This window comes from Sylvia atricapilla, chromosome 1, assembly GCF_009819655.1.
Source record: "Sylvia atricapilla isolate bSylAtr1 chromosome 1, bSylAtr1.pri, whole genome shotgun sequence".
NCBI lineage: Eukaryota > Metazoa > Chordata > Aves > Passeriformes > Sylviidae > Sylvia > Sylvia atricapilla.
The window spans coordinates 124,478,094-124,550,182 of NC_089140.1; the positions used below are offsets into that span (position 1 = coordinate 124,478,094).

General features: G+C 40.5%; 2 protein-coding genes across 2 annotated transcripts; both read left to right on the forward strand.

Annotated features, from left to right (window-relative positions):
* The first annotated feature begins 4,712 nt into the window (after window positions 1-4,712).
* Window positions 4,713-7,843, forward strand: MRPL53 (mitochondrial ribosomal protein L53). The gene is made up of 3 exons (XM_066332702.1): window positions 4,713-4,842; window positions 5,790-5,902; window positions 7,423-7,843. The coding sequence occupies exons 1-3, from the start codon at window positions 4,754-4,756 to the stop codon at window positions 7,548-7,550; spliced, it is 330 nt and encodes a 109-aa protein (XP_066188799.1). The 5' UTR covers window positions 4,713-4,753; the 3' UTR covers window positions 7,551-7,843.
* Window positions 7,844-17,970: 10,127 nt separating this feature from the next.
* Window positions 17,971-23,059, forward strand: LOC136369708 (fatty acid-binding protein 5). The gene is made up of 4 exons (XM_066332715.1): window positions 17,971-18,113; window positions 20,867-21,039; window positions 21,988-22,092; window positions 22,226-23,059. Exons 1-4 carry the CDS (start codon window positions 18,038-18,040, stop codon window positions 22,274-22,276), a joined length of 405 nt encoding a protein of 134 aa, XP_066188812.1. The 5' UTR covers window positions 17,971-18,037; the 3' UTR covers window positions 22,277-23,059.
* The last annotated feature ends 49,030 nt before the right edge of the window (window positions 23,060-72,089 follow it).

Sequence of the window (72,089 nt, forward strand, 5' to 3'; positions counted from 1 at the left end):
TACCATTCATTTCAGCTCACCTTTGTGCCTTTTGCTATTATGATGATGAACTTTCTTTGCTAGAAGCAAGTGCATATTTCAAATCAACATAAAAATCCAAAGGATAACTGCAAATATTTAATGTAGCATTTATTAGACAGGGAAAAAATGCGTGAAATAAAGCTTTTGGTATTATGCTCAAAAAATTAAGTTACAAGCCAGGAATTGGCACAGTATGTTCCCAGCCAGTTAAATGCTGCATATTATTTTAGCAAACATTTCTGCTGGCAGTTGTTAACCTCAGGCAATAGAAATACATGTTTGCAGAGGAGTAAAGAGCAACTAGGGAATCTGTTTATTCACTCCCATAAGAGTTTTTCTGAACTGATACGCCGAGTTATTATTTCAGAATTAATTATATAGCAGGTTCATTGTAAGTGGCACCTTTGCCGGTTGATTTTTTTTTTTTTTTGAAAACTACATTAACAGCATCCAGCTATTAGTTGGTTTATAAATAAAATGCAAAATTTGTTATACTTTTAGTAGAAAACTATTCTTGACTTCCACAATTTTCAAAGAACAAAGGACTTTTACCAGCTCTTCTCTTTGGGAAAATATTTTTAAAATTCAGTAACTGACATATGGTGTAAAAAATTCAGTTCAAAGGAAGAAACAAAGCCAGACAGAAAACACAGACTGGTTTATATTTTTATGACTATAAGCAGGGTTCCTCCAGTATGGTAGGGAATTCATTCCAGCATATCCTTCAATGTGGCACTAGTATTTTAGAACTACTTGCTGCAAGTCCTTTGTGATCTTGACTGTCTCTGCCCATTGCTCTTTGGAAGATATGCTCCATGATCTCACACCTGTCAGAGTGTTTTTCTGTTTCCAGAAATAATTTGCTTCTCCTGTCAGGCCCAGCACAGAGTCTTTTTCAAAGGGCCTCTTCTGGGTGGTCATCTGGAAGAATCACCTCGGTGCAGAACAGGCGGGCTGCTGGCTTTGTGTTGCTTCACTTCTCCTCAGCACTGCCTACTGCCCTGAGGGCAGCATTAAATTTTATTCCTGGACTACACAGCATTGTAACTAGATGTGCAGACACGACATTTTGATTGCTAAATTCCAGGCCTATTGACGTTTGTGACAAGGCTCAGAGAAAGACTCAGCAGAAAAAGGATAAAGATGAAGAGGAAGCAATCAGCTGAGGACAGTCAGAGATAATGATCCCAGTCTCCAGAACCGAATAAACAAATGGAGGTGTTACACAACACCTGAAATGCAGCACTGAGAAGCCTCTTTCATGCAGCATTTGAAGAGCAATCAAAAGCCAGAGCCAAGGTGCTAAAAACAGGCGTGCCCAAACCACGCAGAAATTAGATTTCAAGAGTTCTGAAGTGTGGGCCTTTCTATAGACAGAAAACAGAACAGCAAATGAAGGCAGCTAACTAAGAAACAGGAGGAAAAGCAGAAGAATCTTCCCAGGATATAAAAGATCTGGAATGATCAGTGAGAAAAGAGGAAACTTTACTTAGTATAATTAATACTACAGACCTTTTTCTGTGCAACTTTTTTCTGCAACTTTTCTCTGCATAACTACAGTGTAAAAAGCAGTTTTTCCCTGCTGTACTTAGATATAAATCATCTATGAGCTTGTGGCTACACTTCAGTGAAACTGATGACATGAAAGTCTGTAGACTTGGGATGAGGCAGTATTTATAATAAAAAATACCCACCTAGTGAAAGGAATACTAAAATTGTTTCCATTATCATAATGTATCTTTTGATGCTTCTTCATGTTACTATACTTTAGGAATGTGTATGATTATTACTAGGTATAAGAATCAGGAATCATTCAGACTCCCAAGGATAAGAACAGTCTCAAATGCATCCATTTGAGAGTTCCCAGATTACCTGCTGGAGCTGGAGAGACAGATTCAAGGTCTTACATGGATAGATTATCAGTTTTCCTGAAATGGCAGAGGTCAGTTGGAGTTACTGTGGTATAAACTGAGGGTAGTCCAATGTACTGTGCTTAACCACCACCTAGTTTTAAAGGCAGATGAGGAAATGTTTGGGTTTGGTTGCTTGTTTGGTTTTTTTGTTTGTTTTTATTTTTAATAGCTGTGTCACTTTGCTGCTTATTTATCTAATTTAGTAGCTGTAAAAATTCACATTCCCACCAGAATTATCACCTAAACTATTGCATTTAGAGTAGGTGTTGAGAAAGACTTGGTTGTCCACAAGTAGGGGTAGCATCGAAGGAAGAGATATTCCTATTTGTAGGGATGAGTAGGAATTTCATATCACAGATACAGACTATTCTTTGAAGGGAGAAAAAAAAACCACAGAGCCTTTCAGTTAACAGATACCCATTATATGGTGTTACTGCGTATCTCTCAGACTTCAAAAAATTAAAAATTACTTTGAAATATCAGAGTTAGTTTTCGATTACTCTGAACAGATGGCTTAAGGGGAAAGATGCAAATTTTACTGCTGACAATAAAAGTCAAAAAATTAACTGATCTGAGAGAGGAAAAAAGTAAACAAATTTTTCTCTTCATTTAATTGTGCAATGTAAGCTAAACATTCTTCTTAGATTATTGTCAAAATGCAATATGAGCAAATTTAAAACTGTTTTGGTCATATTTTTAAGTCAGTGAGTGCCACAGAACCAACAGTGTGAAGAATTGAGCCCTTAGAAAAATCAGTGATCATTCTTTTTTCCCCATGTCCTTTACTGGTGTTATTCCTTCAGAATTACCCCGGAAGTCAATGGAAATTTTGCCACAGATTTTAAAAGTAATACATTGAGCTCTTTGGGTTATAATGAAGAAAGATGTTGAAATTTCATAAGTTACTTTTGCCTTCTAAATGCAAAATACTCTATTTACCTTGCCCTGTGTCTAAGCCTACTGTATAGGAAAAAATCCTATTTAAACCAGCTATTTATTGGTTACAGGGAAATATTTAAAAAGATGTCTCACAATAATGTATTTTTGCCTTTTTTTTTTTCTATAAGAGAAGCCCATTATATATAACACAAATAAATATATTATTATTTTTATTCTGAGGAGAGAGAGAGAATAAAAACTTTAAACATTACACTATATTGACTCCATTGTGCTTAGTGTTGCTAGTTAATTTCTTGTCCAAATCTCACTGAAGACAATAGTTTTACCAAACGACTATGTGAATTTTCTAAGGAAGAGGACTTGGAATAAACAAAGATAAGCTTCTAAAAATAGGTGATAGATCTTTCTAAAAAGAGATTATAGATATTTAATGCAGTTCCCGCAGCTCGGGATCGTGGGTCTGTATCGAATATTGCTCAGAAATGCTCAACATGAACCTGCTGCCGTCCTCAGCCCGCCCCAAAGTGCCGGCGCTGCGGAGCCATTTGCCAGGGAGGTGTGTGCCATCTAGTGGCACCGGGACACACGGCGACACGGGCATCCCGACACAGTCACAGGATCCATCAGGGCGGAGAACACCCTGACATCGTCAAGTCCAACCTGTCACCTTGTCAACTACCACATGGCACCAAGAGGCACGTCCCGTCTTTCCTTAGACAGGATGGTAACTCCACCACCTCTTTGGGCAGCCAATTCCAAATCCACTTCTTGAAGAATTTCTTCCTAATGCCCAACCTGAACCTTCCCTGGTGCAGCTTAATACTATGTCTACTTATCCTGTCGCTAGTTGCCTGGGAGAAGAGGCCAGTCCTCAGCTGGCTACACCCTCCTTTCAGGGAGATGTAGGGAGTGATCAGGTCACCCCGAACCTCCTTTTCTCCAGGCCTAATTCAAGGGCTGGGAAGCAGCTCCTTGGCATAACCAGTCATGAACGAAAACCCAAATGTGTCCACTTCCAGCAGCAGTGCCTCTTGCAAATCTCTGTCCTCCCTGATGCATTGCAAATTATTGCCTCTACTTTATCTTTAGCTGTATTGGCAGCTCCTCACTGATCCTTATCTTCACCTCCTACTCCACTCCTGTGAAAACCCACCTGGACTGCTGCATCCAGCTCTGGGGTCCTCAGAACACAAAGGACATTGATCTGTTGGAGCAGGTCCAGATGACCACCACAAATATGATCAGAAGGATGGAGCACTCCTCCTACACGGAAAGGCTACAAATTGTTCAGCCTGGAGGAGACAAGTCTCTAGAGGAGACTTTGTTGTTGCCTTCCAGTACCAAGGGGAGCCTACAAGAAAGCAGAAGAAGGACTTCTTACAAGAGCATGTAAAAACAAAGCAAGGGGGAATGGCTTCAAACTGGCAGACAATAAATTCAGATTAGATTAGATTATTAGGAACAAATTCTTTGCTCTGAGGGTGGTGGAGCACTGGAACAGGGTGTCCAGAGAAATGGCGGGTGCTTCATCCTTGGAGGTGTTCAAGGGCGGGCTGGAAGGAGCTTTGAGCAACCTGATCTAGTGAAAGATTCCCCTGCACAGAGAGGGCGGTTGAGATAAAATTTAAACTCCTTTCCAACCCAAACAGTCGATGATTCTCTGATGCAGAAGGTCAGCTGGCCTCTCTCTCCCCACAGCCAGGAAGGAGCCTGGTTTAATGAGCGCCCAGGTCATCAAACGAGGCTCGTGGGGCTGGCGGCCCTCCCAGCCAAGGCAGCGCACCCGCGGGCTGCTCGCCCTCATGGCCGCGGCACGGACTACAGTTCCCAGGTGCCCATGGGGCGGGGCTGCGCGGCCGCCGCCGCCGAGCGCCCCTGCGCGAGGGCTGCTGGGAGCTGTAGTAGAGGGTGGGGAGAAGATGGCGTCCAAGGTGAGCGTGGTGCTGCGGCCAGTGAAGAGTATTGTGGTCCGGTTCTGCCCCTTCGAGTCCAATGTGGAGAGCACCAGGTGAGGGGGCTGCGGGGGCGGCCCTGGCCGCGGCCCGCTCTGTCTGGGCTCCGTGTGTGTAGACGCCCGAGCGCCCTCGGTGCGCCCTTCCTGCGGCCTCCCGGGTGGCGGCGGCTCTGCGCGGGCTCCGCGCGCTCCCGGCGGGCGCTGGGGCTGCGCTTTCCGCGCCCCGGGCTCGTTCCGGGCTGCTGCTCCTCCGAGGAGCACGGACAGCATCTGTGCCCAGCCGCCGGCCCTTGTTATCGGCCTGTGCGCTGAGCTTTAGCAGGGTACTCTACTCGGTGGGTTGCCCCGCAGTGGCTGATCCTGTGGTGAGGATGTATAACCACTCCAGGTGACGGGGAAGGGGGGCAACAGCAGCTCCTCTATCCCGGCAATTAATTGTTGGGAGAAATTAAGGAGATTGTGCTTCTCCAGCCATGTTGGTTCTGCACCAAAATGCCGTTTTGCATTTGCGTCATTTGCAATGACTTTACAGGCACACCTACTTTTACAATGAATTTAGTAACACGACTTAATTTACAATGTCTTTAAACTGCCAGCATAGCAGCGTCACTCATTTCAAAAATCTACAGGAGACCAAAGATGTCGTATAAATAAATGCTGTCTCAAACCCAAACAAGAAAACATTGGCAAGCAAATGATGTATAAAGAAAAATGGAAGTAGCTTTGCTGTTTATTTTTTATTATTGTTACTAATCTAGCGAAGAGAAACACAGAAGGTGTATACACTGAAGTTTTACAAAGTTATTCCTTTTCACATAAGGAATATCAGTTTGGATTTTTAAGAGTGATTCTCTCATAAGTACCTGTCTGAACTTAAGTACAAATCCTGTTTTGTTTACTTGGTTGCCCAGCAATATCGAGATATGCAAATTAGTTTTAGAAATATGCTTACTTTAATTTCTATCTGCAATGTACTTAATGTATTTTTAATATATTTTCAGAAAATTTCTCCAATGTATTTACCATAAAAAAGTCCAAGCTACTAATACAAACTGTGAAGTGACTACTGATGTGAGACATGATGGATCTGAACCAGTTGTAGATGTTAAGTTCGGTAAGGAGCTTATTTTTAAACAACAATGAAAAAAAACCCTGGGTTTGTGTTGTTACAGTGTTATTGTATTAGATTTTTTTTTTAACTGTGATTTTTTTTCCCCCTCTGGTCCATAACTAAATGTTGTTCAGGTACTGCAAGGTCATGTCATATAATTCCATATATTCCATAATTCCAAGGTCATGTCATATAATTCCAGGAAAGTAAATGTAGCTCTGTTTTTATATAATAATCTGTTTACTTTCTGTAATATTTATATGTTACCTGTGGTGGAGGCATCTCAGTCTTGAGAACAGAAGGTTGAGTACCTTTAGTTGGTTATGTAACTGAGTAACTGTAATTTGAAGGGACTGCTGAGATGGGTGAGGCTATACATGTGCAGATGGACCTGCAGGATGAGGTCAACTATGTACAACAAATTTCTTGGTTTCCTTTGAGGATGCAGTGAGCAGGCAGGGAATTGGTGGTGGAAATTTCATCAGTTCTGGAAGCGTCCCAGATTCTAGGCAATGAACAGATGGCTCTAATCTGCTTTTGTCCTTTTCTCTGGCTGCATCTTCTTTCCTGCTGTGATATAATGGACCAATATGTCATGAAGCCCATTAAAGTTTTCATTATTACTGATTCCTGCTACCCTCTTATCTTTAAACTTCCATATTTTTTAGTGAATTGATGGAAATTGAAAAGTGTTGGATGCTCTTTCTTTTGCTTAAGAAAGTCTACCTAATTCAATATTAACATTGCTTGTCTCTCTCTCCCCCATGCCTCTGTCTTTCCCATCCTTGTGATGTATTAAGACTAAAGCAGTAAAGCTCGATGTTTTTTCACAGTGTAAACCCAAACCAGTTTATCTCATTAATGCCAAGGCATCTCTAAACTCCTAATTTTTTAAGAGCTGATTTTTCTCCAGTGAAGTATTTGTAGCCCTTGTAGGTGGCAAAGATGAGGCTGGAAAGTGGATGCCAGGCATGGTATTTCACTATTTGGGCATCAGTTTCGTATTTGCAAATCTTGCAAAATAATTAACTTGGGTAATATTCAACTTCTGCCTGTTTTAAAATAATTTTTTTCAGAATTCTACAAATCTTAGGGCTTCCTATATTTTTTAACATTATGACCACAGGATTGTATGAACCAATTTGTTGCTTTGGCTGAAGAAGTACGTAAATGGACCACAGACAACAGACTACTAAAATGCTTAGCCATGTGTGGAAATTGTGCCTTCCAATGCACAATGCACTTTGGGGCCACAGTATGAGCCGTTCTTATCAAGTGTGTTCTTACTATAGGCATACCTAAACAAATGCTTCAGAATTTTCAGGAATGCAGTGAAAATTAAATGCATATTGTGTGCTGTTTGATATATTTGTTTGGGGGTGGTGCACAGTCCGTTTCCTTGGTAGGTGGAGTACTTTATAATCAGACAAAGTGAACTGCATGTTTGGATTTATATGTACAAAACAACTGCACACCGGAGTAGTCGTCACTTTGTGACTTCTTAAGGTTTTCTTCATTTGTAGCTGATGGAGATCGACTGATAATGAAGGGAGCCCACTTGACGGCAGGGGAAATGTTAACAGCATTGGCATCCAGATGTAATGCAAAAGACCTTAAGGAAGAACAGAAAGGCAAGAAAAAGAATCCCTGAAGAATGGAAAAAACAACTGTGTTTGCATCTACGTGAGTTAGAAACAGCAGGCTGCACAGAAGACTTTTTCCTATGCAACAAAATCTGAGAGATGGCCAAAAGACTAAATGCTCCTTGCCTTCCCTTGAAGGGCAACATGCCAGATCAACAGATCTTCTAAAACTAGTGGGTCAGAGTGGTGTAAGATGCATGAATGCATCTTTCTAAGCAGCTGCATGTTGGACTAATAACACATGTATTTGCATATCAATGTGAATAATGCACATTAGCTATTAAATTAATACTGCAATGAAGCCAGATCTCTTTGGGCATTATTTCCTACAAAATTTCTGTAAGTGTAAGGCAAAACATTTTTAGAGTGGTTATTACTATTTGAAAGCTATTAAATTTATTAAAAATTTGAAGAAAACTTTTTAAAGTATTCATCATGGACTTGGCTGTGGCACAGCAGGCTGCGAATGTAGAGTGGTTTTTGTACTACTGTTTGTAATACATCCGTTGCTAAGTACCTACCACTTTCTTCCTCTTTTTTTTGAAGGAAGTGGGAAATTTGCTAAATGTAAATTTAGCTCAGCTATTAAAGTAACAAGGTTATGGGACTGTCAACACACAGTAGAGTTACTCATCCTGCATAAAAGTAACTAAGTTTAGCTCAAGTTAGTTTTTTTGATAATTGGAGAAAAGGGCTAGCTTTGAAGTTCTGTTTGTAGTGGTTTTCTCGCTCTCTTTTGGGATATTTCATTAACTATTTTATAAAGATCAAAGGGAGAGCTTTATTTGGTGTTTTTAGTCCCATGTCCAACCCTACTCTTTGTTAAATAACTGCTTAGGTGTCTTGCAAAGCTCTGTGGTTTGGAAGGATCAGTCTCTTCTCAGGCTGTACAGGTGAAGGTGTCAGCTGCACATGTGTTTCATGTGCATCAGTTTTGTTTATAACAAAAATATAGTTCCAGTTTTGACAATTGCAGGTGTGGTATTCTTGAGAAGCTTTACTTCTACCTCTTTATAATCAGATGCCTGATTTCTCTAAAACTAGTACATACATTTCCAAAGTTGGCAGCAGATTTAGGGCACAAATCTAAAACTAGTTTTACCATACTTTTGCCAAGATTATTAAATGAGCACTGTCCATTCTGAAAGCAAGAAAGTTTTAAATAGCACTGTCAAGGTACTTTGCAAGTTCTTCATTAGAATGGTGAAGTCAAGGTGATGTCTTATGGAGAAGGAGAGCTGTGCCAAAGACACTGGGTGTTTCCTGTGTGTTTGCAACAAACCAAAGAGCGTGAGATAAGATGATTCAATGAAATTTAGACATAGGAACAAGATGTGAACAACTTTTTGCCTTCTCTGCACTGGAACCATTTTTTTTATTAGCCTACCAGCTCTTCAGAGTGGTTTTGGAGCACTGAGCTGCTAAACCTGCTGCTAAGCTCCCTTATAGCAGAGGGAGGACACCTGAAACAGAGAGGATTTAAAATCCTGACAAGCCACAGGAGTATTGTAGAAGAGGACAAATTGAAATTGGAATGTTCAAAGGACAGATTAGCTTATTGTTTTATTTGTTTTGTTTTTCCCACAGTTTAGAATACCATCAGATACCATGACTTTATTTGAAAAAGCTGGAAGGAAGAGTGAGAATTGTTCAAGTGGAATACCTACACACAGTTATTGTTCCCCTGTTAATCATGTGTTCATATGCTCAAAAGCCCTCTTACTGTAACATATCAATGATTTTTGTTTTTTTTTTCTTTCTTTGATAGTCTGTACATCAGTGTACAAAACTTGTGTATTAATTTGAAGTGCCAACATCCATCTCAAATGATTAGCCATCTCTGCTTAAAGAGTTAAACAGGAGTAATTAATAATTAATTATTATTAATAATTAAATTTCTATAGTATTGGCCCAAGATTGTGACTTATATTTATGAATAGAAGAGGGAGAAAAATAAAGATCCTAGCTAGTTTCTTATCACAAAAATGAATCCCTTCTGTTGTCAAAGAAAGGCAGTTTATTTCTTTGCTTTACTAGCATGGATAGGCATCTTGCTCTGTTTGCTAAGTGTTTTAATTTTAATTCACACATGCCCAACCTTTCTGCTTAGGTTAGGCCAAAGGTCTGCAATGTCACCATTGAGAGATCACCAACAGTTCAGGGGATGAGGTGTAGGCTGGTGCTGCTTTTGCTGTGGGTGCTGGAAGCTGCAGCTTGCAGTAATAAAGCTCTGATAGGTTTTGTGCATGAAAAAGATGTAATGACTGGGGTTTTAATATGGAATGTGTAAAGCAAAACCTACAGGACAGAAAAATCAAGCTAAAAATGTGCATCCCCAAGACTACAAGATACTGGAGTGATATAAACAAGCGAGATGGGCAAGAAGGCACTCCTCTGATGATTATTATGCTAATATGTAGAAAATTACTTTCCCTGTATTGCAGAGATAAAGGTACGAAATTATTTTTCAAGTACGTTAAAGATAATCTGTAATGACTTTCTTCCCTGAGCGTTTAGATAGCTTTGCTGCAAGCTGCTCCTACACTCACAGCTCCTGCTGCTGATTGCCCGAAACAAAGCTCTGACAGTTTCCTGACATGCACAGGCCAGCGCTGGGGATGTACAGGGTATTAAGGTCACTCATGCACAACAAAGCGTGTCTGGGTGAGCACTGACTTTGCATGTTGTTATTCTTTAGCCCACTAATCTTGATTATTGTATCCCACCAAAAATGTGAGTGCTTGCCCAACTATAAAAGGAACTGGAACAGACCCTAAAAAACTAGGATTGCCTAAATGCAAATACCATGGCCTCGTAGGATGTCTGATGGCAGGTGATGATATTAAAATGGCTAAATCTCTAAGGCCTGGAGATTTAGCAATTATTAGAATCATCTTAGATTTTTTCACTGTACAAATACCTATTTATTTAGACAGTCTTATCAGTGCATAGGGAAAATAGTCTTGAAATGGATGAATATGCCATTCAGATAACACAACCTGGCCGAGGTACTCCATTTTTAAGTATCTGCAGCATTGTTTTTAGAAAAAGATAATGGTATTTTTATTAAAGATTTCAACTAGGAGCAGCAGTGTTAGTAAACATTGCACCTCCGCTTGAATTGTTTGAATTTTAAATGACCAAGGATATGATATAAGGAAGCCAGAAAAATCCCTCAAAACTTGAATATCCTGGGACTGTATTTTACAGTTCTCAAGATGCTTGCTTTCAAACGTATCTCCTACACTTGTATGCACTCCTTGCAGTTTTAAGAATTGCTGGCTCACTGCCCACCTCACCAACTCCATGTGCAACCAGTTTCCCTGGATGTGGGCTCTGCCTTTCCATTGAGTGGCTGGGAGTCATGTTGAGACCGACATGTTGGCTATCAGCGGTGCCTCTTCCAGATGCACTTCTCTGCCTTCTCCATCTCCTGGCCTGATAGTTGTTTTCCTTACTGGTATTGTTTGGTTTCATCCAGGCTCCCCTTTTCCCCTTGGAAGGCCTGAGTCACTCTTCTGACCGCTTTTGAGTGTTTGCCAAGAGCATGCAGTAGCTTCAAGCAGCCAAGGTACTCTGCTGCTGGTAGACCTCTCCATGTTCTCTGCGTCCTGCTCAGGCTTGTGCTGTAAGCTGATAGATGTTGGGCTGGAGCAGTATGAACAGGTAGAGGTGGTACTTTGCTTCTGATCAACTTAACGTAAAATGGTCTTTACATCGAGCTGGTCTTCTCAGGATTTTACAAAACTAAGGATGAGCCCAGGGACAGATGGTAGGGGTCAGAAGGCAAAGGAGCTGCTGACCTGTTTTGATCATGACTCTTGTAATTCCAAAGTGACACTTGAAAGCAGAGTTAAGGCAAGCCTAGAGATTCTGCTTAACTTAAAGCAGTCTCCTACATACTGGCAGTGTTAATAGCAGAGGTTAATAGCCCATCAAAGGAGATCTTTGTATTGTGCTTCATTGGAAGAGGTGAGTTTGACTTATTTCCATATGAATATTTTTTTTAAGGCAAAATAGCCAGAAAAGTGGACCAGCAGATGTTTATGAAGGGAATGCTTGGTCAATAGGAGCAAAGCCTGGGAGAGACATCCTTAGTGGACAGATTTTCAAAACTCAGACTGACAATCACTGCAAGAAGTTCAGGAAACACGTAGGAGGCAAAGCAGCGGGTTCCTTCCTTACACAGGCACTACTCCTCTGTTTATTTTGAACCCTCCACCATTTTTCAACAAGGAGTCAAAAACCAACCTCACTGTAAAAACTTTGCATGGTCAGCATGCAAAGCCAGCAAGTTTGTCCTCTCTAACACAGGTCTTGCATAAATGCACAGAATGGTCTTTTTGCTATGGGGGAATCTGAGTGGTCCAAGTCACTTGCATGAATATAAGAAACAAATATTTTCATGGAGTTTTTAAATGTCTTTTTATAGAGGAAGATTTACAGAACTTGACTTCAAAATCCACTGCTCAAATGAATTTCAGATTATTTACTGGGAATGAAAAATTTAAGAATCAGATCATTACTTCTTTCCTTCAAATAGCTAGATTGGTATCAAGTTAAGATGCACATAAAATAAAAGGTGGCAGAATCATTACTAAAAACTTTTGGCAGTAGCATAGGAAAAAATCAGGGAACTGCAATGTAATTTCCTACTTCTTACAGACCTTCTCTGGTCTTCTTCTTAGATATGTAATATCATATCTTGAGATGGAATCAGGGATGTAAACCCAAATAGTGTGAGACTTTTCAAGTCTAGAAGAGCAGGCTGGAAAATACCTGCTTGTCCTGCATGATTGCTTGAGGTGCCAGAGGCAGGAATTTTCTTAGAAGACTTTTGAACATGAGTCATGTAGTCAACCCTCTTTGCAAACTTAGCATGTTGGCAATGGGAACGGGATAATAGTAAAAACTAGCTTTAGGTTCCAAAGGGTTTTTCCCCCATGTTCTACAGTCCATGAAAAAGGAGGTCTTGAAAGGTGAATCAGAACTAGAAGTTAATACCTTGAGCAGCAGCCCGGAGAGCCTCTCTTCCTGCTGTGTGCATGTGTGAGAAGGCTTGTGCTGTTTGGTGAAAAGGAACCCCCATCAACAGTGTCCCAGGTGTTTTACACCTAAGCCCTTGTCACCCCAGGAGGAAGTCCTTTGGAAGTCCTGGCCAAGTAGACAGCTTACACATATTCCTAGCACCCTACTGCATGATTTTGGCCAACAGGAAGAGAAGCAATTGTAGCCCCTCTCCAGTTTCCCTGGGAAAGGTATTGGTATCCACATCGCAATGACAAGACCCTTCCTCTTTATAAGTGTGAGTGTCAGGCTCTGCTCTCCATTGTGACATACTATGAAGTTCTCCATTGTGACACCCTGAGAATGAGAAGTATGGTTTGAACTATAAAGTAAACCTTGTTTTTTTTCCTGAGGTTCCCTTCACAGTGGTTGATCAATATCCTCAGTAATGGAACTCTACTTATGACGTGCAATCAAAGAAAAAAGCTAAAGCTTTATATACGCTTTTAAAATTCAGTGGGCACATCTGTACTTTATTGATTCCAAATGCCATAATCTAATTCTTCATCATTGGTAGAAATATTTGTTTTATCATTACCTATTCCAAATAATTTTGACATTCCTTGTCTTTGCTTTTATGTCCTTATTGTTCTAGGCTACACAGAAAGGACGAAGTTGAGGTTTTATTTATTTACAGAGACATCATTTGGGATGATTTTTTTTGTACATCTGAGGTTTGTAAAAGCCATGCCAGAGTATTTGATTTCTGAAAGTCTCTTCTATGAGCAGGTATTCCCTGTTAATGAGCTTTTGTTTTAAGTAAATCAAAGGCTTTTTTGGTGCTAAAACAACAGCTATGGAAGATCTGTAGTCACCCTAATCTCTTTTTTTAGCATTGTAATGACTATGCTGATGATAAAATTCTGAAAATAAATAAAAATATTTTTATTCTTATATGTGGGTATTTGCTGTTCAGGGTAGATACTGCTGCTAAATAAAAAGGACTTTTCAAAGCTTCCAAAGTAAGGTAAAAGCTCACATATCTGCAGTCACTGTGACCTGGGCTGGATCTGACATGCAATCATTTTTTTTTGTCTGGTATGAGGAAAATGAGTCCTGGAGTCCTCTTTGAAGTCAGTGCAGGTTTCTGGAGCTTTCTCTCTCCTCACTGAGGCAGGCCACAAAGCTGTGACACCATTGCCACAGTAAACTTTGCCCTAGAAGCATTTCCCTTTAACCTTGCTTTGAACGTGCTGCTGACAACGTAGAGGAGCTGTGCTCAGGCTGCCAGCATGCTAATTGCATTATAGTAATGCTCTGTGGCATGAGGAGCACCGGGGCGCCGGCACACGTGAGCCTGTCCAGCCCGACAGCTGGCTACCCAGGGCAGATGCAGCAGTCTCCAGATCCACAACAAGGATTCTTTGGACCCCTGCTCCCTGTTGGAGTGCAATATGGCTTTGTCTTGACTCAAAAACAGATGAATTGCACAAAGCTCTTTGATAAAACACAAGCTATGCCCAGCTCTTCTAGCTCAGAGGTAATGAAATGCTGATACACTGGAAGATTTTGTGCATATTGACATACAAAGGAAAACTTGCAGCTTCGTGCATTGTTGCTTCATAATCCCTGGTCTAGTATTGCCCAAGCAAACATCTCTTGAGTGGCAAAGCTTCCTTAGGCCAGCTAGGCAACTGTAGCATGTTTCGTCATGCCTGCCCAGTGATGACAGGGCTGGGAAGGGAAAACCACACTTGTACAACAAGGAAATAGAAACAAAATTGTGCTACCTATGCAATTTTTCCCATCCATGCCTTGAGGGTGAGTAACTATTACTCATTGACTGCTTTAACGTTTTCCACAGCTAGGGATAGGCCAAAGAGTAAAATCTGGGCAGTGATGTCCAATTTGCCTGACAATTTTTTAAGGCTTTCTCCAGAGGTAATCTTATCTAAAAGAAGCCTACCACTTAGAAAGGGTGGTCTATATACACAATATGTCTGTATACTAGAAGGAAAGCAAGACCCTCCCTTACACAGTAGAGCATAGTGCTATCAGATTGGGTTTCCTCCAAGGTAAACGTATGGGCAGTTTAACGAATAAAGGTCTAGGGAAAAAGCTACACCTCCTATGGAACCTGATTAGTGATATGTTGCAGACAAGCAGCAGGTCTTGTGACTCCAAAAGACAAAATATGGCTTAACTTGCATGCAGGAGGTGAACCTATGGCTACGTGAAGAGAAACCTCAAACACTGCTGGCCACAGCTTCCCAGCTCCCACGGCAGATGAAGCATCACTGCACGATGCACATGTGCCCGAAGGAGTAGAACTAAGGTCTCTGTGCACTCTTTTGCCTTGTGCTTGGTAATGAAGACCTGTAATATCCTCCCCTCCTACAAGGTGCAAGGGCTTGATTACCTCAGGAAAGCATTCACCCTGGTTAGGCTCAAGCTGCCAAGGTGGTGGCTCCTCCTAAATGTGGCTACGTGCCTGCCATGCAGCTCATTTCCTCAGAAAAGGATATGCTTTTCATTCTAAATTTGATTCTCCTTTTCTTGGACAGCATACAGTCCAACGTGGAAATGATCAAAACTTCAGAGAATTTATTCTGTCTGCAGTGAAACAGTAATATGTGGCGTAGGAATTCAATGCCATCCATAGGCATGCATGTATTTGCTGCTTCTCTTTTCATATATCTAAAGAGGGGGCTACACAAACACAAAAGGTCTGATTGTGATGTCAGCCTCAAAACAGGCAAGAATTGAGATTTACAGGGATGAATCCCTGTGGCTCAAGCACCTCTGCATATCTTAGTTTGCCTTCCAAAGCAGGAGACGTATTTGGCAAATATATACTGTAAGATAAGAAACAATGTATATTTTGTAGCCCGGGCAACTTGTACCTTACCCAGGAGGATACATCTCTGGCCCCTATGGTTACTTCATTTGCTACACAGACAGTTTCAGCGCTATTCTGTTTCAAAGAAGTTTTGAGATGTGACATTGATAATGTCACAGCCAGTAATCCATATTACTGGATTAATTAATTTGCAAAACATTAGAACTTTGGAAGAATAGAGTGAGATTTTTTCACCGTATACTAACAATCTGCATTTCAGAAAAGAGAGATGAGTCTCTTTTCTTCTTATGTCTTGTATGAACTTACACGCCTAGACCTGAAAAATGTGTAAAGAGAATAAATCAGACCAAGTGACTTGTGGGAGGATTCAAAACTGTAACAATGTTGAGCACAGGTAGATAACTGGATCTTCAGGTACTTCAGATCGAGGAATACTGTCTCACCACTAGATGGAAATAGTGGATTTTACATCTTCTGCTGCATTATCAGCACTTATACCTGACTACCATTTGCATATCGTAAGCCATCTGGAGGCAGCACTGCAGAAATGTGGATCCAAAATTATTTGCTAGTGTATGTGGAGTAAAGCCAAGATTTCTATTTCTAGAAATTGTCCCCGCTTTACAAGACTGGAGGCTTCCTAATTCCTGAAGGATGATTCTGTTTGATCCCTAATCTAATGGCTTTTCATTTATCCTTTCTCTAAGCAACCACAGAACTGCAGGATGGACAGCATGTTCATTCAACTATCATGAATTAGTCAGTAAATATCACCCTAATTTAACCTTCACTTTGAAATCTCTTACACACATAAACGCGATTAAATTAAAAAAAAAAAAAAAAAAAAGTGGAAGAATGTTGAAAGTCTTGTGTTTCAATGTACCTACTTAATAACACAAAAGAGAAGCAATGTGACGCTGTCTTATGAGCAGATGCCATAAGGTTGTTTGCATATTAAAAGCAAGCATATAGTCAGAGAAGCAGAAAGTAATTAAAGACAGCTCTGTAGGGAAGGATAGAGGAATTTTTTTAAAAATATCAGTTTAAAAATTATCTCTTTATTTTGTGTGTGACAAATTTGACTTTCTACGAAGTCTTGGAACTGCTAGCTGCTATGTGAAGCATAAATGAAAAAGTCCTCCTTGCTCCAAAACATTTGGCTTTATTGCAACTTCTCATATTGTGAAATGCTGGCACCAGCACAGGATCTGCCTTGCTGTCTTCTCTGGTTTTGATACATTCATCTCAAACTTCTTCATGAAAGTACTAGCAGAGAAGTGTAGTGACTGTTATTCCATAAAAAACCTTGAGATACCAGATGTATCTTCACATTTCTCTTTTTCCAGACAGGAGAAAGTAGCTGTGGGTTTCATCCAATGTGATACAAGGTCAAAAGAGGAAGAGATTGGCATAACCCTGATGTTGGAAACAAATTTTGGGGGTACTTTGGAATCGGGATTTTTTTTGGTGACTTAAAAATACCAGCTTCTTCACAGAATATGATAGTAAATCTCTCTACTCACTTGACAGAATTTGACAAAAGATTGGTCAAAACTTCACAGGTGCTATTGACAGAGAATATTTTATGACTCCACTTTCTTGCCAGTGTACAGTAGTGGTAGCTGCAATATTTTTCCTTTAAGAGGTAGGAATTGCAGTTCAATATGGACTAAAACCAAGATATCTCCATTTTTCCAATGCTAAGGCATGAGGTTGCATTCAGCCTTTATTTTTCCTGAGTACTGCAAGCATCCACATTAATTCTGTATTTTGATTGATTCTGTTTGCTAAACTGACCACCATATGTATGTAGAAGGTCGGTTCCTGGGTCACAGTAATTATGGATTGCTGTAGTTCAATAAGATGTGATGTACCAGTGGGAGTTGGGGAGTTGTTGGGAAGGTTGGCGATCAAACCTGATGAACTGCTTGGGATGCTGATGCCTTATTGCTCTCCGTGCCATATGATAACATTTTGAATTAGCCTTCAATAAAACATGACACGTAATAAACAGTATAATTTAGCATTCAGAGTCTAGCTCGGAGTGCATGGGTACCGGCACTCAGCACGCTGGACTCCTTCACCACGGCGTGTGGAGTTTGTGTTCGAAGGACCGTCGAGGCCACAGCATCCCTCGGCGGGGCGGCTCCGGCAGTGCCCCCCGTTCCTGGGCATTCCCGTGCTGGGGTGCAAAGAGGGGTTGCGAGTGTATGTGTAAGAGTGTGAGTGTGAGTGTGCGAGCGAGCGTTTTCTGTGTGTGTGTGTGTCAGTGTGTGCATGTGAGTGTGCGAGTGTCTGCCTGTGCGTGCGTGTGTGTGTCTGAGTGCTTGTGTGTCTGTCTGCATGCGGGTGTCTGTGTGAGTGCGGGAGTGTGTCTGTGTGAGTGAGTGTGTGCGGGCGGAGGGCGGGCAGTGTCTCGGCGTGCCCGCTCTTGCCGCCGCCGCCGCGGGCGGGACTCTCCGGGCGGGGGCTCGGCGGGGAAGGGGCCGGGGCGCGGCGGGAGCCCCATTGGCTCTTCCCGCAGCGCATGTTGCCGGCCCGGCTATAAAGGCGGCCGCGGCCTCGCCGCAGCTCGTCCTTCTGCCTTCACGTTTCTACAGGGACACCGTCAGCTCCAGTGCAGCCGCCATGGCCATCGACGCGTTTTTGGGTAAATGGTGCCTCGTCTCCAGCGAGGGCTTCGAGGAGTACATGAAGGAACTGGGTAAGAAGCCGGCGGCTCCCCGCCTCCGGGAGGGAGGGATGGATGCCGGGATGCCGCTCCGGGGATGTGCTGTCGCTGCCGGCCGGCGAGGCTCTGTCCAAGGTCCGCGGAGAACGCGGTCCCAGAGCCGGGCCCGGGGGTGGGCTGCAGCCCGGCCGTGACCACGGGTGGGCGGCGGCTGCGGGGGTGTGCCGGGATTCTCCGGGATGCGGCGCCGGGGGCTCCGCGCCCTCTCGGCTCCGGGAAGGCAGCGCTGGCCGGCAGCAGACCTTTTTTCTCGAGAGAGCTGCCTCCTCTGGCTCCGCGTCCTAAAGATGTCAGCGACCCTTTTTGCATGGTAATTGCTGTGAGGCAGGTGCCGGCGCCAGCAGGCACCTTCCCGCCGCACAGCACTGCGCCCTCCCCGCCGCCGCCTCCCTCCGCAGCGCCGGCATTAGCGGCTGGAGCCGGCAGCCCGGCTGCGATGAGGCCGGTTCGCCTCACCGGGAATGCCGGGGCTGCGGGGCCCGGCGCTGCCCGGCCTGCAGGGCGGCGGGTGCTGGCCGGCAGCGCTGTGCCGGGGCCGGGCTGCTCACCCCGCCTGGGGCGGCCGCGCACAGACCTGCTGAGCCGGGGCTGCCTCCCCGTGGAGTCACCTTGGGTGTCTCCTCCTGAGAAAGCCGAACTGGATTAGCTGCCTGTGGGTAGCCGGCAACCGGCTGCCCTGCCGGAGGCTATTTGCCTGTTTTCTTCTGTGAGTAGTAGCACCCTTATCTCAGAGGGGATGGCCCTGGCTTGTTTTCCTTGCGTCCAGGTTGCCCTACATTTTTTAACATGAAGCTACCGGATGGAGAACACACCTAACCGACCAGGAGCCTCATCTGCAAGCTCTGAACTACCACATTCCTGTGAGCATCCCGGCTGACAGGTGATAGATATCTGGCAGTGTCTGTATAGCCCAGGAGCTATTATTTTCTGCAACTTACCCGCAGATGGAAGCCATGATGTTTTCCAAGAGGCAGAATATGTGGCCTTTTCTTTAGAGAGAGGAGAAGAAGGAATTGAGGTCTTGCATTCTTCATATAAAATACAAAAAGCATCATTGCATTTATACCCTGCAGACAGTGATGGCTGTAGTTACATTTTGGGAGGCCTGTCAGTATGAGAAAGGTATGATATGAGAAAGCCTTTTGGACTGAAGTCTTTGGGAGACTTTGGAGGAAATTCAAGAATTTTAAGCTCAGCTTGGTTGAGCCATGGATTAGGATGCCTTGGTGCTTATGTCCAATGATCAGACCTAGGCATGTGCCAAGTTGCAACTTCAAAGTAGAAATTAAGTGCTGCAACTACAGAGCACCTCCCATGTGTAGGCAGCAACTGCCTGTTGTTTGGTTTTAGATTGAAATCACAAACCAGTCCCTTTTCTATTTTACATTTACAATTTAGGCAATTAAATTTATACCAAGTCACATTTTAGCAGCCAGTCATTTACTGGATTTCACCCTTGCTGGCTATTTGTGAAACTCTCTGCCTTTGATCCAACTGATGCTCCATAAACAAGACCACGCTCATTCTGTGTAAAAGAACATTTGAGGACAAAGAAGTTGGAATTTCAGTTCTTGCCATATGGAAGACGTGCAGCTCATCTCTGTTTACTTGGATCCCAAGCTGTAGCTGCACAAATAACTCCCTGATTACTCTGGCCTGGACTACAGCAACAGAATGTGTGTGGAGGTTACTGTGGCAATAATTTCCAGTTCTGATCAGAAAAGCTGCACTGAGGATAACTGTTTTTTCCCCTGTGACCTCAATTTAAGGCTCAATCCTGGAATCTCCTTTGGGTTTCTGGAGAAGCAGTGTCTGGAAAGTACTTAATTTCCCTCTCAAGGACTCAACCCTTACCTCCACATACCAGCGGAATGCTGTGCTGATACTTGACAACATTTTTTAACTACACTAGTTGCAGAACTCAGACACTCACTGACTTGGTGGTACTTTCTGCCCCTTTTGGTTGCATATCAATCCATGGTTCAGATATGCACTTACCAGTTTGATGGATTACTGTTTGTTGCTTGCTGCCCTGTTATTTGTATTTTCATCCTTCAGCAGGGTAAATCTGAAGAGTTTTGAGGGCTGCTGTCTGCAGATCATGAATTTTCAGCCATTTGCAAATTGCTCATTTCTCCATTTCTCTCTTTTTCATGTGTGTGTAAGCACTATTTTTTTATGATAATGATTTTCTAATTCACAACGCCATACTTTGTAGACAGGATATAAAATAGGAAATGTAGTTAAAAATTACATGTTTGCAATGGTGTACAAATTAATGGAAGTAATACTTGAGTAAGTTTGAATAAAGTGGATTAATCTGTCAGCTAAACACGGAAAAGTCTACAAATTATTTTTAAAATTTGAATGGAGTAATTTTATCTTAGTTTAAGCTTTTGTATTTGTTTTCCTGTTTGCTATTTGTTTCTGTTTGAAAAACAAAAATCAGTGCTGAGTTTTGGGATATCTACAAATCCTCTAGAGGGCAAAAAATTTTAACTTTAGCTCTCTGAGGAAACAAAAGAGTAACTCTGCAAATAAGCTTTTTTCCTTCCTCATCTGTGGAAAATTTAAAACATCCTCTTTCTTTGTGGCCCTTGAGCTTTGATTCTCAAGTGTACTTGAGTGCCTAATTAAATGGGAATTAGGTATTTGAATTCTTGTGTGTGGCCCTAAGCCTCAGGGTTTAACTGACTTTGTGACACTCTGTGCCTCTCGCCTTGCAGGTGTGGGTATGGCCATGAGAAAAATGGGAAGCATGGCCAAACCAGACGTTTACATTATTAAGGATGGAGACACAATCACCATGAAAACAGAAAGCACCTTCAAAACTTCACAGTTCAGCTTCAAGCTTGGTGAGAAATTTGAGGAAAATACATTAGATGGCAGGAAAACTCAGGTCAGTATACTAGACTTTCTGTTGAAAAAAGGCAATTCTTTAGGTGTTTTACAAAGGGAGATGCTATTTTAAAATCAGTTTTGACATCTACACTAACAGTGCTTTATTTGATGAGCAGTTGTCTCTGTAAGTCTCATTGAAATATTTTTTTTTAACATGGATTAAGCAAATTCCAAAGAGGAAGAATGCTGAAATCAATAGTCTTGTGTATTTTGCTGTTTTCATTTTGTAGCAGAGGCATTTTTATAGTAAAACTAACAGACCTCTAAATCCCTGTTAAAGCCAAATGCCGCTTCATCTGAAGCCTGTGGAAAAAATGCCATTGATGTTTAATCAGAGGCAATTCAGCCCTAGGGTTAACCTTTTTGCTGGCTCGTATTTGCATAACAAGAGAGCCTGGTTCAGTGTGGGGTGGGGTCACAGACAGCAAGGCAACCATGTGAATTACAGTCACTAAACTCCAGTTTTAGAAGGCAAACAGTTTCTCCTTGCATCTAGTAGGGAGAATATTTATCCCAAAGGAGGTAAAACACAAGGGTTATGTCTCATTTCCTGGTGTGAGTGTTCTCTGCGTATCACCCCACTCTCTAGCCACACACTTTCGTTTATTACTGCAAGATCAGATAAATGCCACACAAAACCGCAAAGCCCATGTAACAAAGAGATGATCAGAGAACATCTTCTGCTCCTGTTAATTGAAATTGTGGATGCTGTCAAAGATCTGTCTGATGTGTCAGAGCAGTGAGTGAATGAACAGCGAGTTAGTTACTGAAAGAAGAGGATCGATATAAAATGTTTTAGATAATTTCTGTCTTTGTAGTTAACAGTGATAGAATTATTATTGAGTGAACTGGGGTGGGAATCTTTCATTTGGAATAAGGTGCTGAAAAGCCTCAGTGCTGCCCAGATATCATGGGGAAAATATTGATGGTCAAGTTTTTCTTTCAGACGCTTGTCAGTTTAAAAGATGATGGATCATTGATTCAAGAGCAGGAATGGGATGGCAAGAAGACCACAATAACAAGGAAGCTAGTGGATGGACAGTTGGTGGTGGTGAGTTCAGCCCTACTTTCTGATCCCCAAGTACTGCTGGTTGGTAGCCTGAAATGTAACTCTTAATGTGTCATTTCCCCCTGTTGGTCTGTTCTGAGAGGTAAATTAATAAATCCATCTCTTTATCTTCTAGGAATGTGACATGAATGGTGTCAAGTGTGTTCGAGTCTACCAGAAAGCATGAGGACATCTTCAGGTTCAGTAGGAACTTGCTGCAAACAACTCAGTTCAGTGGACAGAGCTCCTTTTCACTCCATATTTTCCTTTTCCCTGTTTTCTAGTATTTCAATGAACTGAGTAAGCGAGTGCAATTCTTTTTAAAGGCCGTGATGTAACTATTATGTAACTATTCTGAACTTAGGCTATTAAATAAAATTGTTGAATATATGAAGTGGAAACATTGTTACTACAGTGGAATTTTAAGTGAGGTTTCATGAAAAACCAATTTGTTTTAGGCTCTCCTATGATCTGTCTTCAGCACCAGACAAGACAATATATTGCAAACATTGCTACTCTAAGAAAAAATATTCAAAGTTTGGGCTGTGAAGTTCTTCCAATTTCAAATTTTACTAACTTCCATGTTACAAGTAAATAGAATTGAGTGGGTATAAATACTATATAAGCTAAATTGGTGTTTAAGCAGAGGAATGGATTTTCAGGGTTAGCTTGGGTTTTTTGTGTTTCAAACCAAATTTTCTTAATTGGCTTGCTGGTATATACATATTGAGATTAACCTGATAAATCTAAAGCAAGCACATACACATTTTCTTGAAAGGAAGTCTTATTTTAAGAGGACTTCTCCTAGCAAAACTCTTATTTCTTGTCTAGTAACGTTCTCAAAATTCTTAACTGAAATCTGCTGAAATACTGCCTAAAACCTAAAGCCTCATTTTTAAAACTTGTTTGAAACACCTAGTAATTGAGTTTATATGCTTTGAAGTGCCATAATAAAGAATCAGAAATATCAGTGTCTTGAGTATTACTTTAACACTGGTTGGGAAACAGAGCTTATAATTCTACTATTCTGCCAAAGAGATGTCAGATGGGACAAAAATGAAAAAGATTTAGATGAATTTCTGTGATACCAGACAAGCATATCCTAAAAGTGAAATCATTTGGTAACAGGACGGTTTCCATTAATTCAGGAGCCTGAGGGATCATGCAATTGCACAGGTCCTGTTTGATGCATCTGTCATTGCAGAATTGATTTCTACTTCTGAGATTTTAGCTGGTCAGTGCAGGTATCACGTTGCCGAGCTTACTCAAATAGAAAAATCTGTTATTTTGTTTTCATTCTGCAAACCATAGAAAGTGACTTTTTCCCTAATTTTGGACCATTTATTCTTTTCATAATTTTGTGACTACTTATGATGTCATCCCCTTTACCTCTGTCATCTGAAAGCATTTCTCTCTGGAGAATATTTCTTGCAATTTCTTTCCATGGCTCCTTTTTGGGTTGTCATTTTTCACAATTTTTTCTAGTTGTATTTTCCTCATTTTAATAGGAACCCTAAAGCTAGAGGGTGTAGTCTTACACAGACATTAGAAATAGAAGGAATCTACCCATAGGAGTAATATTGAAAACCAACTGATCCGATAAGGGACCTACTGAGTGTCAGATCAGAAATACACTAAGCAACATCAAGTGTGATATGAAAATCCTGCCTCCCTTCCTAAAGAGATAGTGTTGCTGCTTTCAGTGGGCATTAAGCCCTCTTTGGCGTCACTTACTCTTGCTTGTTTACTCCTGATCCTGAGTAGTGTTAATTGTTTATCTTTCATTTGAATGGAAAAACAGTCCAATGTCTTTTCTAGGACATCCGTTTTGATTACAATGAGATCACTTCTTGTAAAACAAAAGGCAGAAGAGTATCTTTAGAGTGATTTCCTTTGGAAATGAGGCTTATGAAGTCTGCATATCTGTGGTTTCCAAATTCAGCAGTATGTGAAGTTGAGGCTAGAGGTCCCAAAGATAACTATTCTTCCACAAATGTCATGAAAATAAAAAAAGCCTGATGAAGGGGATGGACCATTAAAATACCCTGATGATGGAAAGACTGCACATAGAAGTGACACTGACATTAAATGGAAGTAAAACATTACAGGGTCTCTTGGCACACATAAAAAGTTAACTTAAGGTCAGAAGCTGACCAATGATGAGAGGTAGATCAAGAGAAAGCTGGACTTCTTTAGAAGTAATTCTCCACAACTACTTAGTCTTACATATTTATTTGCTTTATTTTGATATCAGCTCCAGCCTCAGTTGCCAGTAACTTCAATGTAAGTGTACTGTGACCCAGAACTACCAGATTAGACCATACACTTAAAATGACAATTGTTTTTTAGTACTGCAAGCCAAGATTTATAATGCTCAAGACTTGAAAATATATTTCGTTTCCAGTTTCCTCCTATTATTTATTATATTAGAAAAAAGTTTCACTCTTCATGAGTTTATATGCACAATATTCTCATCAGTGCAAAATAACCAAGTGTCCTGACATTTGAATAACTGTAGTTCACTGTATCACATAAGAAGGCAGAAAATAAAGTTCTCAGAGTAGAACTGAAAAACAAGAAGTTGTGCATTATCCAGCCAGGACTGCTTTATAATGCTAAAGAAATAAATGAGGAGACAAGCTTTGTTGTGATATTTTAGTGCGTGTTTTTTGAAATATTTTGGAGGGATACATGTTTAGCAAATGAAGCTGCAAGTAGAACTTGCTCAAAGAGAAGCTGTTTTCATGTCCAAAACACATTCTTTACAGGTCACAAGCAGTGTCCAATTTATATCTTTAAATCTCCCTATCCTCTCAAACTGGTGTAGTTCTGCTGTTTACAACGAAGAGGCTGTTGTACATGTGTTTGTTTCTTTGTCTGTGAGTAGATGGGTAGGTGGAGTTTTTTGGTAGTGAAGTGGGATAAAGGAGTATAAAATGAAGTTGTTTAGTAGTGTAGATCTGATATTCCACCACATTAGGGAAGTCTCTTGTTTGAGCTTTCCAGGAACACTAATAAAATGGCACTGTGCTTTGTGGAGAGTGTACTGGCTCTGTATAATGCTCAGACTATTAAGGATTTTCCTGTTATGGTTTAGTTTTATGATTTATTTCAAAATTGTTATCCTACTCTGCCTGCAATCTCTGCAATTAATACCGGCTTTTCCTCTTCCTCTCCCCTTCCTACCTCACACATGCCCTCCAGATCAAAGTTTTTTAAAAAACAAAGTCAATGGTAGGAAACATCTCAGTTTTTGGAGGATATGGTTCCACTGATAGCTGTCAGCTGTCCAGAAAAAAAGGAGAGTGCTTATTTCTTCAGGTGTGAAGATCCAGTGTAGGGAGACAGTTTTGCTCTGCCATTGGCCACTTGGGCTATATTAACCGAGACTCAAACATCTGAAAAACAAATTAATCATTTAATAGGCACTCCTTTTTATTTTTTTTTTCAGGTTAAGACTTAAAAATTTAATATTATATAAACCACCTTGTCTACTTCTACATAATTCTTCCACATGGATTCTGTTGCTTCATAAAGCAGTCCATTCAAAAGGTCAGATGCTGAAAATAAGTGCCCTGTAAATATTTCTCGGGGTCCTAAGAGAGACCTCGGTCTCTGCCTCATTTTAGCTCAGCCTGGGGTGTCAGTCTGTGCCTGAGCTCATTACCAGAACATCATCCTCCAGCTCACATATCTTCAGGTTTTACACACAAATTCATACTTAAAACTAATTTCTGTGAAGGAACGGCCGTATTGTTTATATTCTACATAAAATGGTTAAACAAAAATAAAAGCAGTAATGCAGACCTGCTCCACTTAGACCTTTGCTGATGATTCCTTCCCTGCCTGAGTACGTGCTGACACAATGAATGGATTAGAAACCTTTGCACTATGTTGATTATTTGTGATCGTAGGGAAAAAAAACCCAGTGTGAGGGTGGGTGGGAGCAAGTTAACATATATATTAATTATTCTTTGATGCCTACTTTCAGTCCCATTGTTCATCCCTGAGAGGATTTAGCACTATTTTCTTAGGTTTTGGAGAAAATCCAGCATCTGTGTAAACACATTTTTCCCATGGTTCTTGTACCTTTGACTGTTCAGCCCTTGTACATCAAATTAAGTTTCTGTTGACACTTCCCAGAATGGTTTTACTTCATACTATTATTTCAGAGGAAAAGGAAACACTATGAGAGACCCTGTTCCCAGGAGTGAATTTGGTTTCCTTTCCAGCAAAAATGTTTTCAAAATCAATTCCCTCTACCAGGTGGTCCTAATTATATTCTGAAGATATTTACATGTGAAGTTCATTATAGTTTCAGAAGAAATGTAAAATTTCTGCAACTCATGCAATCTAGAACCAGTTTCAGATAATGCCCTACAACAATCTGCTGAATCCCAAATAGTATTGTTGACACTTTAAAATAAATAACATGTTTGTCATTAATCACAGATGTACACTCTGAAATTAAATACCAGAAGACAAATATCCCAGTCTGAGGACCATGCATACCATTTATCTGGGACTGGACTTTTTGCTCCCCCAGGCAGAGCATCTGGTTCCTTTGGGAGCTCCTGCCTGAAATCATTGAGTCTACCTTCAGAAAAAAATGTTAGCTAAGGGTGAAGTCATCGTGCAGTGAACGTGTCCAACTGAAAATCGAGGGACTGAGTGCAATTTTAAAGCTGGGAAGGCAGTGAGTTGCTGCTGCATACTCCAGGGCCATTCTTGTTCTGTGGCTTGAAAGTCTGTGGCATGGTCTTCTGGGGCCCTGTGATAAAGTCCTGTATTGTGATCAGCAAAGAATTCAAAAGCATACAGAACAGGATAGCCTGCATGGCTTGACCTCAAGGGAAACCTTGAACTGAGGTCAGAGTGTCCATTACAGGGAGTTTCTGGAAACTCCGAGAGTACAAAGGCTCCTTGGGTGCATTGTAAGTTGAGCTGAAGGCAACTCGGACTGACTCTTCAGTCTAGCAATTATGGCCAGGCCTTGTTATGGTAATTTCATTCTATAAGTAGAGTATACCAGTGGGAATTATTCCTATTTTATTGCATAGTTAATTAAGACAAAATATTAATACTATCTCTTGAACTGTGTAAAGCAGTATCTGATACTGGCATTTGCTCTGAGTGCTTTCTGTTGTCTCATCCCGTTCTCCTAAAGCGCCTTGCTTAGTCCAGATTACATATAAATAAAGTTAAGAAAATGAGAGATTTCTATTCTTTGGCATTTATATTTTTTTGTTGGTGAGATGCAGAATGAAAGTGCAAGGTGCATTTCTCTGCTAGGGGTATTGTTTGAATAATTCTATTCTTATTGTCCACGGAATATGGCCCTTCTGGAAAGGACAAGTTTAAACTGTTGGCTGCTTTTCTGAAACCGTGACAGAGCAAAGGAAGCCAATTGAATAGAACAGAAATCACAAGCACCTCAGTGCCTTAACATCCTCACTTCTCTTTCCCCTTGCTGTTAGCACAACACAGTCCATGCTTATCTGAGTCTGAGCATTATCCTTCTGTATGGCCACTTTCTTCATGAAGATTATTCTTTTATCCCTATTTTTAAAAAAGATTAACAGGTCACTCAGATTCTGAACATCCAGCTGTTGTGGTAAACTGGAACAGGGATTACAAAAAGACAAGAATTTATATGTGTATCTTATCCAGTCTCCCCTTTTTGATTTTTTAAAGCTTGCTTTCTTCACTGTTTTTCAGCACCAAGAGAATGATGAAAACTAAGTGCACAACTTTCCACTCCAACTACATGCAATGCTACCCATGGCAGCCATCTTGAAACTCTGATTTTAAAGCAGTAAATGTCTAAGCAATATTAGCCAGAGATTTAATTGTTTCCATGTTCTCTTTGTTCTTATGCTTGTGCTGAAGTGGTTTTAAGCAGAATTTTCTGCAATATTTAATCAGTGTAGTCCTGACCTAAGAAAGTAGATAGGTATGTGTTTACTCAAAAAGCCAATCTCTGCTGAATTTATTTTTTAAATAGTGACAGTATTACTAACTTCTGAATGTGATTTGTGATAGTAAAATGAAGTGAACTACTTCATCTGAAAAGATCTGTTTCCTTTGTTAATTTATCAGCTAAAGCTCCAAAGACCTGGGCAAATTTCATCATATTTGGGTGGACCCGGAACTCAAATTTCAAGTTGGAATGCAAAAATTTATAGCTTAGTTTTTGATTTCTGACTTGTTCTTATCTTAATTTGCAGGGTTTTGAGATTTTTCCTCATGGTTTAGATCTGCTCCTTGTTAGTCGTATCTCTCCAACATACATTACTTTGGAAAGTTACTCAATTATATCCTTACCCTGTGGTCAATGCTTAAGACACAGTCAGAGGTCTGCAGAGAAGGAAGGAAGAATTCAAATTAAATATACTTTGATATAATATGACCAAAATAATAAGTCTGTGAAGAAAGGTCTCCGCTGAGATTTTTCTTCTACAGAAAACACAAATCTGAAAAATTACCTATTCTTGGAAAATAAAGTGTACCAAACTTTAGGAATGTTTTAAACATCTTAGATTAAGCTGTGAAAACTCAGATCATCAGCCATAGCTCTAATTCATGTAGATAGTGATTTATTTGAATATGGCTAGATATCCCTCCTTGTGATTAAGATGAGGGTCTGTGAGGTTGTCCAGACATCCACTGGAATTTCCCTTTCCCCCAGCTGATAATTCTTTTGGTCAGCTGAGTCTTTGTTCCACTATACTTGACTATTTTCTTAGAGATAAAATCAATTTTTTTCCTCTAGTGAGATTTCTCTGGTCATGTTGTACTCATGTCTTTAAATTTCAGGAGATGCTTTGCACTCTTCAATAATTTCTTCTATAGATTTTACTTGAGAGTTAACTTCTGCTTTGAGGCTGAATCATACTGACTTTGTTTTCTGGGCTGGATTCCTGTTGGAATCAAGAGCTAAGTGCATTTATTTATAGAGGCAGTGAGAGCATCTTGTGGAGCAACAGCCTTCGATATCAATGGAAAGCCTTGCATTACTACAGTATGATTAGACTAGGCTTCAGTAACTGAAAACTAATATCAGAAATCAAGAATGAATAATTAATTGTAAGAAATATTATTGAATCTTTAAATTATAAAAATTTCCTTCTTGATCTTTGTAATATTTATGATAGGAATAGAGTTCACTGGGAATTGAGTGGCACATAAAGTTTGATACATTTGTATATTCACTTATTTACTTTGATGAGCCTGATATTCACAGCAGAAAGGAGAGATCACTGCTGCTGGTATGGTTTTATTATGCTCTTATTGTCTCATTCTTGGAATAAAGGGTTGCATGTGGAGAACGAAATGTATTTTATTCCCTTGATGTTATTCTTATTTAATTACCTTATTATAGAGAATATATTTCCCTTACTTCCTTTACTTCCCTTCAGCAGTATCAACAGATTTTAGTAGGAAGACTATGCAGTTGCATCAGAATATTCTGTTAACATCTCAATGTTAACTTTGATCTATTTTTTTTTCTTTAATTCAATGCTTGTTGGGACATCTTTTGAAGAAAACACCAATAAAACATGTTGTAGAATATCATGCCTGTACAGTTACTTCACATCACAGAAAAGAAGGCTGTAATTAATTTTTGATTACCTTATACAATGGGCTGTTATCCTTTCAAGCCTTGAAATCAACTTGATGTAATAAAATGTCAGTTATTTAATCATCAGGACAACTTTCTTTGCATGGTAAATTGCATGCAGATACTTCCAGAAGAAAAAGGAAAACTTTGTGCTACGTTACTACTGTGAATCCCAATGGATTTGGTAAAGCCAGATTTAGTGTACAGGTCTCATTACCAGCAAAATTGTATTATATGAGATATCTCTTATGATTCCAATTGTTCTTTGAAACACTTTGAAACACTTGGATGTAATTTGATGCAATTTCAGATGTTATTTGAGAATAAGAGGTTTCATGGATAAAAGCATGATTTTATTAACCCAATTACTCTTAATATTGAAGCCAAGGAGAATCTGTGCAAGTTTTCTCACATGATGTGCACTTCAGAGTGCATTTTACAGGTACACTTCTTTTAGGCCTGAGCAGCATAACTCTATTTTTATAACTTTGCCTTTCTATCAAAAATAACTATGTTTCTTGAGAATTATGGTGTGACTTAGAAGTTTTTTAATGACCAGTGTCTGATTTGGCCAACCATACAGTTCTCCTTCAGATGCAGAGTACTCACTGACTCCCGGAAGCAAAATAACATGTACTGTTCAAAAGTTTTATTTATGCAAAAGGAAAAAAAAAAGAACTGGTAAGCAACCAGAGATATCTTCTGTCCCCTTTTTATCCTTTGATGAGGCCAGGTGTAGCATTTTACATAGTGAAAGGACTCTTCAAAAGGTAAGTTCGAACAGTTTACTGATCTTACTTATCTTTATATTAGGAGGTTTAAAAGGTTTTTGCTTATTTCTGTTCTTTAACAAGATGGATTTAGTGAAATTAATTCAACTTTCCTTTTTTATAGTTTTTTTAGTTGTTAATCTTTCCAGTTTGGTAAAAGAAGAATTTCCAAAGGATTCTTTATTAGTATTTAATGTTCTACGGCTGTATACTAGATTTATTCTAGATATTGAAAGAAGTTTAAAGCTGAAAGGATTCAGATACTAAGCTCAAGTATAACTGTGCAAATGAAGTTTTATTCTACTGAAGCCAAATACATAATTTTATTTTTTTCCTGTTCTTTCTTTCTTTCTCTTTCTTTCTCCTCTCCTCTCCTCTCCTCTCCTCTCCTCTCCTCTCCTCTCCTCTCCTCTCCTCTCCTCTCCTCTCCTCTCCTCTCCTCTCCTCTCCTCTCCTCTCCTCTCCTCTCCTCTCCTCTCCTCTCCTCTCCTCTCCTCTCCTCTCCTCTCCTCTCCTCTCCTCTCCTCTCCTCTCCTCTCCTCTCCTCTCCTCTCCTCTCCTCTCCTCTCCTCTCCTCTCCTCTCCTCTCCTCTCCTCTCCTCTCCTCTCCTCTCCTCTCCTCTCCTCTCCTCTCCTCTCCTCTCCTCTCCTCTCCTCTCCTCTCCTCTCCTTCCTTTTCTTCTACAAGACATTTGAGGTTGCAAGGAAGAGCATTGTTCCTCATTACTATTCCACTTATATCTCAAAGAAGTGTATTATAGAAAAAGTAATAAAAAGCAGAAGGAAGGATCTTTCACAAATCATTTAATTCCTTCTACCACAAAGCTGAATCAATGATGTTTGTACTGTCCCTGAGAACTGACAGTGAAGCTATTCTTAAAACATTTCATGGATGGAGATCCCACTTTCTTCTGTGGTAGTATTATTCAAATATTATAAGGAAAAAGAAAGGTCCCCCTTGTTGCAAAGTTCTACCCTGCCCTCTATTTCATAAGTTAATGTGGGTGCCAACATACTGGTTAAGGTCTTTTTATTCTTATCATTCTTGGCTTTGCTTCTGTCTTACAAGCTCTGCCTGTGCACGTGGGACAACTCTGGTGTTTTGCTATTTGCATTGTTGACAATGAGTAGGGACTGATAAGGTCCCACTATCAAACTGATTGTTTCTCCAGGTTCTGTTTGTTCTGGCCTTATGTAATGCAGAGTCCACTCAGACTTGGGATGTACCACAGCAGCACACTGAGGCTGCCCCTGTCACGGGTGGTGCTCTGCACAGTGACTCTGCTTCTCTGCTGACCCAGGGGGTCAGAATTTCTTGGCTGCCCTACAAGCTTCAGGATTCACGTGGGAAAACGGGACTGTGGTGCTGAGTGGAATGAATCAATCTAGTTTCCATTTTTAACTGCAGCTACGCTTTTTAGGTTGGAATGAAGAAACGAATGGTCCTTTAGAAAATCCTGAAGAATTTCACTTTCACCATTTGATGTATTACTTTTTCCATATGAGAAGAATTTGCTTCTCTGATGGCATACAGCTTACACCCTGATTACTAGGCCAGATTGGTTTTCCTCCTGCCTTTACACCAGCACTCTAGGAGAATACATTTATTTCTCTTAGTAGGATGTACAAAGGGACACTGAACAAAGTTCTCTTAGACACGAACCTACAACTAATCAATCCAAGCAAAATTATCACTTGCAAAGTCTGAGAACAGCCTGGGGACTGATCTGGGATCTTTTGTTCATGTACTTCTTCTAGACACTTAAATAATGCAGTTACTGCAGTTTGAGTTTTATTCCTTTATAGACAAACCTAGCAACAGCATCTGATGGGAGCTGTAACAACTGTGGCACACTGTGGAGTCAGACTTGTCTCACCAAACCTCAGCTGGAGGACCAAGCTTTGCTCCTGCCACGGCAGTGACAAAGGGCAGACATGACCTGGAATGCCAGGTGGCAGTCAGGGGAGTAAACTGCCAAGCCCACTGTGAACACGCTTTGTTGTCTTCCAGAAACACACATGGTACTCTCTAGCCCTAGAAGCCACGATACAGGAGGAGGTAGAGCCTACTCCTCACCCCACAAACCTCACAGAAGTCCTGTGAATTGCACAACATGCTCCAATTAATGAGTCACACTAATATATACAAACTCTATATGGCAGGAACTGCATGCTTACAAGCTGTGCTTTAGTAGAATTTTTGTCTAGGTATGCAAAAATTGTTTAGTTGTGAAGTCAATTGTTTTTGGTTTTTGTTATTGCTGTTAAAGATCTTCAGATGGGTATTTTGTGTTAACAGACAGTGGCACAGAAATAGGCACTGTCATTAATTGTGAATACCATTAATTGTGAATTGTGTCTGAGGAGTTTCGTGTTATATTGACTCCATTGTTTTGATTTCTTTTAGACTTCTAAAAGCCATTTGATGTTTTTGGCACTACAATCAAAAGCAATTTTCTTCTAGGAATCTCCAGCACGGGAGGTTCTTCAGATTTTGTCCACTCGGGTCAGTAGCTTGGGTAGCTGATGAAGAGCTTTGCCCTGCAACAACAAGCAAGTTATGCCTCTCTAGGTGCCACCCCCAGTTAGCCAGCAGTTTATGCTGTGCTGTCCCTGCATCTGACCATGACACCCAGTTGACTTCCATGCATCAGGTGGGTGTGTGCTCTTGATCCAGTCTTTTTGCAAAGTTCATAAACTCAAGAGGTTTTGTTACAGTATTGACAAATACCTTAGACCATCTGAGCCCATGCCTTGGGAAACACCCACAATTCTCTGTTGAATATACAGAATGTATATTCAAGGATGGAATATTGCTAAGTGTCACACTAGCAATAGTCATTTTCTGAAATGAACTGGCTTCAACACTTTCCTTGGTTTTCTTCATGGTGTCAAAGAATCAACAGTTTTGCTCTACTCCAGATGTTCTTTTGATTCTAGGTTGATGCCATCACCCACAGCTCCTGTGCTCACCTCCCGTTTAACGAAGAGGACTTGGGTAATTGCCTGACCACCTTACCCAAACATTTATAATCACCTAGTGCCACCCCACCTCAGAAGTGTTTCATATAGCTGAATTTTTCCATTGTTTACATGACAGGTTGCAAAGGGTGGTTGCCTCAGACAGGTGTGCCTCATCTTCAGGAAGAGAATTTGTTCAGCTGCGTGTTTTCTTAGATTACTGTAGTAACTATCTTCCAGTAGGTATATTGAATCCCTTCCTTCTTTGACTGACCCACCCCCTACTTCCTCTTCCTCCAGAATATTTTCATTTTTATGCCAGGACCACTAGGTGTCACAAGTACTCACAACTAAGCTATAAAATCCTCTAAAATATTAGTCCAGACATCTTGATATTTCCCTTATCAAGGGGTCTAAGAATTTTGATATAGACCTGATGCATATGTGGAAGCTGCTGGATGTAATAAAAAAGTCGGATACTTCAATCTGGTGCTTACAGAGCACATCCATGTTGTTTCGTAAGAAAAATGCTAAAATTTAGCATTCAAAGGAGTTATACCTGTTGTAGAAGGGCCTTAATTCAGCTAACCAGAGAAAACCTAAAAACTGGGCATGATCTGAAAGATCAGCAGACTGTGTCTAACACAAAGAAATATGCTGGTGGAACACGGTGTATGGAAGTAGAATAAAGAAAGAGCTCCACCCTGAAAAAAGCTTATGGTTAAGAAATGGAACAATCCTTTGGTTATATTTAGATGATTTTCAAACTAAAACTGAGTTTTACATGCCAATAATGAAAAATACCTTTCTTTTCTTCCCCTCCTATTTTCAGCTTGTCTGTTTATAAACTGACCCATCATTCTTGCCTAGCAGTTTGAATTTTACACTAGGTGGGAGGATATATTCTCAAGCTTCCCAGTGGGAACCACACAGTACATGACTAGTTGACTCTGTGGAACCCCAGGACACTGATCTGAAGAGGATTTTTCGGTTGTTTCAAATGTCACAAAACCTTAGCTCTGTAGACCCATATTTCATTTAATTATTTAAATTACAGGCATTTCCATTGTCGAGTGTACTTTTCTACCTAAAAATAAGCCTCCAGCACTCCCCCAGCACATGGGACATCCACCTACATGGGCACTACCTGTCCTTTTGTTGCTTTTGGAGGCATGGCTCAGTGCACCATCATATTGTGCACTGAACAAGCAGCACAAGAGCATACTTTCTATGTGAGTGGAAGGAAACCCAAATCTTTCCATCTAGAGCCTCAATTCAGCAGAGTCCTGTGGTAACCACAAGCTTTTGCAACTTCCTGGTGACATCTACTTGCATCAGTTAGCTCTGAAGCTGCAGCAAGGTTCAGGAGTGGAAGGAGATGAGCATAGATGATGTCTTGCCAAAATGTACTTTTCAAAATGTATCAGTATTGGCTTAATGACAATCCTGCTCCTGGGATCATAATCTTCAAGATCACCCTATATCTTTCAGCGGGATTTTGAAGGCACGGCAGTAGGAACTGGATTCCCTGTGTTTCTTACTTCTCCAATTCCTGTAAGACCCTTCCCATCAATTTCAAAAATTCTCTGTAAACTGCATGCCAACAGTTCTGTATCTTGTTACCTGCCACATCACTGGACTAATTTATTCTAGCGTTTTTAGCTGGTTAGATACCATAAAGGGAGATGTGTGGGAAACAGGCTTGATTAAAGGTTTTAATGCTTCCATGGATCTCTTCTGAGCAGATTCAGAAGTGCATCTTTCCTCCTTTTTCCATATTTAAAAAAAAAATCCTCAAAATTAGAACTGTTTTATGCACAGTGATTTAAAATACTACATGCAGTTAGACGCTTGATCAAATGTGGTATTACTGCATGACATCCAAACAGACAAGAGAGTGTTATAAATCTGGAGTAGCCTATTATAGTGTCATTTTAAGATGGCAAGATGAGAGCATAATGGCTTTGGGCTATACCAGATGGTGAATTTAGACACTGAAAAGTACTCTACAGCTCCTGGAATAACATGCATCACCCTGAAAGAAGCAAAGACCATTCACTCTGTTTCTAAAATAGTATTTCAAAGATACAGATTGACATGATCGTGTATCTGTGAGTTACTCTTACTAAAGCTGCATAATGCTTACTAGAAATGCCATACAGTTCACTATCAGTCAAATTAATCATTCATTCAAGGAGGCTAATTTGGTTCTAAATGCACTATTTAGAATGAATGCTGAATATTACAAACTGTAATTAAGTAGCCACCTGGTGCACCTTTATGACATTATGTTTGGTATATTGCTGCAATAATCTAAACTGTGCTTAGAGTTCAGTTCCAGATAATATTTTGCTAATAACCTACCATGTAAACAAATACAATCAATTATGGCAAGACCTAATTGCAGTGTTGAATCATTTCTTACAACACTTAAATAAGTAATCAGATTGATTCAGAAAGATTTTTAAACTTTACTTGTATTTAAATGAGGGTGTGTCCTAAACTGTAATAGGTGCAATGACAAAGATAAGATTAAGGAGGTGCCAGCTTTCTGATGGTTATATAAATTTTAAGTTACTTTTGTAACAAGGAAAGATTTTTGTTTCCCAGTGCTCTGTGAAGAACAGGCATTTCCCAGGCAGAAATCTCTATCTCCACTTGTGAGGCCTGGCCTTTTTAGGGATGTTTCCTTTATTTGCCAACCAGAAACAAAAATTAAAAAAAAGAAGAATGGTACATTTTGCCACCACTGGGGTGTGCCACTTAAAAGGATTATGATTTCTTCTCAGTAATTCCTTCTCCTGCGGCTTCACTCTGGACCAGTGCCCTTTCCATTCACATGGAAATGAAGGTGTGTACTGAAATGTAATAGGTGGAATGACAAAGATATGATTAAGGAGGTGCCAGATTTTGCTGGTTTTATGTAAGTTTTAATGTACCTTTGTAACAAGGAAAGACTTTTGTTGCCCAGTGCTCTGTAAAGAACAGACATTTCCCAGGCAGAAAACTCTGTCTATCTCCACTAATGGGGGCTGGCCTTTTTAGGGATGTTTCCTTTATTTGCCAACCAGAAACAACAATTGAAAAAAAAGAAGAATGGTACATTTTGCTACCACTGGGGTGTGCCACTTAAAAGGATTATGATTTCTTCTCAGTAATTCCTTCTCCTGCGGCTTCACTCTGGACCAGTGCCCTTTCCATTCACGTGGAACTTTTTGTATGTGAAAATCAAACCACTTGGCAAAAAGCTGAAATCAGTCATCACTCTTTTATTCTAAGAGAGAGGAAACAATGAAGAGGCCCCATTTCTCGGCCAGTGCTACACACACATATCAGTCAAAGACCAGAGGAGTCTGTGAGCCTACTGGAGATGTTCATTGCCCCTGAAGCTTGCCATTTGGATAGTCTTCTGCTTTTAGCTAAGTAATTAGTGTCTTTGTCTTATCAGCAGGAAACCTCAAATGTTGGCAGACCAGATCGCACTACCTTTCTTCCACACCTATTTTGCAAGAGTATATTCCCCCAAGAACATATCTCTCTCTTCTTTCACTGGGGAGGTGAAGACAAGAGAAGAACCTATCTGAGATACCAAAGTTTTAGAGGATGACTTTTAAAAGTGAGTTGAATCCCATAACTAGTGCACTTCATAACCCACTGAAGCATGTTTAGACTGGAGAAGGCACACCTAAGCGTGCCCTTACAATGTTTTTGAGGAGATTACCTAGAAGAGGGAGTCAATCTCAACACTAACTTGCATGGTCAGATAATGAAATGCAATTATCATAATCTGAAATAAGGCAGTGTCTGACTGGATAAAAAGAAAAATGTTTCCCCTCTGAAAGCCATGCAGTGTAAGAAATTGCTGAGAGAGAGCTCTAAGATGTCTGAGCCTGGAAATTTGGATGTCAAGATGGATCAAGGCCCTCAGCTGCCTGGTCTGCAGACAGAGCTGCCCCTATTTTGAGTAGGGGACTGAATAGTGACCTCCCAGAGTCTCTTCAGGCCTAAGTGAGTAGTGAAGTGAGGCTGTGTTGTATTTCATGCTGAAACATCACACGAGAGATATTATGCCCATATATCAGGGCAGACTGTGAAGGTAATGCAGGATCTAGACAAGATATAACAGTGAAAGTTGTATCCAATTCTGATAAGACACCAGGGTCAAGTTTAGATTCAGGTGGCACCTTCAGGAACCGAATTTTTGTTCCTATGAGAACTTGACATGGCACAGGTGTGGTAGCTCTTGCCTTGGTATGTGGAGAAAACATAACAAGTAAAATCTATTTCAGAATATGAATGAAAATTAAATTTTAAAAAATCACAGAAAAAATAGTATGCACAGGTACATGGAAACATAACTTAAAGTGACTGAAAGAATGGCTGACTGATGACTATATAAATTAAGTTAATGAACTACACTTCATTAGCTTTAAAATGAAATATTTCCTCAAAAGACAGTTGTTAAGTGAGATATTTTTAGACTTGTTTTGAAAAAAAAATCAATATTTGCAATCAAGAATGAAAATTAAATTATACTGTAGGTGGAAAACTAAAAGGTGTTTTAGTAAACAAAAGCCAGTCAGGGAAATGTCACACAGGCAAATGGTTGAGCCTGCTGGAAATAGGTGATACAAACTGGTATAAAGAGAATATATATGATAGGTCACTCAAATTCTGTGCAATTTGAGAAATATTTAGTCTGTGCCCTAAATTCTGCAGTTACAGTCTGGAGAACTCTTGGCCTTTGCCTTGGGGAATGATACAATGCAAAGTTTGTGCACAGTTTTCCCACTGGCTTTTAGAGCAGACTCACACAATGAAGAAGAGCCAAGTCAAGGTTAGATTTTGATTTCTCAATACATTGCTAGCATATTTCCTATTGCAAGTAAATTGCACAAAAATGGCTATAAATAGAACAACTCAGTATACAGACAAGCGAGCAAGTGTTTTTAACTATTGAGAGTCATGTAATTATGTCCTTTTGCTCAGCAATAAATGACAAGAATGGTATAAAGTGATTAGTGTGCAAGACTAGAAGACACTGACACTAATCTTCTGTATTGTTTTCAGCAAATAGTATTACTTACACATAGACATTCAAAGCCATGTGCTTATGTGTCTTTTAACATGTGTTTTTATTCTCTGTGCATTTCTTTCTCATCTGAGAGATGTAATGATAATACTTCTCTACCTCATAGGCATTTACTGGAATGTTCAACATTAAAAAAATGGGGTCATAGAAGTAGTTGAGGGGAAAAGCTGTAAGAAGGAGAGCAACTTAGTAATTTGTTTAAAAAACTATGCTAATCACTTCCTGCCAGTAATTTTATTTAGAAATATTTAACCCTCCCACACCTTCATTAGCCCCACCTTAAATGATACTGTTTGCCCATATACTAATTGAAATATTAATGTGGCATGCACAGAAACAGACATGGTCTGCCTTTTTGTCCTCAGATTTAGATACTAAAAACAAAGAACTTTTTATATTTCCAAAGTTTTCCTTCAGCTTTCTGGGAAGTTTCCCTTGCTCAGTACTGCCTTCAGGTACTGCTGACACAACAGCCTCAGGAAACAAGGCCCAAACCAAAATAACCCTGAAAGTGCCCAACCTGAAATGATCTTGACTTTATTATTTTTCCCTTTCAGTCCTGATCAGGCTGATGCCATTGTTAGCACTTCAAATGATACCTCAATAATCAAAACATAATGGGGGTATCACAATACTTACAGACTTCAAAGTTTTTTCATCTAGTGGAATAAAGGAGGCTACTTAACCTATATTTAGAACTTATTTTTCTTTCTTCAGTGCTGTTTGCAAGATATTGGAAGTTCCTCCTCCTGCTCCTGTGATGCCGTGGCCCCCTGTTTTCAGGTCAGGCCAGTGACTGAAGTTAATTACATCCTTCTTGCATGGGAGGAACCATATTAAGTTGTTGATGTTTCATTTTATTATTTTGAAATCAAAAGACCTCTGCAATCCATGGAATGCACAGGCAAGCTATAAAAGTATGATGCGCAACAGTGTATATGATCAGAAGTCCTGAATACACTGTTGGACTAGCACCAACATTATTAAATACAGGGTTCTTGGTTCAGTTGCAAAACAATTGCAATTCAAATGCAAAACTATCATGTTCTAAATGTCTAAGGCTTTTATACACATCTTATAGCTTCATATTCAGCAGTGGATGCCCTTCTAGAGGCAATTTAATCCAACCTGCTGCTTGAAGTAGTACCACTGTCAAGTGGTACCACACTGCTGGTGTCAAGTCAGCCATAGATTTGTTTTAGCTGATTCTTGAAAAGTCCAAGGTAGTGACCCAATTTGAATACACCCAGACTGATTTGGTTTTTATGCTGGGCAGCAGGTAGAATGCTGTATAAGAAACGTCTTCTGTTGCATTGGCTAGGTGAGGGCCCAACCCAGAAGCAAGAGCTTCTCACTATTTCCTGCAGAGAACATTTTACCCAAAGAGGAGTGGAGGTTTGGTAGTTAGTGACAACTATTGTGAAAGCGATATGCCACTAGAGAGTGTCAAGTCTAGTCTGCCCAGTGTTCTTCTAGGCAAAATAAAACTCAATGGCATTTTGTAGTCAGGATCTGTGCAATCGGCGCAGCTGTCTCCGGGTAACCTGCTTATTGCAGCTATTGCTCTCTTGTAAATACTGTTAAAAGCTCTTTTTCCTCTGCAGAACAGTATAAATAAATGATTATCACCATCTCCAAAGCTGTACTAATTGCCATTAAGTGGGCTCAGAGGGAAACAGCTTACTATTATCATCCAGACAGCCCACTAGAAACTACGCAGTTCCCAGTTTCTGAGAATGTGCACTTTTGGATGAATGGACAAGAAGTGCTGGCTTCTAATGCCTTATGGTGGAGGGGGCTGAATAACTGAATTGTGTGTTCCTCTGTAAAGGAAAAATGTCATTTATAATGTAGGTGTGTCACATGTAAAACTTTCAGTAGGTTTCTTCAAACTCCAATTTTTGCCTTCCTGAATGCTTTTCTTGTTCCTAAATGAATTTCACCTTCCTTCACAAATTCCACAAAAATTGGAGAGGAGAGATATCTTCCAGTCAGAAATTGCGTATTCCTTAACACACTGCCTTCCATGACAAAGAAAAAAAATTATCTTAAAGGTGATATGGAAAAATTATACAACCCCAGCAGTGGATCCTCTATGTACAGAGAGTGAGTAAAACTGTTTGTGTTGCCTTCCCAACCACTGCCATTTGGCTGTGAGCTGCAAAGGAAACTCCTCAGATTTGCTCTCTGTACCTGAAGCCTTCAGGTTATTGCCAATTTTCTGAATCAGTACCAAAAATAGTGATGATTTTTTTGGTCTCATTCCTGATATAAAAAGAAGTCAAAACTAAGAATGCCATCTTAGTGGAAAAAAGAAGAGCTGCTATCGTTTATCTATAATCTTGCCCCACAACTGGCCTGTGCCTGATTTGTACCACTAAAGTAAGGCTGTAAAACTAGAAGTAATTTCACAGAATCACAGAACTGCTAGGATTTGAAAGGACCTCTGGAGATCCAGTCCAAACCCCCTGCCAAGGCAGGGTCACCTGGAGCAAGTGACACTGGAATGTATCCAGGTGGGTTTTTGGGTTTTGAATGTCTGCAGAGAGGGAGACTCCACAACCTCCCCAGGCAGCCTGTTCCAGTGCTCTGCCACCCTCAGTGTAAAGTGAAAGGAGGCAAAAATTATTTTATTTTAATTTTTAGCCTTGTCTTTTTGCTGGACTTCACTGAAAACATTCTGGCACCATCCTCTTGACACCCACCTTTGAGATATATATCAATGAGATTTCTCAGTCTTCTCCAGACCAAACAGGCCCAGTTCCCACAGTCTCTCCTCAGAAGAGAGAAGCTCCAGACCTCTCATCACCCTCGTGGCCTCTGCCAGACCCTCTCCAGTAGCTCCGTGTTTTCCTTGCACTGAGGAGCCCAGAAGTGGCCACAACACTCCAGATGTGACCTGGCCAGGGCTGAGCAGAGGGGAAGGACCTTCTCCCTTGACCTGCTGGCCACACCCTTCCTGAGGCCCCCCAGGATACCACTGGCCCTCCTGGCCTCAGGAATACACTGCCAGCTGATGGTTAACTTGTCATCCAAGACCCTCAGACCCTTCTCCACAGAGCTGCTCTCTGGAAGGTCAGCCCCCAGCCTGTGCTGGTACTTGGGGTTATTCCTCTCCTGGTGCAGTACCAAACGCCTGCCCCTGTTAAACCTCATTAAATTTCCTTCTGCCCAGTCCTCCAGTGTGTCAAGATCCTGCTGAATGTCAGCAACAGCCTTCAGGTGTATCAGCCACTCTCCCAGCTTCATATCATCAGCAAACCTGCTGAGGGTACATTCTATACCTTCCCCAGCTGGTTGACAAACAAGCTCAATAAGGCTGGACCTGATATTGATCCCAGAGGAACACCACTGACTACAGACCTCCAAGTGGATTCTGCTTTGCTGATCATCACACTCTGAGCTCTGCCATTCAGCCAGTTCTTGATCCACCTCACTGCCCCTTCATCTGACCCACATTTCCTGAGCTTACCTAGAAGGATATTATGGGAGACTGTCAAAAGCTTTGCTCAAGTTGAAGGAGACAACATCTACTGCTCCCTCCTTGTCTATCCATCCTGCCATGTCATCACAGAAGGCCGTCAGATTGGTCAAGCATGATTTCTCCTCTGTGAATCTATGCTAACTACTCCTGGTGACTTTTTCTTCATCCCTGTGCTTGTTGGTGATCTTATTTATTCCATCTCATTTCCAGGGATGGCAATGACTGCTCAGTGTTTTTTTTCTCAGGTCCTTCACCTTGCCCTCTTTGAAGATGGGGATAACATTACTCAGCTTATCTGCTGAATATTCTTAGTTGCTATTTTACTTTTTGAAATGGTTATATCCAGGAATAGGTATTTCTCACTTCCTATTAGAAAAAACTGTAATGTTCACTCTGTTTTCCCAGGACAGTCATTCCTCTGTGTAAAATTAATTCAGTATTTTGAATTCAAACAACACTTCATTTTTAATTGGCCTGCGAAAGTTAGAAAATGAGGAATTTGATGGTATGAAAATGAGGTTTACCTCCTTCACAAAAATACTTCTAAGCCTCAGAAATCAATCCTTCAGATTTTTTCATTAACATTGCATTTTATGGCACAGGCAGGTAAAACTTGAATGAGACTGCATGTTCAACCAGATCTCTGAGAAATACAAATAGCACTAATTTTTCACTTGCTTTCTGCAAGCAAGTCTGTGGAGTACATCCTGTGATTGCAACAAAAGCGAAGCTACCTGGGCTTATTCAGTTGTGTTGTTTGGGATTGTTTTTTGGTCAGAATTTATTGTAATGCCAGAATCTCAGTATTTATTTTTAAAAAAGGCAGTTACTGTCTAGAAAGAAACATTTTTTTCTCTGGAGATGCACTTCTGTTGAATTCATTCAAACTGGGAGTTGTCCTTGAAAAAGGCTACTTGAGTTTAGCTCCTTTTTCTCCTGGCCATACTGTGGAAAAACATTTTTTTCTCTTACTCAGATTTTTTAAACTTGTTGTCCTGTTGTTGAAAGCAAATTCTCCTTAAATATCCATAACTGAAGTGATGAGTACCTAGTTATGGGTGTATAGCCATGGCATCCAAAGAAGCAAGAGAGCAGGTTCTTTATTGCCACATTTAGGAGCTGCTACAGAGACCCTTTGTGGGAACAGGCTCTTTCTTGAGAGATTGCTGTGAAGCAGTTTTGCCTGTGGGACACATGCTGGTGCTCAAGTCCATGCATGACAGAAACATGTAGTTTTCTGTGGAAACCTTCAGTGGAAAAGCTGCTAAACAGGAGGCCCCTTTTCTACCATGTCCCGTTGTTACAGTTCCGCTGCTTTATGTCAGTTGAGGTCAGGATGAAGGACATGGGAAATATAGCATCAAGTTTGTTCTTGGTTGTTTATTATATCTTATCTATTTACAGTATGTACAGTCTCACAAAGTGTGAACTCCAACTTGCCAGTTAAAGAAACAAGACAAAATGGTGACCCTCTAGCTCTTACCAAGGCTATTTAAGAGATAATTACCCAATGCCAAATGGCACCTGTATTATTTATGTTTTTGACCCAATAATGATCATTTGAGGTCCACAATGCAGATATCTTTCACTCAGTTCGAGAAAACCACCCAAATCTGTGAAGAAGGAAGAAGAAAGTGAAGAAGAAAAACCCAGACAACACCCTGAATCCTCTGTCTTGGCCCACACATCACTATATACCAAACCCCCAAACCTAAGTTTTACCCTGTGAGATCACACAACAGCATTCTGACTGCACACCCACAACCCCTGCACCAGCACATAATCTAGGAAGCCTGTTCCAAGGCCTCAAGTCGACTGTGGTGCCTGCCTGAGGGTCAGCACCCCTCAGCTCAGAAAGCCTGAAATTTTCAGCTTCCAGGGTTCCAGCATCCCTCCTTGCTGCAATGCCATGCAGGCATTTCCCACCTCTGAGAAGGGAAAGGCATGATGTCTACATGAGTGCTGGATAAAGAACTGACTATTCCTGCAAGCTGGCACTTGGGGAATGGCTGTGCCTGGGCATGGGGAATCACTGTGGGTGGGGACAGCTGCACCCAGAGCAGAGACCAGCAGGGCTTACTGTATCTGCTGGGTGCTGGGTATGGATGCTGGACCTCGGCCCTTGAGAAGCCCTTGGGAAAGCAGCTGGGCCCAGGCTAGTGCCAGCACAGAGGGACTGCATGGAGACAGACCATCCAAAATTCCTGCTTAGGCACTTTCAGGCTCCTGTTTTCTCTTGATAGCATGCATGCCTGGAAATAAGCAACAGTAGGAGGGTCAAGAGTTGTCAGCCACTGCTGGGTGCTCTGAAGCTTGGAGTGATAGCTGCCATTGCACATGCTCCACTGAATAGCCATGGGAACTCTGGAAACCTCCCTCTTGGCCCAGCAGCCCCAGCAAACACTTGGCATTTTAGCTGAGTTCCAGACAGCAGTGGCTTCTCTGGCAGTGGGTGCCCGAGGTGTGTCTGGCCACAGCTGACTGATGGCCCACAGCAGGAGTGCTCTGTGGGCCTGGCACGGCCTGGGTGTCCTGGCTGACCACAGGCTCTGCCATGGGCTGGCACACGGCGGGTGGGAGAGGGACAAGCCCTGGGTCCTGCTGGATGGAAGTGGCTGGAAGCCTGGTGGCACCCACTGCTGCAGCTCCAGGCAGCTCCACTTGATCAAAGCCTGTGCATTCACTCCCGTGTTCACAGACATGAGCCCGCTGGCTCTGGGGACATCCATGCTGCCTCCTGTGTCCTGAGCACCAGAGAAGCCAGCATTGCCTTCTCCCTCCAGCCACCTGTACTTCTGGGGGTTGTGTTCTGAATAATCTACGTGCTTATTTGACAAAACTTCTTTTTCCTAAAGAAACCAAAACAAAGAGAAAGACCACTTGCAATTGCACAACTTATTTCCAAAAGTATTTATTCTGTATTACTATTTGTTCTCCAGCCAAAACATGAAAATATCTTTCCAAGTTGCTGTTGTCTTCATTTTAGCACCTGGCCTATTCAGCCATATCTTTTAACAAAATCTTTTAATTTAATCTTTTGGTTAACTTTATGTAAGAAGAAGCTCTTCCTTGATAAGGAGCGTGTTTCTGTGTAGTTAGCCACCTGCAACCACCTGTAAACTCTCTGATGGTGAAGATAAGGAAGACTGATCAGACACATCTCAGGACTACAACACAGGCTGAAAGCTGTTTGGTGCCCATTAAAGTCAGGTTTAAATGGCTTTGATTGTAAACTGAGCTGTGTGGCTTTTGCAATGTTTCAAAAGCATCCCTTGATATAATAGTGGATATCAAGGTAGAAAGAAAAAATGGTGTTCATATGGTGGACAGGGACTGGATGATACCCTAGGCAGTAGCTTAAAAAGTTTAATACTTTATAATAGTTTTGAGGAAAAGCTTGGCAGTTGTCAGCAAGTGAAAATGGACCATTGAGATGTATTTAGAATGCATTCCGAATTTACAGCAAAGTTTGGAAAGATTGTTGGATTGGGGCTTTATACTGCTTTTTATGGTTGGAACATTTAGATACTCTTGAAGGAATTTTTCCCTAGGACATTGAGTAGATAATTTTGCTTTTTCTAACTCAGTATTTACAAGAGTAAATAAAAATTTTGGAAAATTTCAGAGAAATTGCTGAAGTTCTGTGGATTGCTGGAGGCAGCTGGAGGCCAGGTAGATAACCAAGGCACCTGTGGTGACACTGGATGTCTGTTTTAGGCAGCTAAAATGAGCCTTAAGTCCAGCTGGTGGATGGGGGTCCGCGGCTTGGGACCCAGAGAGCCACAGCCACCCCAAAGGATGTCTCGCTAGAAATAGCTCCTTGGGGGGTCAGGGCGCTCCTCAGCTGGTAGAGGGGCTTCTCAGCAACGGGCAGAGCAGTGATTTTTCAGCTCAGTGATTTCAGCTATCAGTGATTTCAGCTCAGTGCTCTTAGCTCATGCCCTTGTGAGTTTGCCCCTCTTTTAGCCGGACGTAGTAAGAAAGAGAGAGGTCTCGTATGGAATTTCTGCAGGTGGTACTTTATTGAGAGGGTACCAGCGAAAGGCTCCAGGAACGAGGAACTTCTACCGACCAGAGGAAACCCAGGGGTTTTTATGGGACACCAGGGTGGGAGGAAAAGGGTACAGAACCAATCAATTGTAACAGATCTACATAAAATCCCGAGGGGGCTTGTGGGTCTCCGGACAGGTCACCGTAGCTAGGAGGTTTGTCTTTGTCTTAGGGGCTCTGGGTGAAGTTGCAAAATTCTTCCTTATCTCCTCAGCTTGGCTCCCTCCAGGGCAAAGCAGCTGGGGCTCCGCCCACTCCCACAACCTCAGACAGCAAAGCCTGGTGTTCCATCTCACCATCAAGCAGACTGTTATGCACTGATCAGTTAAACAGCAGCACAGGCTTTACAAACTGTTCCAGGTGGATATCTGCTCCACGTGAAGGGATTTATACATTCAGAGCATGGTTAGACACCCATTACTCCATTATCTCAATCTTATGTCAAGATATCATTTTCAAATGACAAATTGCAATTATATAATTAGATGGTATAAAGAATAAGTATGTTTTAACTTTAAAAAAATCTTTAATTTTTCCTGAATCAAACTGGTTAAATGTAATACAAGTAAATGGACTGCTGATGGCAACTCAGATGTTAATTTTAGTTGACAAAATAGTAGATTTTTACCTCCACTAATAAAAATACTTTATTTTTTGAAATCTTTTATTTCATTAGTTTAATGTTAATCAAACGTTTTGTTTCTCATCCCTTTCATTCATATCCAAGTGGGCTGGAGACATAGCTCTAGGCATTGGCATACTCTCTAAGGTAGCTTATTTCTAAAGCAGCCTTGCTGATGAGTAGTTTGCACATATATTATACGTGTACTTGGAAGGAATGTTGGAACTGATGCATGAACTGGCAGCTTGCAGAATTGTGTGTCTTTCAGTGGGAAGGTCAATAAACATCTCATGCATGCCACATGCATGTTCTTGTAAAGTAACACTGGGATTTTTTTTTCAAAACTGTTGATTTTTTTGGAAAGAGGAAAACAGGATGTGTATGTAGTGTGCTCACTGTGGATCAGAGAGAACTCTAGCAGCAAAGTATATTTATTTCTTCCATAATCAGTTTTTCTTCAGTAATAATACATGTTACTGGAAGGTGACAAATTTATCTAGCTTCATTTTACACATGTGCACAAAAAAAATCTGCCTAGCTTTTACTGGAATGTAACTGGAGCACCAGTAACTGCTGCAGTTGCTTACACGTTTCCATTCCATATTTCTTTTTTCATGGGGGAAACAATTATTTCTTCTGAAAACATTCATCTTTCTATTTTCAAATGCCTTGAATTTGGACTTTCATACAAACAAACAAAAAAATTATTCATGTAAGTATTTCTTTTGTGTTGGCTGAGTTTTATGAGAAGAATGAGAAAATAACTTCCCAAAGTTCACACATGGCAGATTTTTTTAGCAAATCTGGACCAAAAAACACGGAGTGAGTCAAACATAAGCTCCATTGAAGTGGAATATCTTACACTACGCCAGTGAAAACTGGACTTGATTTCAGTAGTTATAAATTTCTGAGAATCTGCTGCTTGGCAGGCCCAAGGGGCTTTGGCAGTGCAGCACTGAGTGAGCTGGGGGGCTGGCAGGGCAGGTGACTGATTGTCCCTCCAAACGTGGGTCACCAGGTCATTGATGACACTCTTCCTGCTGTAGGGGCATTTAGTATCAGAATGTAATGCCAAAACTTTCCTTTTTATATAGGTATTTTTAGACTGACTAATTGAACTCTGGCATTTAAAAAGGCCCCAGAAATGTGGGCTGAAGGCCAAATCCCTCACCAGAATAAGGAACTGATGCCTGCTGGGGCCAGACTAACACTCTCACTCTGACTAAGGTTTCCTCTCTTCTTTTTCCCTCTCCCATCAGTAAGCTTCATCCTGTCCTCTGACAGATCCATCATCCCACCTTTTTGCACATTGGGATGGGGTTAAACTTACAGTCTTCAGGATGGACTCACCATGCAACATCTGAACAGCTCTCTGATCTGCAGATCTAGAGAACATCTTTTGTAAGCATTGTAGATACTGTAATTGTGGAAGGAGAGCTATGTGCAGCTGGAACAATAGTAAGTTTGAAATAATAATATGGTTTCCTATAGTCTGTTCTAGATTGATTCTATGTAACAAGTGTTTTCACAGTAGCTTGCACTGAGGCACTGTGGTGGCTATACTTCTGGCAACCTCATTCCTGAAAGTGTCCTATCCATTTCAATGATCCCTGTAGAGGAGAATTGATATGGAAATCTTTATCTTGGCTTGAAGTGTCCACTGGGGTTTTTATTTCAGACTCACTCTATGCCTTCTATCTTTATGTCCTTAATATGAATTTCTAGGGCAAATTCCACTGCTTTCAGCTACTGCTACTTTGGTGAAGCTGAACAGGAAGCACTTTGAACTGTGAAAAATCCGTAATTTAATGTATATGAATGTATATGACACACTGAAATTACACCTAGAAGTACAGTCCTGCAAGAGGGATATTAGAGCAAATTGCCTAGAGTCAAGCACAGACTGAAGCCCTCAGACAGAAGGGACCCAAAGAGCTGTCCCACAAAAAAGCTGGATACAGAGCGACTAGGAATCCAGCAGGTACCATGAGTGGAAGATATTTGACATCAGAACAGAATGCAACCTTGAAGTTAAAAACAGAGTGACGGTTCACTTTGAATCTGATTCTTCAGCTTTTTGCCAGGAAAATGTTATGTTAAGTTTGCTTTCATCTTCCTAGTGAAACATTGCAATTTTTAATGTTTTAGGGCGTTGTTTTAAAAATACCCAAACTCTCAAAATCTGTCTGTGTTCTCTGGCTCATATTCTCCATAAGGAGCAAAAACAAGCAGGTAGATATAGAAGAGGTAACAGAAGAGATCAGGGGGCCCAGAAGGAAGAAGGAATGCCAAATCTCAAGGCATTTTGATGACACTGAAAAATTTTTATGTCACTTTTTTTTCCTACTAAGCCTATTTCTTTCTTGATCTTGATCTATTTGTTGCTTATCTTTTGAAAACATGGTAACTAAAGACTTCACCTTCATTGTGACCATATTCATGATGGCAATGTTACAATGAAGTGACTGCTTTCAAAGCCTCTCTAAAATTTGCTTGGTATAAATGCAGATTGCTAGGCCTATGAAATGAGACTATAACCACATTTAAAAACAGGTCAGGAGACAATATGCTTGATTTGGGAAGGAGTGTGGGGGGGTGATTTTCCAGGGATATAAGTTAGCTCTATTCAAAACAGTCCTCATTTTGGAAGTGTGATTCAGATATGCTTGCAGACACGCTTTCACTTCTTAAAGAGGTGAGATAATGAGACTTAAAGTGGATTTATCATTGCACAATTGCCAGCATTTCACAATCTGAAATAAAGTTACCCAAGGCCCTCATAGTGCACGTTCTGTGTTGCATGCACCTCCTAGGTGAAAGGCAGGTGGTTGAAGTGATTTGAAAGCATGCTGTGATTGCATCAGCCAGGTGAGAGGCTCCTGGAGAGGAGCCCCATCCCTGAGTCAGCAGAGCGTGGTGTGATACTGGCTGTGCTGGAAGTGATGCAGAACCTCCCTGCCTCAGCAGCAGCCTTGGGAAAGGTTTTGGCTGAGAAAGCTCTCCTGACACCTACTCCCTCTGCTGCTGTTTTCACATTTTCACAAAGGATCCAACTGTCTCCCTTTGGGGGAACATTTCCTAGGATGCCCTGAGAATGATAGGCAGGTGGTTTTGGCCGGCATTTATAGGGGTCATACAACATAAACACGGGACTATGGGGAAAATTGAAATGGGGATGTCCTTGTTCCAGACATGTGCATTAAGGCACAGGTCACATCACTTGATGTGACAAATGAATGTTCTGGAAAGACTAAAGACCTTAGAAATTAAGGTGTTGGAGACTGTACGAATGCTGTACTCAAGGAGGATTGTAGTATGACACAGCTTTTGTATTTTGCAAAGCAGTTTTCTCTGAATTGCTTAGCACATCTGCTTGGTGGATTATAGGACAAACAGGCAAGGGAGAATGAGCCATAATTTTTACTCATGAGACTACAAGGGATTGAAACCAACTACTCTTAGTTTAGTGTGAAGTAAGCTGTAATCCTCAGTTCTTTGCCCTTTTTTGCCATGAATGGGAATAATCCATGTCAGCATGGTTGATCCTTCCACAGCAGTGAAAGAGTATCCTGCATCAGAGACCAGAATTCTCCATCTAGCAAGTCTGGTACAGTACATGCTGATGGAAAGAAGACAGCTGCTGTATGCTCATTGCTCCAAGGGGAATGTAATCTATGAAGGAAGAATGTGCATCTGGGGATCTCAACATTTCCAAAGGCACAATAATCAAGAACTCTGAATAGTACCTTCTTAGAAAAAAAAATAATACCTTCTCACTGACTCATCATTCTTTTCATTCTCTCTTTCTATCTCACAGGATGGGGACATGCCTAGTTAGTATGACTTACATAAACGAATGTGTGTGAAAATTCAACCCTCTTAGAAATTTCATTTCTTCAGAACCCTAAGCAGCTGTTCACACTAATAATGAGTTATTGAACACTTCTTTCCTTTGTTAAGCCTTTTATTAGATGTTCTGCAATAGCATAGACCTCTGACTATGTGAGGTAGCAAAAGAAGTGATGACTGGATTGTGAATAGAGAAGTCCAGTCAAAATGTCACCAATGTACAGAATGCAGTTTTCAAAAGGGGCAGGAAAGATGCTTTGTGAACCAATAGAAAAGCTGATAATGAACTGGATGGGTATTTCTGGTACTGGTTTGCATGTGTTAATGGTATAATTTGTACCATTTCTGGACTAAGTGCTGAAATTATGTCTTATTACTCCTAATGGGTACACTGTTTTTAATTAAAAAGAAATGCAATGAAAACCACAATAATAGAATAGATTAATGACTAAGGCCCTAGCACCTGACCTTCATGCGGTCGGCTGCACAAGCACACAATCATTCACCTCATCTTCTCCTCGTGTTGCAATGTCCTGAAGACTTGAATTTATGCAATACAACTCTTAAAATATGTGAACATCTCTTGGTTTGTCTGACTTTTTGGCCACCTCTGGGAAACCCTAGGAAAAGATCTAGGAGAGCAGCTATTTTCTGAGCGATGGATTTAGCCAATCCCAGATATCATTTGACAACGGGAAGGACTGTGGGCCCTCATGGTGGAAGGCTGGTGGCTAAGGCTGGCTGGTTTGGACAGACCAGTTGGTTTGGCACTATGGAGAAGTCCCCTCCTATCATTGAGGGAGCTTTGGGAAAGAGAGCAGGAAGAGCTGGTCCAGATTAACCAGCTTGTCAAGCCAGATGTAATTGACTGGTTTGAGGTTTGACAACTCTGTACTAAGTAAATTATACCCATCTTAGGACCTAAATGCTCTTAGGAACAATATAGGTGGAGATGCTTCATGATACTCTAGTGCTTAACTGATCCATATTTTTCACTTTATGGTAATTTTTTAGTATCAACAAATTTATCCCAATCTTTATCCTGTCTTTGTGACTGCTATCACAATGGATCTCACTAAAACTGTCCTTTTTTTACAACTCTAGGTCTGAAAAAAAAAATTCAAGCCATGCTACGTAGTTGGAAGTCCTGATATTTCTGCAAGCTATTTATATAATTCTGTAGTAATACCTAGCTATTGTTTTCAGTAGTTCTTCTTTTGCTCTTTAGTGACATATTAGATTTTCATCACCGTCACTATTTTATCAGTGGAGAAGCGGTATAGGGAATATTAGTTAAGGTCACATTCCCAGGAAGCTGGTTACAGTGCTGTAGAGGGTAAGTTTTCATAGAGTTCTTAATTCACTGATTCAGTGATTCACTTAAATCACTACCACCACTTCAGTTATGGCAGAACTTATAGGCTTGATGCTGAATTACAGAGTCTCCTGAGCTGGAAGAGACTCACAAGGCTCGTCAAGTTCAGCTCCTGGGCCTGCACAGGACAGCCTCAAGGGTCACACCATGTGCCTGACAGCATTGTCCAAACACTTCAACTCTGTCAGGCTTGGTGCTGTGACCACTTCCCTGGGGAGCCTGTTCCAATGCCCAATCACCCTTTGCAAGAAAACCCATTTTCTAATATCCATGCTAAACCTCTCCTGGTAGAGCTTCAGGCCATTCCCTTGGGTAATGCCACTGGTCACCAGATAGAAGAGAACAGTGCCCCTCCTTTTGCCCTCACAAGGAAATTGTAGATGGCAGTGAGGTCTCTCCTCATGACTTTACCAGGCATCAAAGAGCAACTGAGAGGGCTGTAGGTTTCAGAGTCCTCCTTTTTTCCCTTCTTTAAAATCTGCCTCTTGAAAGCTTCCAGACAAATAAGAACTCTCTGGATTCCCAAAACTGCACAAGAGAGGTTTTTTGATGACATCATCCAGCTCTTCAAGGATTCTTGGATGACTCCAATCAGGTCCCACAGATTGTTAGGGATCCAGCTGGAGCAGCACATCTCGCACAGTTTCAGGGTCAGGAGTCAGGAGTTGATAATTCTTGCAGTCACAGTCCTTCAGGTCAGGGCTCTGAGACTCCTTTGGTCTGTCATTCACATTGAAGACAGTGGCAAAGTTACAGCAGGAGTGATAGATAATATACGTTGTGCAAGTCAGGTCAGAAATTACCTGCTTTTTGGCTTGAGAAAATTAGGAATTTAAGAAAACTGCTATTGAAAGCCCTGTAAAAAGTACTCTTTGAGCAGAACTTGCAAAAGGTGTGTTTGGCTCTTGTGATGAAACTGATGATGTTCAAGAAGATGCAACTCTGTCTAAGCCCCCTTATCTAAACACCAGTTGTAACTGTAGGTTTGCCAGGTGGACAGCCCTGATGCAAAAAAAGATACTGTCAGGCCAGGTCACAGAGTGTAAAGAAAAGAAGAAAGTCTTGTCTTGGAAACATTTGGTGAACCATTTTATTTTGCAGCTGGTTGATCAACAGTTCTTCTGATCTGAGTGTTTCTGAATCAGTGTTTCTGACTGAGGATTTCAAAACCTCAGCAGTAGCTCTCCAGAGATGCTGGAACATGGCATTGTGCAGATGTCACCTTCTATTTTTAGAGAAGAAAATGTTTCTTCTTTTCTCTTCAATATATTCAGGAGAGTGTCACTTGAATATGGCTTTTCCTGCAGATCAGGACAAGTCCACTAGCACACTTGTCTGCAGTATAGTGGAAGTAAAAGGTATCCTAAGCAAAATTCAATGAAGGGAACATAATACTAGTGAACTAGAGAGGAGAGGGAAAGAATCAGCACATAAACTTGGGAGTTGTTTCTCCCTAGATGTTTATGATATCTCATTTTAATCCCGAAAGATTAGGCTGAGAAACATTGAGAACAGTTTTGTTTGAGTGAACTGATGCTTCCAGAGGTTTTGGTAATGGCTTTCACAGGTTTCATTTAATTGCTCTCTGTCTGGGAAAACAGCCATGAATTTGTGAATGATTGGAAATCCAGATGCAAAGTTGAGTCATTTTTTGCAGCTGGACTCCAGTGGACGTAGTGAACAGTTAAGGGAAAGTACAAAGTGTTCCTGAGGGAACATTTGGTGAGGGAGGAGTGTGGACTGTCCCCCTTTTGGCAGCAACCACTAGCAGTTTAAAAAAAAATACTTACAAGGCAATGTAGAATTATTTCTGAAGGAGCTGCGCCATGTTCCTTTTTATAAAAAAATCCAAAAAGTTGTTTTCGTCTCATGAAAGGAAATCAATAAGTGCACATTTATTATAATGTTATTAGTTGCATTGCTCGATTTCAAGGAGCTATAACCCCTCCAGAAAGAGATGTCCTTTTGGACATTTTGCATGAAGAACTACTTTGATAACTTCATCTGAACAGAGCACTGAGTATGGCACTGAAGCAAAGAAAGATCAAAAGGTGGCAGCCTGCCTGTTAACAGGTCAGACCTGCTTCCTCAATCCTCTTCTATAGCTAAGCATGCTTTTAATGTAAGACAAAAGAGTCTCAAGTAACAGAATAGAGCCTAAAAAATGAGGATATTATAAAAATGGCCTTTCTTAAACATAAAAGCCATTTTACTGCTTATGTTTTGTAATGTCAATTTAGATTGATGCATTTTTTGTCAATTTGTATCTTTTACTTCTAGAGCTTCTTCAGTGACCAATTTCTTTGACCTTAACAGAAAGCTGGGCCCCACCACATGCTGATCTTTTAATCAACGGGCAGAGACACACCCTAGGAGCTCCATGTCTGTTGGTATGGACTACTTTAAAGATCATGGGCTGCTGTAATCTTATTGGAGAAACAGTCTAAAACATTCTTTTCCATGGCCACAGACCTAATTTTTCACTCTGGTTGTGCTGGGAGCAATGCTGGGCTTTGACTCTGGCTGTGTGGCTAATGAGCCGCAGGCAGGCTGGGGCAGTGCCTCACCGCTCCTGAGGGGAAAGCAGAGGGCAATCATCTCTCTCAGCACTTCTGTTGCTACTTGCAGTACGTGAAGCTGCTCTAGGTATGCACTGTCCGCAGCCACACTTGTGCAATAATTTGGAGCCGTTGAGCCAGCAGCTGTAAAACAAAAAATGGAATTCTATAGAGATACAGTTATGAATGGTATGACCTCCTTATCAAGCTATCATGCAAGTAAATAGCCTCAGTTTGTGGTAGAAATATTAAAGGAGTTAATTTGCTTAAATTTTGCCATATGAAGGCTGTAATCAAAGCAACTACCATCTCCTTGGGTGTTCCCTGTGGAGTACAGAGATTGTTGCCCAAATACTAACGGGCAAAACTTTCTCTCTTATAAGACAGCAAGCAAGATATAACTCAGAAGTTATTTTTGCTTATGTAAAATAGTTCCAGCTATGTTATGCTCCTCCTGCTTTTGCCTTTACCCACTAGCTGGCAAATCCTCTCAGGCTTGCACCAAAGACAAGTTTCTTCACCGAGTAGAAGAGCCAAAGGGTGGATGGATGCACCTCTGAAAGGCTGACATCAAGGAGGAGGTCTCTACTAAAATACAATACTAACTATGACATTTTGCTACTTTGCAAAATGCTGTTACGGTATGGCAAGGTTTTATTGCAAGAAAAGAGATGGAGTCAGAAATAGTCACTGTATTTTGTTACTGTCTTCATTTCTGAGTTTAGCATTGCTGTAGTTGGTAAGAGATCTGAAAACAGATTAATAGTAATAGGATTTAATTTATAATTACGTATTATTACTGTCACAACAGAGAAAATATTATGAATTGAGATCCACTACCAACAAGAGATGTCATAGGCATTAACCTTTGAAATTGATTTTAGTCATCTGTGACTTGATTATGAAAATGCTAGACTTTTGCAATACACTTGGAAATAGTAGACTGGGCATGTGAGTTGATGACTGTATTTTATCCTATCTCTTGTGACCCTTGGCCTATTTAAAGCAAATATCAGATGACCTTTTGTCTTTTGTTTCATCAGCAAAAAAGACTGGATGTTTTAACAGGTCTTTAATAAGCAGCTTTATGCAGCAACTGTGATGCGGGAGGGTGGATCAAAATTATGTTCAAGGTGGAAGTGTATTTCATTTAACTACAGACACAGAAGAGTCCAGCACAGCCATGGAGGACTCCTCTGTGGGCAGTGTATAAGGATCCCAGCAACCCTAAGAAGGATTTACAAATGAGATCAGTTGTCCTCTGGTGAGTTTTAGTTTTCTCTGTCTGGTATAGTGAGTGCACAAATTACTAGATTATACCTAGACAATTTCCACCAACACTAACAAAGTTAGGGCAAAATAATTCCACTTATTTTGGGAAAAGAACAAAGGTAAACTGATCTCTAACAGGATGTGACCTCCGTATGGGATGCTGAGCAGTGGTACTTAAATGGCCTGTCAAATCTCCTCACTCATGAAAAGTAGCCTAAATCCAATCCGAGAATCAAATTAAAGTGGAACCAAGCAGAAGCCAAGAACTTGAAGCAGACAGCTCAGTCTTGGACAACCCTTTGACAGGAGACACATATCCCACAAGAGAGTAACTAAATCATACTACTCCTAAGTATCCAGGCTTTGATGACTCTTGAATGAAACTAATAAAAGGGTATGAGAACTATGATTTTTTCAGCATATATATTTCTGGGGAGATTTTTGTTTATTTTGTTTTGGTTTTTTCTTTTTTTTTGGGGGGAGGGGGTCAGTTGTGGGGTTTTTTTGGTGTATTTTGTTGTTTCCTTTTTTTGTTGTGAATGTACATCACTCTTTGCCCCTCTGATAAAGGATAGCCTCTTGCTTTTATTTATTTATTTATTTGTTTGTTTGTTTGTAGGGAGATCTCATATTTAATATTTTCACATTGGTGTTCAGGAACCAAAAAGTGATCAGTTCCTGATGTATTTCCCAGGAAGGTCCACACAGTCCTGATCCCTCTATGAAGATACCTACCAAGATTCTTACCTTTCTTTTGCTGCAAGATAGGAGTATTTAATCTTTGGTATGTTCTCATTTTGAGGAGCATTGCGTCCTTCCACGTTTCATACCACCACACCCACTAGGCTTTCACTAAAGTCTTCTCAAGGTGATTATCAATGCAGCACAATGCTCCTGAGCGGTGGAATGGCCTAATGGAGAATAGGGGGAAATCATTAAGATTAGGTCACTTTTCCAAGCCATCAGAATCATGCAGATCTGGAAAGCAAATGTTGAACTCAGGAAAACCTTCATGCCGCCCATTGTTAAGTGAAAGCCTGGGAGAAAAATGAACAAATACATTGCATGTTTTTCTAAATATTGCTGAACTGCTCAGAATAAATGTTCTAAAAATGCTCCCATGAAAGAATAGCGAATATAACAGACGCATTTTTGTTGGGACATATTCATTAGTTTGAGGAACTATCCATTTCCTGATTACTTCCTCTCTTATTAGTACATGTTAGATCTTTCCAAGCATGTCCGCCTTGTTCTATCTAATCTGTTCATTGAGGAGAGGTGATTTAAATTTCATGTTTGTAGGGTTTGTGAGAAGGCTTACACCAATGAATCATTGAGAAGGAAATATCCCAGTTTGCTGGTAGAACTGTCAGCTGAATGGAATAGTTTCGGGATCTTTGACAACACCTTGCTGAAGGCATTGCTGCTGTTGGGCACAAACGAGGCAGATGAAACCGTTCCGAGGGAAATGATATAATACACCTTGGCGACCAGAATATATCATTCTTTGTCTTCATAATAAATTAAAATACAGAACTATTAATTTCCTAGATAACGACAGAGATATAGTTTTTGCTCTTGATTTTGTACATTACCTCAAAAGAAATAATTTGTCTTCTATATTTAGCATCCAGAATTTTTTTCTTGCACAGAAGTTCAAAGAAGATTTCAGTAATAAAAGTGAGGACTTTGACATTTTCGCTGCTACAGGATTTTTTCAGCTGCTTTTTTTCTCAGCTAGAAGAATCTGGCCCCATGTTTCCTGCCAGGCAGGCACATCAAGCTGGATCTTCTGCAACTTTCCTGCTGTCCATAGCTCTTACTTTTCAAAGGTGACACCTGTGAATCAGTGCTTCAGGCATGCCACAGTCAGCTCTCCCATCATTACTAAGATAAAAACATCCCACAGGCATCTCTTCTTCAAGCTCAGCTACTCACTGGTTCTTCTGCTCATGTCCTGGTTCGTTTCTTAACCTCCATCCATGAGCTTTCTCCTTCTTTTATGCTTTTTTGTGACTATTGGTTCTACTACCCTCTCGAAACCCATGTGTATATATTTCCTACACTGGTCAATTGTTTTCTCTAGTGAGCAAGACTTCAGTATAGTCTAACATCCCATCTACAGTAATGGTTTTACAATAGTATTTTACCTACATCCAGGAGTCATTCAATGTCCAAATGCAACTGTCTTGCCCTGCATCTGTGAGTTGTTCATCTGTAGATAATGAGTGAGTGTTGCCAATGAATAGCTCAAGAAATTTTACTAACAAATGAGTTTGAAAGGCAGTATTGTGAAAAGAAAGTTTTCTTTTTAAGTACTGCATTTACTTTCAGGTAAAATTGCTTCATCTTGTTGTTTCATTGCTTTTCTTTGTCATGTTTTTTTTCCAGGGCATATAATCCGTCCAGTATAACTGAACTGTTTCCAACAATTAACTTCTCTTTTTCCACATTTCAGGATGAGGTTATAGCTCTAAAATGTTTTTGCTAAATCGTTTCTCATAAAAAATATTTTCTCTTCTAGCTATAAAATTGTGTGACCCTGTTATTCTCACTGAGTTGGGAACTTAGAAGTGTGGACACCTTCCTCTCAGAGATTTTTAAGAACATAGCATGGAAGGTTTCACAGGCAGAGATGGGATAAGTGGTCATTACTATTGTGATCTAAATATCGAAAATATTTTAGATATCTAAATACCAAAAATATTCCTACTTGTCTACAATATCACTATAAGCTAAGAGTAAAAGTGGACTCATTCTGCCTTGAACAGAGCAGGCCATTACCAGAAAAACTGGTGGCACCACTGTCACTCTGGCTCGAGATTATCTAGTGCCTAAAGTGTGCATCATCAGGCACTGGCTCAGTTCTTTCCTTTAGACTGCTGTGTGCTGTGAAGCCACTCCAAAAAACTCCAGGGGTGTCTGTGGTGGAAATCCTTGTGCATAAATTGACCCTTCCCCACATTCCAGTGTTCTTGCTTTGATATCCTGTTCTTACCCACAGGTATGCTGCACAATTGCTGTCAAATTCAAGTATACTAATCTCGCTGCGCATCAGAGTTACTCAAAACTTCCTCCTGCCTGAGAAAACTTTCCAGCCACCTTCAGAGTGCTTGTGCTGTAACTTTGAAGTCACATTAACCTGGACAAGGCTGCCAGTAGGGAAGTCTCACTCTTTATTTCCTTTTCTTCTGTATGAAGTGTCAGATTTGCACCTTTTGCGGATCAGCACAAGGCTGCTGAGGACAGAGAAATAGTCTGTTCAAAGCCAGGTAAGTTCTTGTTCCTGAGGGCACCTGGTCATAGGAAAAGACATCTGATCTTGTGTTTAATATATCTACATCTGTATTTCCACAATCCTCCTCTCAATAAATAAAGAAATAATGCTTGATCATCTTCTATTTCCCAGATTTCTGCCCTTCCAGACAGCTTTGAAAATTTGTCTAAAATTTAAAATCAAAATAGGCACCTTCACCTAGCATAATGAGTAGGAAATATTTGTGCTGCCTACTGGTCCCTGTATAAAATCATTATTTCACAAGAACTGGCTCACTGGATGGTGAGAATATTTCTGTAGCTATCATACTGTGTGGGCATAAGGGAGCAGAATTTTCAAGGAAGTATTTGTTCCTTATTAAACTTAGCAGATAAAGGTGAAAAAATTAGGTGACATTTCAGGCTGAGAATTTCTTCTTCAGTTCAACCAAAATTATTGAGTTCCACTTATAAATATGATTTTCTGTTGTTTGTTTCAGCCCTCTTACTGATGGACGAGGCTACATAAACTTCAGCTTGGAAAAAAGCAGAACATCACTCCTGTTGATCACTCCAGCTGTCAGCTTTGATCTTTAGTCTGGGAAGAGCTGTAACTGCATAAAAAGTCTCCATCTCTCAGTTTGTGCCTCATTCAGGGATCTCAGTTTTACCCAAAAAAGTTGTTGGAGGCAAACGTATTTCCAAAGCTGAGCACTGGGATGCATGTAATACAGTCAAATCTCCCAAGACTGTTTTCTGAAGGAATCCATATGCTTTCTACTTGTCAACTTTGCTTAATATCTGTAAAGTTGCATTGATTTTCTCAGTACTGTAATGTCCCAATAACATTAGGCAAGAGTGCTTGTACAAGTCTATTACCACATACTCAGCAAGTATTACCAGACAAGAAAGAAGCACAGCTCTTCAAGTACTGGGAGAAAGGTTGTCCTAGTTCTTTGGAAATCTTCTTTGTTTCTTCTTTGACCTAGCAAAGACCAAAAACTGCCCAGTGGTTTCTTCAAAGTCTTGCAATCATGTGGCAGAGCCTGACACCTTTCTGAATTTCACTTGATAAAATGTTTGGAAATGAGATATCAAAAGAAGTGAAGCAGGACCCGCTGTATTCACTCCTGATAAAAAAATAAAGGGTCAAGGCTGTGGCCCTCACTGACAAACTGAGGTCACTGTTCTGTGAGGCAGGGGCAAGGTTGTGATGGGGCAGACTGAGGCACATCTGGAGTTTCAAGCAGAGAAGAAAGGGTACAACAAAGCTGAGAGCATTACGGTGATATTACTGGCACTTCCTTTTCACAGCACATGATGCAGAATGGCACAAGGAAGATGTTTCAGCCCTGGTACTCTATGCCTTCTCTTGTATATAGAGGCTGGCAAGGGATGTCTCAGTTTTCCTTGCACAAAGACGTCCCTGTCATCGATCTGCTGTGGGCCCAGTCGTGTCAAGTGAACAGACTGTCTGGTATTGGCACACAGAAATCTCAAACTGAGGGATTTTTTTACAAAGCCTTGTGATGGGGATATCCTGTACTCCATCTCTTTTTCTCTACAGCTCCTCTGGCCCCCTCCTCCCACTTCCACACCCCTGGCTCCCTCTTCCCACTTCCACACCCTGAGCTCAAGTTTGTAAGCCTTTTGAACTATTTTAAAAAATGTACAGCTTGTCCTCCAAGACATAGGAAATTACATTTGATGGTCTATTGTATAAGAATTTCCATATTTAGACAAAAATCAACAGATACAATCTCTGATTTCCTTTCCCCTATACTTCTCATATTTGCCTCTTTTTGCATTGCTGGGTTTGGCTGCTGCCATAATGTACCAGAGGCAGATGTCATCAATTAGAAGATGGATTTATAACTAGTGAGAGATATATTCAAAGAGCCTGCTCATCCAGGTACTGTGTACTCACCCTGGTCTGGGTTGTCTGCCCCACAGCTCACATCTGCTTTTTGATGCTTTTAAAGGTACTTCAAAGATAAGCTTCTACTCAGTCTGTGCAAAATATATGTCACATATAAGAAAATTTTGGCTCCCTGGTCTACAAATTCTGAAGCAGTCTTTCTAAGGCTTTATAAAACAGAGGTCAGTGATAATAGACTGGATTAATTATGTAGCTATGTAGGATTTGTAAATTTTTGGTTTCTTGTAGTTAACAATTTCGTATAATCATGGTGTAAATTTTCTCAGTGACAGTCAACTCAGCCACAAAACTGATTGAGGAAGGAACTCAGTAACAAGAACTCAGGAACAAGAGCTCAATAACTTTGTAGTAGTTAAAGTCGTTTGTAGAAATGCTGGAAAGGAACACTATCAAGCAGAACAAAGTCAGAATAATGTGTTAAAATATCAATACAATAAAAATTAAACTTTCTGATTTAAAATTAAATTCCTCACAATCTTTAAAAGTATGATTCTGGCTAATTTTACAGCTAAGAAAATGACTGATGAATTCAGCAAATAAGTTAAAAAAACCTCCAATCCCCCTCACTCCCCCCAAAACTAAAACTGCTATGAAATTAAGGGAACAGCTACAATTTATCATTTGCACTTGGGGCAGGACTTTGGTACAAGAATAGTCATTCTTATTCTCAGTTTCCAAACTGTGGGATGGACTTCCTTTGAAACAAAAGACCCTTGCTAAGATCCAGTTCCTACTCTGACAACTGCACAGACATTAACCTTTCCTTTCCCAAAACAAGCACATATTTCTCTATCTACTGCACACATAAATTTTTTCCTTGGGCAGCATTTATGAGAAAATACATCACGTACAGCAGAATCTGGTCACTCCTTTACAGTACAAATTAAAGCTTCTGCACTTTGATACCCAAAGTGATCCAGGTGCCCGTCTCTGACTGGCAAGGATTCCAGTGTAGTTAACACTAGTCTTTCATGAGGTGTTGTTTAAAAATATGAGGGCTAGAGTCAAAAGGAAAAAAGTTTTGTTTCATTGCTTTAGATTTTTATGGCAAAATGAGGCAGATCATTATAAATGAGAAGTTAATGCTTTTTACTTTTAAGTCTCCAACCTCTCCAAGTTTTTATAATAGCCTTCGCTGTTTAGAAAGCACATGTAGGGCTTGCAAACTGGCCAATTGTTGTGAAATAGATCAGTTTATAATATATAGGTTCAGCTAATTTACCCATATTTTCCATTGTCAGCCTTCTGTCTTATTTGTTAGTCTACAAAGAGTGTTTTGCACTGTGAAATACCCATGTAACTACAATGTTTGTATTCACATGGAGAAAATTATAAGCACATGAAAGTAAAGCACATTCCTCATGATCTTTATGCTGCTTGGAGATTAAGAATACAATAGATTAAAAGAATCCAGGAATAAGCTGGTCTCTGGGGAGTGGTCACAGTATTTGTGTAAGTCTATGCTGCTTTAATATATGAAATATAAATAAACATCTAATAGAAATGTTTGACATTTTTTGAGACACACTAGCTGTATGGCCTCACCCCCCTCCTTTATTTTTTGTGTTTCAGAAGTAAAATTGATCAAAAAAGTTTGTGCCATGCATTTAAAAAAAAAAAAAAATTAGATTACAGTCTGTGTACAGTAAGGCTGTTCAAGATATGTAATTTTACACAAACTAAGAAAGCATTACCAGAAAGACAGTGTTTCCAAATAAATGGATGCCCCTAACAAATATTTAGTCCTTATTTGCAGTAATTATGAAGTTTGATGAACTTGTAGATGATCTCAAGACTCTAATAAATAGTTGAGGCTGGAGTAAGTAAGTTCAGTGTAGTTACATTAATTGGCAGGATCTGAAAAATGACTTTTAACTACTTCCATCAAGAAATCACAACCATCTTGTGACATGAAGCAAAAGTTGTCATGAAATCATTAACAAAGTTAAAACAAAATATTAAATTAATATTTTAGATCTTGTTAAAATACAATGGTGAATAGTGGATATTAACAACTCATCTAGTAGATGCCATGTAGTAAGCAATAGAAACAGCACTACCACAAAAACACAGGTGACACACTTCAGAAAGAGTTCTCAGTTTGACTCTTTTCCTATAGTAACCAACTTGAGAACTGCCTTTATTCTTTTGCCATTAAATAATATTTCAGAAAAAAGGCATCTGTTTCTTTTTGATGGGTCATGAAACTTTATCTTTCTCTGACTGTATGTCTCTATTCTTACTCAGTTTCAATAGCAACCACCTAAGTTCAAGTTGTATTTGGCAAATATTGCCAGTCTTTCAGTTATCAGTATGAAGCCAAAACCCCAGGGCTGAATGTAAATCTATACCCAGCAGGACTTGACTGTCAAGCATGCCCTAACATATCTGCTGCTTTTAGAGTTAAATTATTTGGAATGACACAGATAAGCCTTTAAGAATATTTTGCTATGTGTGATTGAAACCTGTAAATTAATTCTCGCGATACTGAGAAAACAAAACTAATCTGAGGTGATCAACTGTGCAGGAAATGTTTGCCCTAGAAGAAAGTTCCTCGTTTGTTCATGCCTACTTGGCCCTGTGAGAGTATAGTGAGATTATGTGTTCTCTTGCCTCACTTTTAAATCTTTTGAATGATTTTAAGTCATCTTCTCTCAGAATCCAGGCAACGCGAAGTGACCTAAGGTCCAAATGTTGTTATTCCCTGTCAAAGTTCAGAAACTAATTAGTTCATCTGACCACGAGTTTAGGAAGAGTATTCTCCTTGGCCGCAGTACTGGTGCCTTCAACCTGGCCCAAAAGCTTCTCTGATTATTAGACTTCTTGGCCTGTTAACACCAGTGGGCATAACTGAATCACAGCTCTCTGCGTTTTGAATGCTCATGCATAAATTCAATTTTTGGTCAGTGCTGCTTTGATGATTTCTGCATCAAGCTCTATTTTGTGGTGTAGGCATCCCTGTGTTAGTTAAACCCAGAGGGAGCTTGCAAAACAGCCGTTGTGAAATGCAGACAGTGTTATAACCAGATATTGTTGGCAATAAAGGCCTAATTAGACTCTAGTCTCATACGTGGTGCCAAACCCAGATGGGCTCTCATGCAGGCACTCTTGTTGTGTGCCACATTTAATTGAATCCTTGGAAGAAATCTAGGATTCTCATCCTGATGACTATAACCCCAATCTCCTTGGGGGTTAAATCCTCAAATGCTGTGGCCAGGAGGAAACTTCAAAGCAGAACTGCTCTCAGCCTTACCTCCTGTGAATGCTCCAGGAGCAGCAGGCCTGCAGTGCCCTGCTGGGATGTTGCTGAGGAGCAACCTCAGCATGGCAGGGAGCATGGTACATATACCTTGGGAGATGCTCCCCTCCATCCAGCCACAGCAGGATCCTGCAGGATCCATTCCTGGCAAATATTACCCCTGGGAGTGCAATAATGCTGCTGCGAGCAAACAGAAAATTGTGCATGACACTGTTACACTTGCAACATTCTCCACACACCTACTTTATTCTTCTTGCATTTAAGAATAAAGACCCAAGTTTTAGAATGCTGATTTTCTTCAAGTATCTGAATGAGACTTCTACAAAACAAGGGCTCACAAGAATTTTTTATTGCAGAGCAAGTACCTACACACCCATATTTAATCCCTAAACAAAACATTTAGAGTGATATGCCTATAATATCAATCTGAAGAATAAATACATGAATTAGGCAGAAATAATCCCAGATTTTGCAAGGGAATTCGAAATGAGGCAGAGGTCCTGAAATGGCTGCTTTCAGACATGAGGAAGTCCAAGGTTGCTGTGACCTGAACTGTTTCTTGAGCATCCTGACCTCAGCAGAGGGAAACATAAGCAGGTTTGATGATCCTGTCTTCTGGCACAAGTCAAGTACATTCATACTGCTTTGGGCAGGGATTTCCTTTGTTGCTGGACATACTGCAGCCTTGAATAGGTAATCAAGTCATTTTCTAATAATTACAGCCAGCTAAATTTCGCTGAAGTACAGGGGCAGGGCCATTTGGTGTATTTTTATGAGTTTAAAGAAATGTAGCAAACAAGTTATATTAGACAGAAGTTCATTGAAAGGTGAGAGCAAGATACTTCTTAATTTTTTTTCTGATACTTATGCCCCTTACATTAAAAAGCAAATGATTTTGCTTCACATCTGGTTCTGGACAGGCAGAAGTTTTTGTAAGCCTGGCTAGGCAGTCTGGTGGCATATTGGAGAAGGTTCTTATGTGGAATGGAATTTCAGAAATCAAAACAATTTTTCTAAAGTCCACAGGGAATTTGAAAGATGACGTTCAAAAAGCTACAACCACACCCCTCCTTTAAAGATGGTTTACCCATTAAGATTCATAAATTGTCCTGGGAATTTAACAGAGGAATTTTGCCTCTGATTCAAGAAGACAGGATCACATTCCCAGTGGTTAGCTCACTAAGCTCATCAGAGGCCATTTTTGTTCCTTTGTTGCACATGACTGGTATGTTTATGTCTAACACAGGTGTTTCTGGCCATTTGTGCTTTCTCTTTTGCAGATACACAAGCTGAAAAAAGTAAATGAGTGATCTCTGTGCAGCTTTTTCCACTGTTTTAGTGAACAGCAAAACACGAGCTCTTTTCTCAGTCAGGTGTTCACTTCTTCCTAACATGTCTATCAAGTTTCTTGCATAAAAACTGAGTCAACAGTAGCATTTGCTGTACAACATTGCTGTGTTCGGTGCAATTGAGGATCCTGTAGTCTCCAATAATTTTGCAACATCAGGAAGTTTACTAAATTATCAGGAAGAGTTCAAACCATTCTGTTATTTGAGTTTTCCTGGACATTGGGGTGGAGGGGGCAATGAAATTTTAAAAGTGCACCTAACATCAGAACCCCCTTTCTATAACCGGAGAAAATGTGGTATAGAAAGATTGACTAATCATTTGATCTTTCAAGCTGAAGCCATCTTTAACATGTGAAAAAGCAGTCAAGGTCAGATGTGATTCATACTTACAGAGTCAGCTGGGGAAGATGAAGTGTGAATGGTTGTTTTCTCCCTTCAACTTTTGCAGAATTCAAGGACTTAAGGCAGCTAACAGGCAAGCAGCAAAAAAAGAATCAAATTACTATGATTTTCATGTAGTGACTCAAATTTTTGTGTGGTAGAAACTGAGGTCCCAGAATGGTGAGGAGGTCATATGTATAAATTAATTTGTGGGGAGCAGGAACCAGACTCTTCAGTGTAAGAACGTTCATGTGAGCTCCAGCAGTGCCTCATTTCAGTGGATCTGAAGTCTGGGGAGATGTATGAGGGGGAAGGATCACTTGGTACATGACCTGCTTACAGTTGTCTGCTCTCCTCATCACCCATAAATAGCCACTGCTAGAGAACAGGGCTTAAAAGCACTTTCAGTCTGATCCAGTACAGCAATTCCCTTATTATCTCTAGGTAAGCAATGCTTAGACACAGACTTATTTTAATGCATCTTTATCTCAAAAGTGCTGTCAAGCAATTTCTAAGTAATTTGAATAATTCCTTTCCACATCCCTAGTAAGCGATGCCAGGGAGCATTTGCTGTTCAGCATTTGTAAAAATGCTGATCTATAATAAGATAGTAATCTGTTGCTTTGCTGCCTGGAAAGAAAAAAAAATTGCCATAAATTCATAGCTGTCTCATGAGGGCTGCAAGGATCAAATGCTTTTTGTTTCTCTCTTTCATCCACAATAGCTTCCTTCACAAACTAGCTGCAGTAAGCAGTGGCACAGCAAGTGAATTCCAAATGACTCCAGGCTTTGTTTGACCTAGAAGTCAATATAAGGCAGGGACACAACTGCATTATAGCTTCCTTCCCACAACACAGCATTGTTTGGAAGCTGCCCAAAGACTATTACACCACGGACTACATTCTTTGCCTAGTGGGTATCAGTAGCCCAGAAAATTGGTTCCCTCATTTGTTAGTTAGAGAACTTCCCACTTTTATCCAGTACCCAAAGCTCTGTTGTCTGTGTAGTACCATCAGACTCACTAACCACAGAGATATCCTTACAAACTGATAAATTTTATGTCAGAGAATAAAAATGTTCTCAATAGGAACTTCATAACATTTTTAATGACTGTTGATGAAACAGTAGACACTGCTTTAAATGTTTGCTTATTTAATGTTCTCTTCCTCCTTCCTTCCCCTGCACCCATGCTTGTCTTCAATATATTTAGTCTTGTTATTTTTTAAGCAGTAAGAGCTTAAAGTAGTAAGTAGTACACTGTCACTAGAAATAGGTATCTACCATGAGTATGCATGTTAGTGACAGGTTCCATGCCGTGATTAATACTGTATCATTAATACTGAAAACCATTGTTCATACTGGCAAGAGTTTTACAACTTCTTCCTGTTCTCTAAAATAGTAATATGGTCAGAAATTCCTGGGTACTAATTGCATTTTCAAGGTTAGGCACATGCTTCACTGTTTCAGAGCTTAAGACTGTAAGATGTAATATTTAAACCTAGCTATCAGGGAAGACAATTTGGGATAATTAATGAAAATTTAATTGTGCAATTAATCTGGCTACTACACAGGTTAAGTATCATAGTCCTGACATAAACCTGACTTTATCTAATGCTGAGCAGCCTTTGGCCCTGTTCCAAAGCCCACTGAGGATAGCAGACATCTTCCCAGTGGCTTCAATAGGTTTCCAACCAGGATGTTCGGTGTCATCTATTTATAAATTATGTTTATTGAACTTTCGTGCATTTTTACAGTACCTGAACAGCTGCTAATTAACCACACTGGGGTAAATGGAGAACATTTGCCTAAAGAGTGGGATGCCACTGGTGTGGCTTGGGGCAGAAAGCCCCGTGCTTGGCTCTGAGAGCAGCTTCCCTGGGGCAAAGTGCCAGGCTCACTTCAGCAGGTCCAAATCCCTGTGAAAGGAGGGAGGAGGGAGGCCCTGCCCTGCTGGAACAGGCTGTCAAACTGCTCAGGAAATGGCTTTCAGTCCTGGCCTCACTTACTGAGGATTTCTACCAAGATGTTCAACTTGAACATCCAGCCCAGAGAACGGTCCTAAGAGAGTGGGCGGGGGGCTCACTGGCTTCCTTTGCTTTCCAGAGCTGCTGCTTGGACCCCACCCTGTGCAAAATATAGCCTGGAAAAGGAAAGTGGGCTCATAATATCCCAGTCTCCTTGCTTCAGGCTTCCTTGCCTTTGACCAGCATCCCTGCAAGGGATCATAACAATCAGTTGTGCCCTGGGTTTGAGCTGGGCACGTGGACGTGCAATACCGTGTGGAAGATGCCTGGGCTGACTGTGATCCCTGGAACATTCCAGCTGCTGCTGCTCCCAGGGACACTCTGGCAGGACAGTCACAGGGCCTGTGTCTGGGCTGGGCAAAGGTGCAGTGTGAGGTATCCCTGTGTGAAGAGCTTCCAGGTGATTTGTGGAGGAGATGCAGAGATTTATGCTCTGAAATGTGAAGTCGTTCCACAACACTCCAGATGGGAGGTACTTTTTATAAACTGAAATGTCACTTAACTTAATGAAACCCCAGAAATTATGGGACTTTCCTAACAAATATATGGCATCTTTGGTGATTGCAATAGTTCTTGCTTTGCTACTCAAAAGTGACATGAGCCTGTACAAGTACACTGCCATGAGTGTCAGATTTGGAGGGTTGTTTTCACTTCCTGTGACTTGTCTTTATGGAAGACTATAAAAGCGTATCACAGATAGAGATCAGTTTCTGTCCATGAAGATTTATTAACCATGAAGTTTGGAAAGAAAAAAGGGCATTTAATAGCCAGCAGGGCTCTCTAATTTTAAAAGGAGGTGTCCTGCTTACCAGTGAGTTGGCAACTGTAGTAAAGTTGTGACTGTTTGTTTGTTTTATCTGGAAACTTCAATTTTGAAGAGGAATTGTACTGAAAGAATGATTGTACGCATGAATTTCAGATTTCTTAGTGCTGCATAAGTCAAATATGTTGTGTTTTGCAAGAGATAATGTCTGAGAGAGAGTGAAAAATATTCCTCTTGAATATTCCTCTTACTGTTTGGCCTCAGGCCAGTGTCTCCTGCAGGAAAGGAGGTGCTCCAACCACCCTTCTTCCATTGCCATTTTGATGTCACAATTTTGGGGATATTCCTTATCGTTCTCTCTGAGCAAAGTCTCATGTCTTGACACAAGGAGACCAAGAAATTAGCTTTCCAAAGTCTGTCTGGTGAGACCTGGCTCCAGAGCACCCATCCCAACTTCAGCCACAGAGTTTGTGCCATGCCTGTAACTTCCTACCTGTGGTGGTACTTTTAATAGCAGATCCCACTGCGTTTTTACAGCTCAAAGTTCTCACTGCCCCAGACCACTTCCTTCTTACCATTCTTTTTTATGTTTAAAAACACTCCTTGGATAACCAATACATTCCTCTCCTGATATTGCCTAGATGACTCAAGGCGCAGAAAGGGACCTGAAGGCTTTGCACTTCTGGCCTGCCAGCTGGAATCCAACACAGATTACTTGTTCACATCATCAACTCTCAGGAGGAGGGTGAACTGAGGGCCATTTTCTATTTCCCCATATGACTTACAACAGTGCCAGCTTTTGCATGATCTACTATGTCTTTCCAGGGCTGGTAATAAGGATTAGGTGTCTCATAAAACCTAATAAAAGGCCAGGGAAGATTTATGCTTAGAGCATATGGGGGAATTTGTCCCACTCTGCACTGATTAGGTCAGGCTGTCACACAGATAACTAAGAATAGCAGTGCCATGCAGTCAGTGCAAGTGATGACTCAGAAGGTGTTTTGTTAGCTGAAAAACATTCCTCAGAGATGTTACTGAGGATGATAGATGCATGAGGAACATAGCACTAAAATCTGACCTTTTCCTTTTTCTTTTAATTATTTGTCAGCTTTCACATGTGTTCATGCTCATATACTACACATTTGTTTTTAGCAGCAAGTTCAATGCCCTCTTGCCCTTAAAAATCGTTTAACATAAAAAGATATGGAGGAAGAAAATAAAGCTACGCGTCATAGGCTACTCACGTACTTTGAAACTTTCAAGAATATATATAAACAAAATCCTCCTCCTTTCTTTCCCGTCAAACTACCTGTTTCACATAACAGGTTTTTCGTTTGCCCTGTTGCAACTGACAGGGTGGAAATGAACGGTATATCTCAAGACAGCAAATATTATTGCAGGTCCCAGGTACCTTCAGAGTGACGGCTGAAAAGCAAATGTTTTTGATGTCATGGTTCATGTAGGGTCTTGAAGTGTCTGCCTGCCTGGCTACAGGTAGTAACTGTGGGATGCTGAACTATAAACTTGTTCTGAGTATGGAAATTTCTCCCATTTCTGAGCACTGTGCTGAGTTTTCTGTGTGGAAATAAGTAAGATCATTAATGATGGAAAGCATTAATTCTTAATGAATATAAGTTTCTCTAATCAGTCACCAACCCAAATTCAATAGAAATATGCTGTAATGCAGTTTATTGGCTTCAAAAACTTTGTGAGGCATGTTTGGTTAATTGCATCTTCCCAGAAACAGCTTTAAAATAAAAGAATAAGTACAATCAAGAGAGTCCCGGGCTTACGATGCATGTGACTTTTTAACATAGACCTTAATCCTGGGCACTGAAGCACTCACATGATTATTTAACACATATTTAAAATACCAAGAAAAGTACATGACTCTGTAATCACTGATTTACTATTTTCCTCTCTTGTAAAAACCCAGCACTTTATACGTGCAGCTGCTTTGTCTGATCTTCTGGGACATTGCTCAGTGCTGGATAGGAAATGAATTTTATAATCTGGGATTTATTCTCTCCCAAAATGTTTTTTTCCAATTTCATCCAATACCTATCCTTCCAGTATGCTTTAAACTGGACAGTGCAAACCAGTTGAAAGCTTAACTACCGGCTATAAAATAATGAATATATGAAGACAGCATATTGAACATGCTGGTTTGCATTAGCACATGAATCACGCTGAGGTTTTTAATACACTTTGTGAAACTGCTTCTGTTCACAGACCCAAGCAGCGGAGGTGAAGGGAGGTGTCAGTGGCTTCCATACAATGAAAGGGCAGTGACACCATACACCCAGAAGGTGTTCCTGCAGACAGCCTTGCTAGCTGCTTCCTGGGCACCCAGGGAAAGAGAATTACACACAAAATGTCCGTAAGCAGAAGTTGCCTTGCAATACAGATCAAAGCCCTGTGCTGATAGATAAGGTTAATGTAGCCTCCAAAGACTGTTTTTAGGGTTGGTATATCTGTGTAACTTCTCACTCGGGCCTGACCTGAGGAGGTCTTTATCCCAGACAGGTGTTAAAAGGAACAGTGATATAGGCATGGCCATTGGACATCCAACTTTGCAAATTCTTGTCTTTTCATGGCAAACTGCCTCAGAGGTGTTCAGTCTCATCTCCCCAGGAGAGTTTGGCAACAAGCAATGTGTGGTATGTTCAGAAAACATGTAGGCTGACCTTGTTCATGGCTTTTTCAATGTTCTTCTACATCCAAAAGCTATTGTTGGTTTTTATGATTTATTTTAATTATTTTGCTTCCTTTCCCAAACTGCTGTGTTTCAGTGAGGCTTTATGAATCTCTATCATATACAAATATTCACATATTCAAATACACTCTCAATGAATACTGTTTCTAAAAGCACAAGCACACCCAGTAAACAGAAATAGTGAAACAAAGAAAGGAGAATTCCTAGACTTGTCATACTGGCAGGAATAGTTGATATTTCAATACACACTGTGGATTCATAAGCCTGGGAAAGACTTGGCAAGAAATAATAGACCAAATATTAAATGTCAGGCTTCTTTTTATAATAGACCTTTCAGTACAATAACACTCATACAACCCATCAATGCTGTCACGTAACACTTTATTTATATGCATGTAAAAGTAGAGTTTGTCTAGCTTTTGTGTTTATGGAGAAAATCAACTTTCTTTTCACATCTTTTTTTAACTTTTTTTAAACATGTTTATTACTTTGCTCCTCTGTTCTTAGAACGGCCTCCCCCAGAGGAGTATTAATATCTCAGAGCCTCAGTTTCATAAAAAAGCTCCAAAACAGCCAGCAAAAAAGAATAACAAAATAACCAGAAAAAGAATAACAAAAGAACTAGCAATTTATTAGAAGAGAAAGCTTGAAAATGCAATT

What these genes read in the sequence shown, in the direction of transcription:
- MRPL53 (XM_066332702.1), top strand. Translation starts at nt 4,754, where the DNA reads ATGGCGTCCAAGGTGAGCGTGGTGCTGCGGCCAGTGAAGAGTATTGTG. An exon ending in TCCAATGTGGAGAGCACCAG is followed by an intron (nt 4,843 to 5,789) that starts GTGAGGGGGCTG and finishes ATATATTTTCAG; the next exon opens with AAAATTTCTCCAATGTATTT. An exon ending in AGTTGTAGATGTTAAGTTCG is followed by an intron (nt 5,903 to 7,422) that starts GTAAGGAGCTTA and finishes CTTCATTTGTAG; the next exon opens with CTGATGGAGATCGACTGATA.
- LOC136369708 (XM_066332715.1), top strand. Translation starts at nt 18,038, where the DNA reads ATGGCCATCGACGCGTTTTTGGGTAAATGGTGCCTCGTCTCCAGCGAG. An exon ending in GGAGTACATGAAGGAACTGG is followed by an intron (nt 18,114 to 20,866) that starts GTAAGAAGCCGG and finishes CTCGCCTTGCAG; the next exon opens with GTGTGGGTATGGCCATGAGA. An exon ending in TGGATGGACAGTTGGTGGTG is followed by an intron (nt 22,093 to 22,225) that starts GTGAGTTCAGCC and finishes TTTATCTTCTAG; the next exon opens with GAATGTGACATGAATGGTGT.